The following is a 72,089-nucleotide window of genomic DNA, read 5'->3' on the forward strand; positions in this document are numbered from 1 at the left end:
AGATGAGGATCTCAGTGATGAAGTTGGGTTTTCTTACAATCTTGTGGAAAAGGGTGATTTTTTTAACTGTATTTGGCTGGTAGCCAAGATGGGTAACGTAACATACTAGTATCCTCAGGATAAGGTGCCTCATTCCCCTTGACTGGGGCAATCAGCTACCCAAAGTGCTGGCTGGTAATTCCAGTCAGAACCCTCTTTCTTGTTGACCCTACCTAGCAACTTGCCTTCACAGCAATTTGGGCAAATCTACTGCTATGTTACACTGAGGGGTGGGGGACATGTAGTGCAGTGGTGCAGGAGAACCATTCTTCTCCCATCAAGAGTTTCCAGTATTTAAGAAAGTATTTTCCCCCTCTGGCTGGGAAGGAAATAACCTTCATAGCAGCCTGTATGGTGCTGTGTCAAAACATTGTGACTTCAGCAGTATTGATAACACACCAGTGTTCTGGCTACTGATGAACAGTGCTCGCACAGTGCTGAGGCTCTCTTTCCCATTCTGCCTGTTCAGTGAGTAGGGAGTGGGAAAGAAGATGAAGGGGAGACAACCAGGACAGCTGACCCCAACTGATCAAAGGAATATCCCATTCCCTGTGATATCATGCTCAGCAATAAAAGCTCAGGGAAAGTAGGAGGCAGAGCAGGGACAACTGTGGCTACGGCACTTGTCTTCCCAATTAACAGTTCAGCATACTGAAGCCCAGCTTTCCAGGAAGTAGCTAAACATTTGCCAGATGACGGGAAATACTGAGTAAATTCCTTATTTTGCTTTCTCTGTGCACACAGCTTTATTTTTCCTATTAAACTACCTTTATATCAAGCCACGAGTCTTCTCACCTTTCTTCTGTTTTCTGCCCATTCTGTGGGATAGGGGAGCAAGTGAGGAGCTGTGTGGCTGCTTGGCTGCTGGCTGGTGTCAACCCACGACAGCCTACCAGCAATTTTAGGACTTCTATAAAAAAGAAATTTAGTGGCAAACACATATTCCCCCCAAAATAAAACACACTTATATTTTACCCTACATTAAATACTAATGGTCTCTGTCTTGTTATTTCCTCCGCAAATTGATTATATGAGTTACCTGCATGGAAACACCCTTCAGCTTTCTACAAACTCCCTCTAGCACCCTACTGACTTTCCTCCAGTTTCTGGAGCTTGGCAGCTTTGGTCACATTAATACAAAGTGATTATCAACACACAGAGAGATAATATACATACATATATACATAAACACAATGGCTCATCTAGAAGGGGAAATTTCACAGAAACTTAAAGATTAAACTCATATCTATCACATCTACAGAAAGATAAAATAACAGCTCCATATATCTAATACATATTTAACTACATGTTCCTAATCATCTTTCTTTTTTACACACAATAGCTACTAATTCTGTAGGTTAGTTATGTCAGCCTCTTACCCATCACTGCATTTCCCCAACAATTTATTTTCACATCTTCCTTCTCTACCCCCCCTCTCTCTTCCCCCCGCTCTTTTTTCTTAGACCACGATCATGAGACTATGACAGCAAATGGCCTTATCAAGCCTCCCACAGTTTATCGGTTTTGTCATGCTTTGCCAGACTTCACTGACCCTCTCTCCTTTGGAGATTTGCACCAACACAGTAATCAAGTGTATACGTAAATGTGTTAAAGCTGAAAATGCACACAACATGATTTTGAGCAACTCGGGCTTCCACAGTACTGGAACTGTGGTCACAGAGCTCTGCGCACGACAGCTTTTCTCCTTCCTCTCCAAAAAGCTTCAGTTTTTAAATTGTGTGAGTGATGTGTTCCCTCATTCAGTCAAAGCAATGAACTTTGCTATGGCTTGGTTTTGTTGTTAGCTAAAGAACACTGCACAATTGTATAAAAGCACAAGAACAACCCTGGCTGTAAAGGTCAGTTTTCCGCACTTTCCATTTTCCCCAGATACAGGCCAGCCACTTCTGTGAAAAGAGGGAAAGGGTTTATATGACAAAATGCAAAGAAGCAAAGCAAATTGGGGGTGGGGGGTGAGGAGCAGAAAACAGGACTGTAACTGTGACCTTAGCTACACTAAGGTGCTCAGCCCCTCTACTACTGTGCAGCCTTTTAACTGCTTCCTGCAACTCCGTCACCCATCATAACAGTCCATCAGCCTGTGCACACCTTAGACAGGCACTTGCTTTTTCTCCAGGGGAAGGGTCTGGACACCCATTGCAATCCAACATCTGTACTGAAGTCTCCTTCCATACCAGTTCTGTCAGGATGGACGCATTAGACATCACAGTGGCTTTCTCTGTAGAAACATTGGTTTTAACTCTGAGTTAAGTGCCCACCATGCTGCCAGAGACCTAGAGCACTTCTCTAGGCTGTGGACCTACAAGCAGGGTGCAGGGCCCTCCCTGCAGACCCTCCCATGCAAACTGATGCCCCACACCCTGGTTGCTAACACTCCCCAGGGCCTTGCGATCTCTCGTGGTTGCTCCTGGCAGCACCCAAGCCATGTCAGTCTCTCTTGCAAGAGCTTCTGGCTCCTGGTGGGGCTCACAGCTCTTGACCAGGCTCCTCTCACTCTGGGAATCCCACTGTCCACCTCAATCTAGCGCTCAGCCAAAGAATTTACTGTTGCCATCACCGTATGCCTCACCAACTGAAGGGCATGGATGGGTGCACTCTGTGACACCATCATCTACCTGAGAGAAATGTGTGGCATTTCAGAGAATGGCTTAAATTGTGTCCTGTTGGTAAAGCAAGCAAAATCTCACGGGATAGCTTTCTTTGAGAGAGCTCCAAACCACATGTGTCGAGTCAGGATGTTTGGACCCTGGGACCAGGCAAAATGTAACCTGAAGTAAATCCCAGAAGGTACATTTAATGGGGATATGAAAACCCTCAGGGTTTACTGCTTCAGTTCACTCATCTACTTCTATCATGCTCAAGGCAAACACAACCGAGAGTTGGTATTATCACTAGCCTAAGCAGGGCCATTCCCAGGCTCGGATGTTGGGAGTATTAAATTCCAAGTCCTCAGCAAGTCAGTGATTCTGATTCAAAGCCCTCACTCTGGGACTCTGTCCTTTCAGGACAAGGGGCAGAATTCTGATTGTATATAAAAAGACAGGAATTTTATTTATTGTATACTGTAGAAATATATTTACTGTATACTGTAAAAATTGTTTGTTAATGTGATAGGACCCCTGCATTTTGAATTGTCTTTCTGATTTAACTAGACATAGAATACAAGATCAGAATAGCTCTGTTAAAGCTACTGAGCTACTGCCTGTGGTGGTGTGCTCTCCCCGCTCCCTCCCCCCCCCCCCCCCAACCCTGTCCTGACTTTAATTCTGTAACAATGCTCAAGTGACCACCAGTGGAGGTCATAATGGATACATCTGGTCAGGATGGCTCTATCATTCAAAGTGGATTTGCGGGAGACAGGCTAGCCAAGGGCTAATTTGAACAATGCAGCCACCTAACCACAGTGCTGGTCAAGGTCTGACTCAAGCCAAGTTTGAAAGAAACTAACTTCTGTAGTCAGTATGCAAATATGACTATAAGTCAATTATCTTACCCCATAAATAGTGGACAGCCCCAGGGCCCATTGAGCTCTCCTGCATGGCAGCGGGCTGCATGACAGGATCTCCCCTTGGGTAGGGATGTCTCTCAAGATTACTCCTCCAGGTTGAGAGATTCCTTGCCACAACAGATTATATTGGTAAATGACTGAGCATGCTAAACTGAAATCTTAGCCAAGTGATACAAAGGATTGGTTGTGTACATATAACCCTTTAGATAAAAACTGTTGACCAAGTCTGAGACTAAGTCTGGATCTAGCTGAAACTAAACTCCCGTCTGAGGAGGGGTTTAGAATGCAAGGGCATCCTTTCTGAACCTCATGACTCAATGGGAGGTTCTCCCTGACAGTTTTGTCTGACTCTGTCCTCTGTGCAGTAAATAAACAAGTGTGCCATGCCATCGAATCTTGTTAAACCACTGTCACATTTACTATCAAACTCTGTTAAATTGCTGTTTTATACCAATAAGTATATTGCTGCTTCTCTCTTGTGAGTGAAGTGCGTCACTCCACCCACAACACTGTCTTACAAGACAACTGATGGTATTTAACAGATGTGGATATAGTCAACATTTTACCCTCCTATAAGAAGTCATGTTGAACAGGGCATATCTGTTACAGAGCAATCAAAAAAATTAATTGAGTCAAGAGAAATGTATTTTAATTAATTTGAATATCATAACTCAAAGCCTACTCTAAAAATTAATAAAGTCAGTGTTTCATATATTATTTTATATAATTGTGTTTTGGGTTTTTTTAAGTAATTTGAAATAATTTCTAACAACACTGAGGGACTCTTGCTTGGATAGACTTGCTGTGACTCTGAATATACTTCTTTCAGTCCCCATGGGACATGGTTACAATTTCTCTCACTCTGAATTTCCTTTAAGTGTGACTATTTGATGGCAAACATTGGAAGATAATAGTGAAATTCGGAAAAAAATAATCAAAACAAACCCCTTAGTGTATAGTAAAGACATCCTGAAAGCAGCACTCATTTTCGTAAAGAAAACAATGATCAATCATTTTCTTGAACAGCAAGAACTGGAAGTTCATAAGTATTAAACACCAAGGAATTCTGCTTCTCCCTTATGAGGAGCTGGCCCTGAGATCACCCCTGTGGCAGGTTTGCCCAGGAAGATACTCTGGCCACACTCTCCCTTGCCTGCCGCAGAGCAGGCATTCACTCTGGTGCAAAGGGAGCAGAGGCAAGGGCAATAGAGAGCTAAGCTCGACTAAAGCCTAAGAAGCAAAAAGCTTGCACACATAGAGCCAAGAAAGGAGCTGCTGAAAGTCAAAAGGTCTGAATGGAGCTTTGTGGGATTCCCTTCTCATCGTTTGCAGAGTATTGCCTGAAAAGCTACCCATGCCCCAAAGAAAAGCGTCAGGGGTATGTGCCAGGTAGGTGTCCTGGCCCTACAGCATCTCACATGCCAGATGATATGCCCTGTGACAGGAGGAGCATTTCTTTCCTCCTTGTCTCTTTGCAGAAAGAGAAATTCTACCTTTTTCAGCCAAGTTACAGCAGGGCCAGCACAGGCGGCTGAGCTGCCCAGCTCAGGGTAATGTGCTGAGCCACTGACAGTCCCTGCAGAATCCTTAAGAACCAACAAGCCAACAGAGGACCACCAGCATACAAAACCCTGGTGCACTCTGAACTTTCACTTGCCAGATATCCTTCTCACTCTTCCTGCGAAAGAGGCAGAAAAAGGCAGACAGAATCTTGTTTTAAAGAAATTTTGTTTTTTTCCCCTCTCAAGGCCAGCAATGTTAGCGAAAGACCATTTTTTCCTGCTCTACTTTTCCTTTGGTTAGTTGCTAGCAAGCAGTCTTGAAAACAAGGTTATTTATTTAGGAGCTTAACTTCAAGCCACTGTGTGCAAGATGCATCCTAGTCTTTTCTCCACTTCTGTGAACAGAATAAGACAAGCAACCATGTATGGTGGTGTGTTATAGTTATTTAGAAAAGCAGATTGTCTTGCAGCCTACACTGTTGGTAGCACTGTCATCATACCCCTCTTCCAGCAGACTGTACCTCAGCTAGAAATGTCTGGAAAAGAGATAGGTGGAGGGTGAAGGCAGAAAACCTAAGAAATACTCATGCTGTGTTTAAATCATCCCAGTTTTCCCTCTCTGTAAATGGCAGTATGAGATACTTAAATTTTTGTGCAGCAAACAAATCACCTTAATTGAACATGGTTTTCATTTGAAAACAAGCTGTGGAGCTTAAGGCTGAAGTCCTCCAGAGAAAATGGCCCTATGATTTATATCAGTGCTGTAAGAACTAGAAGCAATTTGCAAGGTTGCACATGAATAATGCAGAGTAAGAACAGCACAGGATGATACCATTGAAAGAAAGTAAATGGAGTCCGCTTAATACTGGTACATACAGAGGAAAGTACTTCAATTTGAATTATTTACCAGTACTGGTAATACTGAAGAACCAGCACAGATCAGCAAGCATTTCAAGTCCTGGGACAGCTCTGGTACCACCAGTGCCATAAAAATCCCTGCCCCCCCCCCCCCCCCCCAAGGTGAATATGCAAGGCGACACAGTAACCCATGGAATGGTATGTAAACGCTGTAACTTGCAGCATCAAGCTTACTGACCTGAAGCTCAGCTGTTCAAGGGACACCAGCAGAAATTGCCTTACGTGAACCTAATTAAAAAACAACCAAACAGCAACACAGACAGGGACAGTTCGCTACAGAAGGACTCCTGATTCAAGCATACTTTCAGCATTACTATATTGGACTATATTTTTCCACTCCAAGTAAATTTACTTTAAAAAAAATATTTGTGTCAGATGTTTTGGCAGGAAGTAGGAGCACTAAAGCAAAATTAAATGTGTGGACTAGATAGCTCAGTGAATTGAAATAGACTATGAAGCTTTCACCTTTGGGTGTTTGGTTGAAATTCAGATAGGGTTATTAGTGAGGGTAAGTCATTATCATCCAACTGCTTTTTGAGGACTGTGCCATGGGAAGAGGGGTGCTGGTGGCTCCATTAAAAGTCCCAGTGAGCAGTTGCCTATTCAACCACAAACTGTCCAAATTACTTCAGTGTTAAAGTAACAGGAGACAGGAGATAGACACCTTGTTTAAACATCAGTTATTGGTTTATCTTGGCTTAAGAAGTGGAGTAGTTTAAAATGAAAAAAAAATAATCAAGTATAAGAGTGCCTCAGCACTCATATCTATTGATCAGGAGTAGTTGTTCTTTTTCTTAAAAAAAAAAAAGAAAACAAAGAAAAAAAAAAGTGCAAACTAACTGCTAGTGAGAAGAGAGATTTTCAAAAGCGAACCAATCCCTGAAGCCCTGGCTGGGTGTGTGGTCATACAGACAGATAAGTCAATAGAGCAGAAGTGTCCCCTGCTCAACCGCTTTTCAATTGCCTCCAGGTAGACCTGGTTGATTCCACACAACATTCACAAACGTGGATGGTGTCTCCATTCCTGAAGCAGGTCCACACAAAAACTGCCCCCTGCTCTAAGAAGGTGGCTCAGCCCTCAGGCAGTTCTGCCTGAGGAGAGCAGAACAGACCCATGGCTGCTTAGACTTAGATCAACATCAGCAGCTGGTACAAGGAGCAACTACTGGTGGTGGGAGAGATGTGAAGCAAATGAGAACTTCCTAAATGTTCCATATCTTAAACCCTCCTTTTCCCCAGCAGGCAGCTAAGCCACACACAGCCGCTTGCTCACTTCCCCCACGTGCCAGGACAGGGATTTGACTCCAGGCTATGCTTTCCTGAGGGACACACAAGAGCAGCAAATTTTCAAAATGAATTTATTGGTCTGACAGCCACTGACTGCTCCCTGCAATGTTGAGGAAATTATGGACAGAGCCTTGAGGGGTCTGGCTACTGCTACAGTGGGATTCAGCTTGGAAACATTTTCTTCAAAACTAACATTCACAAGATGACATTCAGAACTGATTTCAGACCACTCACACAGCACAGTTGCACCACTTCAGTGACATACCCTGCTAACCTAGTATAGCTATCTCAGTACAAATTTTCATTTAGATGTGACCATTTACTCTCTCCAGATCAGTTACAGAGGACAGTTTGATACAACTTCTTTTGACTGACTATTCAGAAGAGCTCATTTCTTGGACTTCTTCAACAAAAAAAGCGCCCTAAACTCACTATAAAGCCCAACTTTTATTAGCTAGAATAATAGTACTAATTCATCATTGTTTTATTCACATTTTACATCTATGTAGCTTCCATTAAATTAGCAGTACTGTATCACTCTGCAGCCAAGGTGGCTGAAATGGCAACTCATATCTAAAAAATCTAATAGAAACCTGTAACCAGGACTCTCAGTGGTCTACTGCACCATTTTGCCTGTCCAGTTGCATTGCAGTCTGATGCATAGCAATGTGGCCACAGTACATTCACATGAGGTTAACAATCAAGCTGATTATCTACAAGTTTCCCCTCAAGTACTCTAAAAAAATTACTAGGAATACCTCTTCTTTTTTTAAATCCACAAAATTGAGAGTTATTTTTTGGAAATATGATCACAATGCTGTTATTTTAACCAAAACACATTTTTATAATTATGCTGTACCTTTAGTACACAATCCAAAGTTATCTTGCTTTTAAGGAAAAGATTGGCTTTAAATGAAAATACATTTACACACTACAAAAATGTTATTCTCTGCTGAATAATTTCTAAATAAGGTCACATTTTGGACAACCACTTTAAATGAGCACCTGGCCAGTCTTATCACTTATACACAGCTACCTTCTGTACAGTTTCTAGGTTGCAACTTTTCTTGCTTATCAAAAGGTACCAGGAATGAGCACAAACCACCAGATTTGGCAGTTGCTCCAGTTATGCTGAAACTATTTAGCAGGGCTGTTGACATGGTAAGAAAAACATTTCCTGCCTCTGAGTACCTGAGAAGGTATTTCTCGCTGGGCTATAGGCTTTCTCATGGATCCGAGCAGAAGATCACGGAAATCAAACATACATTTTCAAGTATTTTGCCTTGTATGGAAGCAAGTGAGATCCCTTAAGTAGCCTATGGACTGGTATGATTTGATACCACAATACTACAAGGCCAGATACAGCCTAGTCTGATGGTAATAGAGAAGGAGAGCAGTGAGAGCGACGTCACCATATAGATATTGCTTTTGCACAAAATGTGTGTTTGGGGGAAAGCATGAGACACTTGTGCTCTTCTTTGCTCCCAACTGGAACATGACTGGCAAGTAAATTGTGCAGAACAAGATTATTCTCACTATCATCAAACACAGCTACAGTCTTTTAAAGAGCTGGCCACTGCTTTTGCCAGAATTGAATACTCAGTGCGGTCATCCCAGAGAAAGAAGAGGGTCCATTCTGCTCCTGAGCATTGAAAATGTAAGCAGGATAGCTGGCATGAAATAGATAGTGCTTGTATTCCTTCCCAGATTTCCAGACATAGCAAGTTTGGGCATTTTTATTCCAGTTTCCATTTAGCTGAAGATGTATTGGAAAGGTTCTGCTTTTTGAATACTTAAACACACAAAAAGGAATGTCATGCACCTTCTGCACTGCCTTTTAATGCAGTTGTCTATTGAAATCTGCTTAGAGAAATAGAAGTTTGTAGTCTGCACAGCCACCTCATGAGAGAGGATTTGAGTGTGGGGAAGAGCAAATTAGAGCAAGAACAACAGCAAAAAACCCCCAAACAACTAATTTTTTTTCTCTCTTTCTGCAGGTATTGTTTTATTGCGTAATACTAGTCCAGCAAGGCAGCCCACTCAATTCCATACCACACTGATCATTTGCGGGTTATATATTTTAATAGGAGGCAGTCACTGCATCTAGAACTAGTCAAGTAATCTGAACATTTACTTGATCTGTCATACAACAGTCAAAGCTAAAACATGCATTTGTGTGTTGTCCTCCTTGGGGAGGCTCCAGGAGTGCAGGCAGAGAAGATACCAAAGGGAACAGGAAAAAGCACAGTCTCCAGTAGTATTAGTTACTGTCTGTTGGCAAGTAGAAAAGAATGGCAAATGTTGTGAGTCTTCTGTGAAAAGACTGCAGGTTACACTGATTGCCCATGTGATAGCAAGCATTACATGGCTTGGACACGCTTACTCTACACTGGGCTAAGAGCTGGCTGGCTGGTGAGGTCCAAAGAGTGGTAGTAAATGGAGTTACATCCAGCCGGTCACAACTGGTGTTCCCAGGGCTCAGTACCGGGGCCAGTCCTGTTTAATATCTTTATTGACAATCTGGACAAGGGGATAAAGGGAACCCTCAGTAAGCAGGGAGGTGACACCAAGTTGGGCAGAAGTGTTGATCTGCTTGAGGGAAGGAAGGGTCTCCAGAGGGATCCAGACAGGCTGGAACAATGGGCTGAGGCCAGTTGTATGAGGTTCAACAAGAAGTGCCAGGTCCTGCACTTGGGTCACACCAACCCCACACAGCGCTACAGGCTTGGGGCAGAGCGGCTGAAAAGCTGCCTGAGGGAAAAGGACCTGGGGGTGCTGGTCAACATCTGGCTGAACATGAGCCAGCAGTGTGCCCAGGTGGCCAAGAAGGCTAACAGTATCTGATATGAGCCAGAAACAGTGTGGCTAGAAGGACCAGGAAGTAATTATCCCCCTGTACTTGGCACTGGTGAGGCTGCACCTCAAATACATTGTTCAGTCTTGGGCCCCTCACTTCAAGAGGTACACAGAAGTGCTGGAGTGTGTCCAGAGAAGGGCAACGAGGCTGGTGAGGGGTCTAGAGAGCAAGCTCCTGTGAGGAGCAGCTGAGGAAACTGGGGTTGTTTAGTTTGGAGAAGAGGAGGCTTGTGGGGGACCTTACTGCTCTCCACAACTGGAGGTTGTAGGCAGGTGGGGATGCATCTCTTCTCCCATGTAACAAATGATATGACAAGAGGAAGGAGCCTCAAGTTGCACCAGGGGAGGTTTAGATTGGATATTAGGAGAAATTTCTTCACTAAAAGAGTGGTTGACATTGGAACAGGCTGTCCAGGGAGGTAGTGGAATCACCATCCCTGGAGTTATTTAAAAAATGCAGATGTGGCACATGGTGACATGGTTTAGTGGTGGACTTGGCAGTCCTGGGTTAACAGTTGGACTTAATGACTCCAAAGGTCTTTTCCAACCTAAATGATTCTATGATTACAAAAACTGTGCCAGAGAGGTAAAGGGAGACATTAGCTGGTTTTGCTCTTGTGCAAGCTGGAGGCAGAGTGAGTGAAGGCCTGTAAGTCCTCAAATACTTCAAGTACCTGGACCTCAAAGACAGGTCTGAAGCCACAGAGGGAAGTCTGGGTCAAACCTAGAAAATTAGGCTGCATTCCTAGAATCCTCCATCAGTGCTGAAGCCACTGGATGCAGTTTGCAAGAGCTGATTGAAATAAGCCACACAGAAACTCACCTGGCCATTAGTACTGCAGAGCTGCTATCTGTGGGAGGCACAGCCACAAACCTCAGTGTGCTTGGGATCTCCTCATGGGTGCGTTTAGTTGTACCTGTAGTAACAGGCACACCAGGCTTCCACATCAGGACACTGATATGCTTGGTTCTCTTAATGCCTGGCCTCTTCTACATTTACTGTAGGAGCATATAGCCTGTTCCCCACATCTCAGATCTGCAGAGCTATTTGAGCAGATGGACCCTTGCTGCAAAGCGTAGCATATAGGCTCAGACAATGTGATGGGGACACTTTAACGTGAAAAGGTCACATGATGACAGAGAGGAAGAAGGGAGCTGGCAGCACATTTTGTGTCCATGTTTTGGGGCACATGCAAAGAAACATGTGGGGTTTTTTCCCTCTGTTGCACTATTCAGCAGCTGTTTTCATGCACTTGGTTACCTTTCAGATCAGCTTTCTTCTGCAGGCTGGCATCCCACAAGGCAGTACAATTCTTACTGCAGTGCAGCATCGTGTCCATTCATATTTAATGGTCCATGTGCTAGCTGCAGCTGGCTTACAAGTCACCAAACATCAGAGTCCTACAAATACCATTGCTTAATTGTCAGAAAAGTTCTTTGAATAACACTAGTGTTGATGGACAGCTGTTCCATAAAGAAAAAAACATGCAAACCTAATCAATTCACTTAAACATTGGTAGCTTTCTAAAAAAAAAAAAAAAAATCCACAAAAGTTCCTGTTTTGATGACAGATATACGGTCATTTTCTGTGTGCCAGTTGGGCATCAAATACTCCAAAACACTTTCACATCAAGTGATCTATGCTGCCTTAAAGCAACATGCTGTGAAGTAGTCAGGCAATGCAAAGAGTCAGCATCAAAGTCGGTGTGTTACAACATTATAGCCAGGCAACAGCAACTGATTGTTGAATATGTAATTGCTAAGCTTTCAAAGAATACATTCCCAGAAACGTGATCTTCCAAATAGGCAGCATTTCATGTACACTAAGTGGGATTACTTTTGGCAAGATATACCTGAGTGCAGGTCCACTTCTAAAACCATTATTCACAAGCACAGTTCAGTTAATAGGATAGGAAGTGGAGAGGAGGGAAATAAAACCCTTATTAGCTGGAATGACACAGCCCCTCTAACAGCTATACCTTCTGAGGTTTTTTCTGCATTTCCTTAAAGTCCTATCTGAATTTTCCAGTGGCTGTGCTAGTCAGCGAGGAAGACAAATTTGGAAACACAAGAGAAATTCATTTTACTTCATACTCAAACCTCTTATATGCTAGGTTAGGTACAGCTTGTATCTGGCCAAGAATATTCAAATGCATGCACCTCTAAGGACTGGAATGAATTCAGGTGTAGACGAAAGTAAAACTTACATTTCTTTCATTGATCCCTTACAGCAGCAATGAATGGAGCAAGCGTGGGATTTAACTTCAAACACAAGAGTCTTCCCAGACCAACTATATGGCTAGTTCAACAGCACAGGTAGGCAGAGCTGAAAATCTAGCCCTTAAAAAATATGGAGAATTCGGTGATAAAATTACAAATATTGAGCAGTGTTGTCTAAAGAGAGAACAGTAACTAGCAAAGCAGCTTTTAATGCTCATTAGAAAGCTGTTTGATGTAGAAAGGTATCTAACTTCCTTCCCTAATTCCTCCAATGAACAGTGTGAGATGACATTATCTAGCCTACTGAGCAGAGTTTTCCCCAGTGACCAGGGCTCACTTTGACTCAGAGAGGCCGAGGATGATTTTATTCAAGTTGCTATTTTTGAAGCAATCTCCCAAACACAAGTCTGAGCCTCAGGACTCATTTCAGCACAGTATAGTGACAAAGCAAAACCCAGAGCAAAACTACAATTTATTGCACGTATTTACTCTCACCGCAAGTTATTCAACAAGACAGTATTTGATTGTATAAAGGTATGGTATCAATCTAAGGTTATTACACAATTCAGTCAGCAAGGTTGCTAAAAACAACTCAAAGACAAAACAAATGTCTCTGGACTATACTTGCATACAGCAATGAAAAATATTTATCATGTCGTATCTGGACAGTTTGGAAACGACATAAGTCAAGACTGTAAAACACAGTAGAGTGAAGTTTAAATCTGTACATAGTAGATTTGCTTCAAAAGTTTTTCACCAAAAATAAATTCTGTTCAAAATGTCACCTTAGAGCATACCCTTCGTACTCTTAAAACTAAACATTCAGAAGATTCTCATCCATGGTGAAAAAAGCATGCTCTCCCAAACAGCTCTAGAATGGAATCCCAGGTTTTTTTATTTATTTTCTTTTTTTCCCCCTTTCTTTCTTAAGGCAATGATGCATCAACTTTATTCTAATGAGTCAAAGATTATTTGCCTAATATTAAGAATTCAAAAAAGTGGTCTCATTTCTAAGCCCTAGAGCGACCAGCAACCCCTGCTGCTGAAACACAGCAGAATTTTGCACAAAAATCAGTCCAGGCTCATTTAGAGCTGGCAGGCAGTTAATGGATTTAACTTTATTTCTCATTGAATGAATAATAAAAATAGAGGTAAGCTCTAACCATGGCCCAGCAATCAGCAAGTACAGGCATTTTTTTGAGGGCGGGAAGTTAATTCCAGAATTACAGCTTTTTGCAAGCACCATTTTCCAAGTAACTATGTAAAATCTACGTATACTGAGAAACTCGTGGTTAAAAAAAGTTAATTTTTTTCTTTGCCAGTAAATGTCAGAATCACAGGCAAAAAAATACTGAGAAGCCCCACCCTCTTAACACCTGCAAAGCAAGTAAATCCTAACGTAGATTTGGCATCTAGCTATTTCACACACCACTGTTAGTAGTATTATTTATCTTACAACAGTGCTCTGGAGACTGACTGCCCTCCTGCTGTGCTACAGCAATCAGCAGTTGCCGATGCATGTAAGCTAACAGCCCTCAGGCTTACAGAAGCAAGGGCTGCTGATGGATATTTCCAGCGAGGCAGTCCTCACTTTGGGATCTTGGTTCTCTCCTAAATAAAACACCCTTCACATCTGACCTCAGAATAGGTCTAAAAGTTAGTGACACTTTTATTCTGGAGTTCTCTAAGAAAGGTGTTGGGGCAGGAAACAGTGCTGGGCTGTATGACAGGTCTGAGTTTTAAAGCAATCATGCTTGTAAGGCTCTTTCAAGACTTTAAGTTCACAGCTACTACCATTTCTGTAAGAAGTATATTTGCTACTCCAGCTGCAAGCTGGTTTATGATTTAACCTCTAGACGGTAACATGTGCTAAAGCATCCTTGCCAACCGTTGTACATGGCGGACTGGGGTTAAATCCATTGACTGCAATAAGTCTCATCAGTAGGGGTTTGTCTCTTTAATGACTGGGACAACTCCAACACAAGCACATTAGTGATGATCACAGCTTTCTGTAACATCATTCACAAATGGCCCTTACCTGTAGGGCTGGAGCATAGGGCATCCCCCCTCCTTTGCTCTATGCAGCCATTGCACATCAGCCTCCCCAGCTGTTGTGTTCAGTATTGTGATCCAGGATGTCATTTCCCAGCTTCCCACCCTTCCATAAGACTCTTACTTCCTCTCTCAAAGGTTATGCAGAACCAACAAGCAGCTATTACATGAGGTAACACAATATTTACCAGCTTTCCTGCACAGTCCTTCCATTTGCCTTCCCCATTCCAATGCACTTTTGGCAACCATCAAGCAGGTACTCCCAATAAAGATTGTTCACCCTTTTTGCCTAGGCAAAAATTGCACAAGCTGGAGTTAAGTTTCTTAAACTGACTAGAAAAATGGCTTTACCTGAGTCTGCAGTAAGCAAGTATTCCATTTTGCATTGCATTTGTATGACCCCCTTGCTCCTGAAAGCCCTGGTTCTTCCCAGCCATTCCCAACTTAACATTGTTATACATTTCAGATTGACCAAATTTAACTTTGTGACATGCTAGAGGAATGCTACATTCTTTTTGGTAAACCCCAAAGACTGATGAAAGGGGAAAGAATAATTATCCCTGAGGATCTCCAGCAATAAAAACTCATTAACAATGTCCCATGTTTTTCTTTCAAAATTGAGGATCATGGACAGCACTACAGAAGCCCTGGTGGCTGCTCTGTCACTTTCAACCTGTCAGTTGCTCATACTTGGCATTTGAAAGAAATAAGCTTGTAGACAGCAGTATCCATCTCCTCTGCATTGCAGGAGGTAATCGCACAGATATTATCATATTGGAGGTCTAAAGCAAATGGTGAGACTAAGTATGTCAGAGTTTTCTCATTCATCCCAGATCTGCAATGCAACTTTAATATTAAGGAGTTAAGTCAATGGTTGCTCACCAAGTGAAAATGCTTCAGAAGAAATACCTCTTGGTTGCTCACTATACATTAAAGAACATGCTCGTAACAAGTCTTGTGGCAGAATGACCCAAAATGAGCCCTAGGAGCAATTTCACTCAATGAACACCTTCAGCTGATGTTTCACAACGCTCACCCTGTTCACCTGCCCCTTTGCCACACAGGTCCAGCAGCAGCACATGGTATGTGCACCATCAGTGAGAAGATAATGCTTGTGAATTTGCTGCAAACCAGCTTATCCAACACGAAAAACGCTTGACACCTTCAAGCTTAGATGGATGGCAAGAACCACATGAAAGCAAGAAAGCAGTAAGTCAGTGGGATGGGTGGGTCGTAGGGTGCTTGCTATCAAACTTGTTTTAAAGCAAGAAACCAAAAGAGCAAGTAATAATGAAAGGGGGAACTACCTTCATCCATATTCAGATTTGGAGGAGGGGGTTACAATTAGTGTTATTTTAATTATGGATGAATGACCACTGCCTGAAGTTGTCTTCAGTAAAGCAGAATTTACCGGTGAACAGACTTTCATGGAAATCTGAAACTGTTTCTAGAAGACTAAACTGAACGGCAACTCCAGTTTTTTTGGTGTGAGTTTTTTCTTTTTTCTCTTTAACAGTCAAAACTCTAGCAGTATTTGCTTTCAGCAGGCCTAAGGGAGCAGTCTTGTGCTTTAGGTGAAGTTAAAATGACACTGCTGGGAAAAATTACACCTTAGTAATGTAGATCCTACTAAATTGCCTTTAACATAGTTAACTGAAGTTACTTAGGAGAAACTTCAGTGCTAGTTTGCAATGATAAAAAGATCTGCAAGATAAGGAAGACCCAAAACCTCTGTATGCAAGACCCACATCTCTCTTGACAAAGATATCTAAAGAAATCGATTCTAATTTCTTTCTGAAGCCCATACTTTAGCAGAGGAGCACAAAGCCATGGATTCAGTTTTCTTCTTTGTATCACAGCATTATATATACTGTCCCTGATGCACTTATTTATTGTGGTTTGAAGAGAGGGCAGAAGATAGAATAGATTCTGATAGACTGAGAGACAAATTTTTTCCAGGTATATAAACAAGCACAGCTCCTACTGAAGTCCACTGAACTGCTGTTCACTTAATTAAGTCAGCTAAGGCATCAAATGCAGCATCATTTGGCAATTAATCCATAAACCCTGGTATCCAGACAACAGCCCTGAGAACATACACAGACATACATTCTCAATTCTCTGTCTTTCATCAACATCACTGTGCAAAAATTATATTCTGCATGTTTGTAAGGGACTGCTGAAGTTCAAAAGACAATCTTTAGGGACATGCACATTTAAAACTTGCACAGGAGCAAAAAAATCACACCCCCTGATGTAGATACAGCAAAAAAAAAAAAAAAAATGTATTTTATTATACCTTGGTCTTTACCCTTCTCCCTTTGCAGAAGGGAAAAGAAAAAAAAAAAAAAAGCGCAAACCCTATCCAATCTCCCCTTCAGATGTGGTTTAGCCTTCAGTTGGAGTTAGAGCCTAAATAAGGGGACAGGGTAGGATTTTGAGGCTTTAAAGCTTAGAGGACCCATGAATTCTGTTCTGTTGTGTTAGGTAAAGGGGGAAGTCTCGTGAGAAGATATAAATGGTGATACTGGAAAATGCCATTGGGAATGTCTGCTGTAGTCCTCTAGAATCCTTTCCATTCAGTATAACAGACTAGTACTTACAAAGCTGGAGTCAGATGACTTACTCTAGATGGCCACTCTAGGATGAGATGCCTGTGCTTGCCTTCTCAGTGGGCTCTGCAGCATGCCCATTTGACTGCCGACATTCTCTTTCCTATGCCACAGGAGCAACCTAGGAGATTCTGCCTTGGATTCATTTAAAGGAGCAGCTTCACCATCACCTGCATGCAACACATGACGTTGGGAAGATGCTTTAATTCGAAGAGATGTTCAAAGGCTTTGTAGAAAGAGGCTGCCTCTGCCAGTTTTCTTGATGGGATAACTGAAGTACAGAGTAAAGGTGAGGCACCCAGGTACTCAGTAGGTCAGCAGTAAGGGCAGGAATTGATCTCAGCTGTCCTGAAATCCAGTGCTCCTCCTATTAATTCTCATGCATCTTTAGAAGTATGCAGTTTCTCTTTTTAAGAGCTTCAAACAAGTCACTGACATCTCATATCAAGACCCTGCAGAGTTTAAGGCAACAGAACCAGATGGTATTCCCATGATTACCAGAAATATCTGGTTACCAAGTACACTCTTTTAAAACAAACATAAAGGATATTACCTCATCCTTGGCAAGATCTACACTTACCTTCAATGCCTTCCACCTGAGTCCCAAAGAAGCTCCCTCCATCACACAAATTACACTGTGCCACATGGTCTTGCATTTTAATTATGCCATGCAACTAACTACAACTGATTTAGCAGCACTAGTTCAAGAAGATACATGCCTTAAGCTACCTGCAGCCAGTGAATAGCCCTTGGAGATTCAGCAGTAACTGTCACAGGTCAGAGCATTTTCCACACTGCCTTCCCACAAGTCAGAGCTAAGCCAAAGTACACCACCTATTATTCTCTCTCACTTTCCCTCACACCATGAAGAATCAAGCTGCAGATAAACTGACCTTTAGGGTAAAAAAAATTAAATTAAAAATCCACAAAGTAGAACCAACCTTTCTTTGGCATTTTATTCTTCAGAAATTCCCTGCCCAGGTCCTTTTTATAGCCTATGAGAACACTATCTCCAAAAAGGCTCCTTCAAGTAGGTATCAGCCAGAAATAACATTTAATAACATCTCTTCATTCATTCAGTGCAGTCTTTTCTACTCTTCGTATCCATGCTTAGTTTGGCTTCCTAGATTGGCTTAGAGACCATGATGCATTATCAGGCCTTTCACAGGCAACTGGTGATCTGTCATACCTGTATTTTCTTCGGTGCAGCATTCATCTAAATATTCTCACTGATGACTCTGGATTCTTCATTTAAACTTGGCTTCTCTTTGTATGCATATTTTATATAAGCTTTACAGCATTAACATACAGCAGGACCAAAAAATGCCTGTAACATCATGGATGGTTCTGTTAATTTTCTTTGTGTACTTATCTGTAGAGATGCCTATGTAAATATCCATCCATATGCACACAGATATGAAACACTTCCTATTTTACAGGTTATATATTACAAAACAAATTAACTCATGCATCTGACTTTTATAGGGTGATCCACACAAAAATACTAGTAGGAAGAATTCTGAACTTACACTCCTTCAGGGAGTCTTTTCAGAAACAGTAACAGTGTTCAGAACACAGAAGAAAGGGAACCCAACCCAGTCCAGTAACAGCAGGAAATATTTTGAAGCATTTAAGCATCTTAATTTTCAGTTGCATTTTGTATTATCTCAGTCCTGTCCTGTAGTAGATAAGGAACAAACCGCCACATGATCAGCTGCACCTGAGTAACAGCTTAGGAAGCTGCTGCCACGTCTTGCATGCTCCCAGTTCATGACCCACTATCTGTCTGGTTGCATACAGATTCAAAGGGGCACTGTACGGCACCTCTGTGGCAGCCTGCAATGATTCATTTTCTCACCCAGTTCACACCCATGCACTGGTGCTGCCTTTTCATAGAAACCAGAGTTAATTAAAAGAGTTAATCAGAGATTTTACAATGGATGGAAAACCAGGTGGGTATGGAGTTTAAAGAAAAAATAAAATCCAACACATGCGCATGGACAACAGAGCTTCCATCTTAAAGCAGAGTGTTATAAATTCACCCACACTAAGACACCAGGCATGCCCACAGACTTGACATCTTGCCCGTTATACCACATATTAACCTCAAGTTCTAGAGCAAAACTGTGTAGTGATACTAAAAAATGCATTAAACTCTCCTGAAAGCCAGCCAGATAGATGCACAGCTCCTACAAAATTTGCACATTTCAGCATGAACATTCCTCTCGCTTCTGAAAAACCCAAGGCCTTGCCTATATGCCCATCTGCACCATCTTAACTTCCCTCTTACAGGATGGACAAGTAACAAATTTGTTCAGAGTTAATTAAAACCATAAATATTACATTAGTACAGCAGAGGGAACGGCAAATGGAAAGGAGATGGCTGGCTCTCTAGCACACTGGCATACCTAAGCCGTTCTGCAGCGATTGTATAAACCTAGAGAGCAACACATGCACAGTGAAACAGCCATCAAAGTCCAGATTGATCAGTACCCAGGGTATGCTGCAGGACCTAAGGCTGTACCTTCCAGAGAGAAAGACATGCCTCTGTCCAAAAATCTGTCACTATGAAAGCTATAACGGTTCATGTTAGCAGAGCTGTTGGAAAGCTCGCTGAATTCTGGCCCATTCAGTGATGGTGTAGAAACCTGCCATGGAATATGCATGATACAGAACTCTTGAAGTTTACATCTGAATTAAAAGCAATGTTAAATGTGTTCCAGATTATTTAGGGATAAAACAGCTTATTGCTTCCCCCCACCCCCACCCCCCCAGAGGAAACTCATTTATCCACTTTGCTATCGGCTTTCTATTCTCCCTCAATAGGGATTATTGAAGTATTCACATTTGAAGTGGGTTGCACATATTTTCTGAGTAGTCTACCAATGAAAATAATGCAGGAAAACATCAGATGACTAGTTCAGAATTAGTGAGTTACCACTATCTATATTTTCATGGTGTATACACAGTGGCATCCCAGGTACAACCTTATTCAATACTTCCTTGGTAATATTATTTCCTGCAAGGAAAAGGAAAAACAGTTACACAAAGGTCTTGCTTCATGCTGCAGAGGACAAAAGTGTTTAACTTGTGTGCATCTTCTGAGCAAAAATAATATTGCCCTTCTTTACAATTCAGAAGCTGCATGCTTTTCATCAGTAGTTTAGTTGAACTTGGAAACAGTGACTACAAGAAGGTATTTGTGATTGGCACCATTAATTCCGATTTGTTTGTCGAAAGAAATTTCACCCTTCAAAAAAGTACCAATAGCACAATACAGGTGAAGTCTAATACTAAAACCGGCTGTCATGGTTTAACCCTGGCAGGCAACTAAGCACCACGCAGATGCTCACCTACTCCCCCCACAGTGGGATAGGGGAAGAATCAGGCGAGCAAAACAGAAAACTCATGGGTTGAGATAAAGACGGTTTAATAGGTAAAGCAAAAGCCGCACATGCAAGCAAAGCAAAACTCCCTTTGGACCAGACCATGGGGGTTTAAATTGCAAAGAACTCTCCTTGTCCCTGCTCTGTCTTGGACTTATCCACAGACTGCAGTCCCTTAGGGCTGTACCTGCTCCAAGCGGAGCCTCAGCTATGAGCCACAGTCTCTTCAGGGGTATATCTGCTGTGGCATAGACTTTGCCACTGTAGCTTCAAGGTGCACCTGTTCCAACATGGCCTTATCCACGGCTCACAATGCCTTCACAGATATACCTATTCCAGTGTGCCTTTACACACAGCCCTAGTCCCTTTGGAAGTAAATCTTCTCCAGCATGGCCTTACCCATGGCTGCAGGTCCTCCAGGGGGGTATTTGCTATGTCACGGGCTTATCCATGGCCATGCCTTGAGGTGCTCCAACATGACCTCAAGCACAGCCACAGATGCTTCAGGGTGTGCATGCTATAGCATGGACTATCCACAGCACAGACGCTACAAGGTGTACCTTCTCCAGTGTGGGCTTGTCCTTGGGCCACAGTCCTGTCAGAGATGTAACTGCTGTGGCACAGACATAACCATGGCCACAGATGCTTCAAGATGCACCTGCTCTGGTATAGACTTATTCACAGCCACAGACACTTTGGGGTGTCCTGCTCCCACATGGACTCCTCCACAGGTCACAGTCCCTTCAGCTCGAGCTCACACTGGAGCTCCAGCCTGTCCAGTCTGGCAGCACAGGAACAGCAGCGATGCCCTGGCCACCTGCCAGCCCAGGCACATCGCCATCGCTGTTATCAGAGTGTTCCCGGGCACAGCGCAGTAAGATGATAAGCAGTACAGCAGTACAGCAAGCTGTGAAAGCAAAAAGCTTGTGCTACTAATGAGCACAAGACTAATTTACAGTAAGGCAAGTAAGCCCTATGGCAAGCACAGGAGCCTGTCAATTAACAGCTAAACAACAGTAACAGCTATAAATTCCATCTAGTACATTCCAAGCAAATCTGTTGTTATCTCAAATCCTTCCAGCCCCACATTGGGTACCAAAAAGGACTGTTGTGGTTTAACCCCAGCTGGCAACTAAGCACCATGCAGCTGCTCACTCACTCCCCACTCAGTTGGATGGGGGAGAGGATCGGAAGAGTAAAAGTAAGAAAACTCCTGGGTTGAGATAAAGACAGTTTAATAGGTAAAGCAAAAGCTGCGCATGCAAGCAAAGCAAAACAAGGAATTCATTCACCACTTCCCATGGGCAGGCAGGTGTTCAGCCATCTCCAGGAATGCAGGGTTTCATCAGCATGTACTGGTTACTTGGGAAGACAAATGCCATAACTCCGATTGTGCCCTGTTTCCTTTTTCTTCCCCCAGATTTATATGCTGAGGATGACATTCTATGCTATGGAATATCCCTTTGGATAGTTTGGGTCAAGCTGTCCTGGCTCTGCTCCCTCACAGCTTCTTGTGCACCTGCTCACTGGCAGAGCATGGGAAACTTGAAAAGTCCTTGATTGAGAGTGAGCACGACTTAACACCTAAAACATCAGTGTGTTATCAACGTTATTCTCATACTGAATTCAAAATACACATTGTACCAGCCACTAAGAAAAAAATTAACTCTATCTCAGCTGATACCAGAACACCAGCTTCTATAAGAAAGGACTGAAACAACTAGTTGAGCAGGGACAGAAGCATTCACTTAGTGCCTGAGTTCAAGAGCATACCACAGTTCAGCAAGAAAGGTTTTCTGTAAATGAGGTGTAAGACATAGGAGAGCTACTGCAGCAAGGCAGTATTTGAAATAAAGAGACACAGACAGAAGAGACAGGATCAAAAAAATCTACTGCTATCCCATCATAACTATGCAAATGGAATCAATCTCTACAAACCAGGGGAAAAATTGCAATAGTGCTCAAAGCCCCATTTTGGATTTAGTGACCACATGATTACACACCTAAATATTTTGGTTTTCTTTTTTCTTTCTTAAACAAGCAGGCAAATACAATGCTATCAATTCACAAGATAAAAGCGAAGAAAAATCTGCAAAATTATTAGCAGATTTCCAGGTTACATCTAGGATTTTAGCCATCTCTGGCAGCTAATCTCCCCCACCCCTAGTGCTTTTTCTTTCTTGAGTGAGATTTTAGTAACTTTTATTGCATTGCAAGATATTTTTTTCCCCTAATGGAGGTATAACATTTGAAAGAAGAGGTTGGAATATTTAATGTTTCAGGAGCTGGAAGTTGAGTCCTCACTTTGTTAGGCTTTACTAAAAAAACCACCACCAAACCCAAACCCAAAACACATACCCCCAAACCACACCCACACCCCAGCCAAAACACCAAACACCCTCAAAACCAGACCATTCTTCTGCAATAGCTTTTTAACGAAGTGATGTCTGAACACAGACAATACTGACCACCTTTCAGTCACGAAACATACAGGCTCAAGGATATCCCAGGCAGGTTGGCCCATCATCTACACCTCAGGAAGCTATTCACAATAAAGTGATGCTAGTTAAAACCATTACACCTACACAAAACTCCACTCAAAATACCCAGCCCTGGTTTAAGACATACTGATAAACACTATCATTCCAGTAACTGCAGCTTTATTCTATATAGCTATGTGCTACTACCTAAAAGCTGGTTGTTCATGTATATTATTGATACCCATGTACACCATTTTATCATTAGATCTGCCTCAATATGCATATACACTTATTTTCCATGCCATTAGTGCAAAAAGAAGAGAATGAATAGTTCCCAAGTATCTTAAAAGCTCTTTCATGCTGCATAAACTTAACAACTTGAGGCATAGATACTGTATATTTTCTTACACAAAGAAGATTCTAGGGTAGGCATGAAAATAAATAGAAGCAGAGAGTGCATGAAGAAGTCAGAGAAGTGGCAAGCGCAACTGAATTGAGATGCAAAATAAAACTATTCAGAAGATATAAATTGATGAAATAGAGATATGTGACAAACAGGCGTAACAGCCCTCAATACTCCATCATGAGCACTCATGTATGCATAATTCAAGGCAAATTAAAGAGAGATCCAGCAGTGGAATTAAATACTTACTAACCAGATGAGCTCATACCAGCATAAGCTCCCTCACTGGCCTGCTAGTACTGCAGATCTCTAAATCAGTTGAGGAAAAAGCAGTCCTGCTGAAATTTGTAACTGAATGAAAGAGTTATCACAGACTGATCCTGTGGAGTCAAAGAACAAGACTAGCACAAGACTAAAAACCAACAACAAGAAAAAAATCACATACTAAAAAATACCAATGGCAAGACAAGAAAGAAAATCTGAAGAGAGCATCTTTAGCATCCCTGAAACCACAGGCTGCATAAACGCAGAGTTTGGTGGGAAGGAGATTCTGTGCAGCTTGGTGGATTCTGTGAAATTTCCTGTTCTAACCCACGGTGCTGCAGCTCTGCTCATTATCAGCACAGGGAGCAGCAGATCTATGTACTCAAAACCCCATCAAACAGGCATGGACCCCAACTCATAACAGGAAGCAGCTTGGCTTTCAAAACTCCACAGTTCCTGCCCTGAGGACAAGCTGCCAGTGATACAGTTCTGTATGTTGGCTGTTCTATAAACATGTAAGAGAACAATCAATTATCTTGCATTGAAAGGGCTCAGTATTTGGGTCAGTTATGTTTAGTATCTTTATCAGCGATTTGGATGAGGGCATCAAGTGCATCCTCAGTAAGTTTGCAGATGGCACCAAATTGAGCAGAAGTGTTGATCTGCTTGAGGGAAGGAAGGGTCTCCAGAGGGATCCAGACAGGCTGGATCAACGGGTTGAGGACAATTGTATGACATTCAACAAGGAGAAGTGCCCAGTCCTGCACTTGGGTCCCAACAACCCCACACAGCGCTACAAGCTTGGGGAAGAGTGGCTGGAAAGCTGCCTGGGGGAAAAGGACCTGGGGGTGCTGGTCAACATCTGGCTGAACATGAGCCAGTAGTGTGCCCAGGTGGCCAAGATGACCAACAGCATCCTGGCTTGTATCCAAAACTGTGGCCAGCAGGACAAAGGAAGTGATTGTCCCCCTGTACTCAGCACTGATGAGGCTGCACCTCAAATACTGTGCTCAGTTTTGGGCCCCTCACTAAAAGAAAGACCCTGCATGTCCAAAGAGCAACAAAACTGGTGAAGGACCTAGAGAACAAGCCCTATGAGGAGCAGCTGGGGGATCTGGGGTTGTTTAGTTTGGAGAAAAGGAGGCTCAGGGGAGACCTTATTACTCTCTACAACTGCCTAAAATGAGTTTGTAACAAAGCGGGTGTCAGTCTCTTTTTCCAAGTAGCAAGTGTTAGGAATAGAGGAAACTGCCTCAAGTTGCACAAGGGGAGGTTTAGGTTGGGTATTAGGAAAAATTTCTTCATTGACTGGGTTATCAAGCACTGGAACAGGCTGCCCAGGGAAGTGGTTGAGTCACCATCCCGGGACGTATCTAAAAGACATGTAGATATGGCACTTAGGGATATGGTTTAGTGGTGGACTTGGCAGTGTTAGGTTTATGGTTGGACTCTATCTTAAGGGTCTTTTCCAACCTAAATGATTCATTCTATGATTCTACAGTCCTGTGAAATTCATTTAAATGCAGACCTCATGCCAGCCCAGTACATTAGTCACTGTGCTAGCATGGTGCAGTTGAATGAGTACTGTGCTCAGCTTCCATGTGTATTAGCTGCCATGTCAGTATATGATAACTTCTTTGAAAAACCGTGTAAATCTTGCAGTGAATAACAGGTTATAAGGTTGAAAACAGAAACAAAACTGTCTGCTCATCCTTTACTAAGGCTGTGGAGCAGTAACTGTTTTAGTAGTTGTTTTCACAGACACTAGATTGGTTTATCTATTTACTAACCTCTGGAAAAGTTCAGAGTTCCATATTTGAAGTCTCTGCGTGCACTCTACACCACCCCCCCACCCCCCATTTACTGTGGTCATACAATAGCTGATTTGAAATTCAGTACAACTGTGGGAACATAAACCTCCAGTGGGAAAATTAGAGAGATTAATACCTTTAATTTTGACAAGCCAGTTACAATGTGTACTTATGAAGCACAATTAGCAGCCCCAGATACTAATATATTATGTCGAAGGGAAGCAGACTGTAGATGAAGCATTTGGAGATGGATAGTTCAGCTATCATGTCTGTCTGTCTTTGAAGTCGCAACTACTGAATCCTTAAGTGTCCTTACTAGAAAGCTTTGCAGCAGTAAAGCTTAATGTACGAGGAAAACCAGCAGTTTTCCTAGAGCTATTTAAATGGGTCTGGATATCTTTCACAGCATGTTTCAACAGCTGATTTCAGTTATGCCTTTCAATCTAAGCTAAATCCTTGGAAACTGGGATGTTTCTTGGTAAAGAAGAGAATTACTCTTTCCTATGAGGATGAATAAAACTACAATAAAATCAAACAGATTAAAACTGGCAGAGAATTAACTTCTGCAGATGATCCTGGTTCACCTTATTCATGTTTCTCCTCAGTTGATACAACTATTTAAATATTTTCCTATTAAAAGTAGAGGGAAAAGAAAAAAGAACAGGCACCAGCTTTGAAAAAAAAGAGATAGAAACCTAACCAGTTTTTAGAGGACAGCCTCTTGTGCAATGCAAAGTGCAGAGGGGCTCCTTTCCGTTCAGCTTCTTGTTCAAATGCTTGCCTGAACATTAGTCTTGCAAAATGTTCACATCCTCTGCAATTCCTGTTCTTGACTGTTGCAAAACTGCTGACTTGACCTGCAAATCACTTGTTGGCCAGGCCTTGGCTACTTAGTACTACCTGGGTACCTGCATAGAGCAGGAAATGCTTCATGGAATAGCAGCAAAACTCAAGTCTTAGTTCTTACTGCTTTGCCATATCCCACTTCTTGCTCAGCCCAGAATCTGGAAGCAACATTAATGTGGTCAACAGCAGGATGAAGGCATATGTCCCTAAATGTAAAGGTCATCAGGAATGCCTGACTTCAAATAGAGTGAAAGTTAATCCTACTGTAGCTATTTCTGAGAAACAAGTTACCCGTTAAAAAAAAAAAAAAAAGATTTCTCACCAGTGTCTTCACTTGTTCACTTGTGCCTCAAAGTAGAAGTTTAAATACAGTTAATAAAGGATTAATACTATTACACTCAATAGCAATGACTTTTTATCTGTTTCAGCATGCTAACATCTGGAGATCTTAGCACTTATATTATGCTAGTGTGTATGAAAAAATACTCTGCATCATCTGCTGTCCGTTTCTAATTTACAGGGTTTATTTTTTTTTTCTGAAAAACACACAAATAAATACATAATTCTATCCATTTATGAATGAAAGTCACATTTAAGCCACAAGCATGTAGGTCTGGCAAAGTGTCTGCACTTTAATCCCATTTTTCTCTGTCATCTGTTCCAAGAGCTCAGCTTTTTGTTGTGCTGAATTTTCTCCAGTCACTAAAGCCATACCACCTCTCAGAGCTTCCCTTGTCATTTCATTCCCTTCCCCATCTAGAAAACGGAGCATTTAATGATTCTGAACTCATTAATGAATAGCTCACCAGCTACTTAGTTTTCTTTCATAGCTGTTTGTAACTAAGTAAAAGAACTTACACATTAGCCTAAATTGTGTTTTAAACCTACAAACATTATTTCTGTAAAGAAAAAACCCAAACAAGCAAACTCACACAGAAACACAGTCAAAAAACCTCCTGAAACCATGTGGCAAACTGCTACAAAGTTCTAGATATGACTGCTTTATGAATTATTCCACCAATCCTTAGATACCTTTTTCTTCACCATACATTTTTTCTTCATCATCAATTTTCTTTCTGAATACAAAGGCAACAAAGCAAGTAACTAAATTTCTCCTGTAAAGGCAGTAAAGTAACTATACATCACAGTAGCAATATAGCACCTCTGCAATAGCACTTGTGGATGAGTTAGATGAGGACTTGACCAGGCTAGAGGGCCCACACAAATAGGTAGGAAATGACTAGCCCTGCTCTGAGATATATGTAACCAAAGACCAGGTGCACAAGACACTTATCCTCTATAAGGATTAAGGCAGAACAGAGGCATAATGTTACCTGTTTGCAATGGCAATTTATTTCATACATTTGTGACTTGTGTTCTCAAAGGAAGATGAATAACGTATCATGTAATTCTAATGGTAGTAACCAAACTGGCTTTCTTAGATCAGTGATACAAACCTGATGAAGGAACATCGATGATCCCTTTGCCCACCAGTTGCTTAGAGATGTTTATGAACAAGATACAAAGGCATCATTATCATTGACCTCCAGGAGCATACCTTTGACTTCCCTGTTTAGCTACAATGGAAGAAATTAAATCTTTTCCTACTTCCTTTCAGGAAGCACAGAGACCATTTGTCCCCTCTGGGAGTGTGAAGGATTCCTACGTTAAGAGAAATGCAGGAGTTTACTCTGGTGGCAGGAGAGGTTGGAGTACGTTCACAGGGCTTGCCCATGCACGGCATCCACACCAACCCAAGGGACCAGTCAGAGCCCCAAAAGAAGAAAACCTCAGTGTGACAGCTGGGGCACAGGGCTCGCTGCCTGCAAATACTGCTGACTGCTACTGTCGCTGTGGCAATTCCATGTTAAGGCTGCAGCAAGGCATGTCAGAGTGAAGAGGCACTAAGCGGATGCTTCAAACAACAGGTCCAAAAAGGGAAGGGGAAGAAAAGAAGTTAGGTCTTTCCACCCCCAGAGAGGAAACATGACTGTTTTCAGCCCTAGAAGAGAAGCAGTTTCTGTGCTTACCATTACCAAAGAAAACCTGACTAGTTTTATCCAGCTGCACAACAGGACCCTGCCTGTGTCTTTGCTAGGATTGAGCACTCTGTTTTGTTCTGGTTTTCAACAGATCATTAGGAGTTCAGTTTTACCCTATTGAAGAAAGAAGAAGTGACTTATGTGGCAGATAATTTCCAGAGCTGAATTTTACTTTTCAACTTTTTCCAAAGTTCCTTCTGCTTCCCATTGCACTGGCAGCCAAGCGCACAGTGCCTAAGGTGTGCTGACTGATAGTCAGCATACATCAAAGTGGAGAAACAATAAAGCAGGCTTTTAACACCAGCATTCAGGAAAAAGGACAAGGAGCAGCATGGTGGAAAAAATTATCTGTTCAAAGTCTCCATAAGGGTACACCTTTGCAAGGATAAAAAATGTCCTCAATTGTGGATATGAACAGTACTCTACCATTTGCTCTTTCCCCCTGTTGTGCATCCAGCCTTCAAAATTCTGCCGCCAGTTGGTACTTTTAATTTAAAGCATATTCATAAGTAAAGAAGTCTCACCCTGAGGTTCATTAAAGCCCCAGGGTATTTGGCAAGCCTTGCAGCAAGAAATAAATGACAAATATGCCTTTGTATCTGAGCTCTCAAGCCACAAATAAAACAAGCTAAACAGGTTTCCAAAATTACCTCTTCCCACCTCAAGTTAAAGCTGAGCTTTTAACAGTAGTGAGAAAGTAAACAGTGCTTTATTTTAGTGTTCATGGTAGCTGCAGGTTACTTAGCTTGCCTTCAAATGGTCCCTTTATTGCATAAACGCTGTATGAGCTGCCATTACCTCTTGATATTGAGGGACAGAAGGCAGTTAAAAGAGCCCCCTACACATTTGTTGTAAATGGTTGAATTTGTGTGTACATCACCTTTCTATTTTTTTTTATTGCCATTAAGATATATCTGGTCATTCATCTGTTTTTAAGCTAATAATAAACCTTAATCCTTTAGAGGCAAAGTGCATTTAACAGTGTTTGCAGCCGACAGAGTGTAAACCGTCTTCAACTTCCAGTTGATCAAACAACACTTAGCACCCCCCAGTTTCTCATCCTTTCAGCTGGCAAAGCTCTGGTCTCAGACACTTGCACATTTTGTAGTGACTCCTGAAATTTATCAAAGCAGGGTCAGTTACAAAAAGAAAGAAAGAAAAAAAAAAAGGGGTGTGTATGTGTGTGGAGGAAACAACCAACACACACCAAACCCACTCACATGCTTTCTTCACACCACTTCACCGAGATCCATTTCCTGGGTCTAGTTTTTCATACAGGTGCACAAACCGCTGTGCCAGCATAATCAAGAAAAGACAGGATAAAGTGTAAAACAGTAAAGGGGCTGGGAAACAGCAGGAGGAGATCTCCTGGCTTGTTCAGTGCAGTACATAGTAATTTAGGACTGCACAGGCAACTGTGTGTGTTTATTCTGATTTCCTTCACCAACTTGCAGGTCAGCAAGTTCCTGGAGCTTAATACTCTGAAAATATGAAACAAAACTACTTCACCCACCCTGAGGCAGTCCCTTGACAGAATGAGAATAATTCAAGGACTTCAAAAGTATACATTTAGTAACTCCTCTAGGACCTGGCATAAACCCATTACCAGACATCTCTGAGTCATTTCATTACCTGCTTATTTGATTTAGAAAAGGATTGATACTGCCAACAAGCAATTTTATCCTTTCCATTCACAGGTTGCCTCTTTGTAACTGTGACTATCCAATACATGCATTTCCAATATGCATTTGATTTAGATCCGATATATTCAACACAAGTGTGACATCATTTAACCAGACCAGTAATTCAGAGTTTATACCAAGTTTACACTAACTGAAAGATACACAGAAGCTAATTCAGAATAAGTAAGGTAGTGTGGAAAGGCAATATGGTGTTTGACCTAACGTAGCAACACCAAATTAACCTTTTACCATTTCCAGAGCAGTAAGTTTATCAAGGGTCAGTGATGGGCATTTTTGTCAGAGTTCTGGGAGACTTAACTCAGATTCATCATGACCTCAGTTTTACCCAGCATGCTGATTTTTTCAAGGACCTTTCGCCACCCTCTATCTCAGTCTTTAATATTGATAAGGAAATAAGGAGCAGACAGAAAACCAAACACACTATCATTCCAAGGATAACGTACTTGATACAGGAAAAGCACTCTTCTAGAAGGTTCTGACTTCTATCATTCCAATTACGGTGTTATTGAAGGCAAACATACCCATGCATCTTCACATTTTATTCTGTATTGCCAGGAAAAACAAGATGTCTTGAAGTGTGTGTTACATTTCAGAAGAGCACCAAGCACCTAATTTTTTAGGATAGATTTTCACACATTTACTACCTAAGTGCTTTCATGGAGGATATATTCTATGCAAGTCAGTTCTAGAACTATCTGTCCTATTGGGCAATTAGATTGCCTTAGGATAACTCAGAACGTGTTGTTTAGTCTTCTTAATTTTAAGACTTCTAATACTTGGTTTGCAGGAACTACTAAGGAAGAACATTTGACGATGCAGAGTGGTTTTTTTGTTCTGTTATTTTGAGAAGAAGCACCAAGGACCTGATTCTGTTATTCCTACTGATAAGGAACCGTACCACCCACAGTAATAGATGTGGTAATACCAAAGGTACTTGGGGAGTTCTTGTGTTAAATGCGGCTAAGAAAATATCTGAATCAAAGCTTGATTGTCCTTTGAAGCCTTAATATACCAGACTCAATGAAATGCAGCCCATCAGGCATAAAACAGAAGACTATTTCCCCTGCTTTAGGGGCAGGATTTTGTTGATATATTAAATATCCAGCCCTTGGCAAACTCCATAACTCTTAAATGTGGTGAGCACACAGGAAGTGTATCCAATAAAGAGCATTGTTTCACAACAAACCTGTAGCTCTTGTGCACTTACCCCTCTGCCTGGATTTAAAGTAGCTTGTACTACCTGCAGCTTCAGCAACTGGAGCTGAATGAAGTGATACTGGTTGCAGAGATATTTAACCATAGTCTGAATCACACCAACACGCAGATGTGCATTTATTATTTTCCTGTGCATAGTCCTCTTGAAATCAGATTACTTACCTAAGTAAGTAGAAGTGTGGCTGAACACCTGGGGCTGCAATGCACAGTGGGACAATAGCATTCTTTGCTTCTGTCATTTTAAGGATGTGGAACCTTTCTTATGATATTTTCTGATAGCAAGACGAACCCATGACAGACGTTAAACACTCCGTACCAAGGGAATAGTAGAAAGTGCCAGAAAGGGGTCATTTAAACAATAAATTGCTTATTTGTAAGCAAACAAGGCAAATTCAGAGTTTAAGCAACTGCTTTAGAATACAAACGAAAGCAAACTCATAAAGTTGTCAGCACCCTGTAAAATAGAGCTCTATAACACTGCTGAGCTGTGAGTATAAACTATGTAGGGATCTCAGCCTCGGAATGCATTACATACACATGTTAGTATCTGCCTCAAGGTAAAACAGGAGTTTAGTGATGAGGGTGGGTAGACAGCTGTATATATATTTTTTGCAGGAAAAACACTGAAGGTCAAAATGTAATGTAACTGGAGTGAGGATGGGAGGAGAATGGGGAAGTCACAGAAGCAGAATACAGTTTGAGAACATAAGGAACACAGCAGCTGAATGTGGATGACCCAACGGTTTATGAACTCCAAATTGTATATTAAAGAATTGCTCATAGTATTTTTAAACTCTAAAGGAGTATAAATTTGCACCTGCTGGCAAGATACCCATTGGGCAGCAAGGCCAGTAACAGTTCCACTGTGCACAGGGTCTGAAACATGACAGCCAGTTTGTATTACAATCTCCCGCCATCCTAGTCCCTGCAGAGAAATAAGGGAACTCAGTTGCTTTGCGTTATCGTTGCCATGCTGCCATTTATTTACTTATGGGGAAGAAAGAAGACAAATTCAAGGCAGAGGGTTCCCTACCAAACACGGGCTCCTCACTCACCCCGGAAATCTGCAAGCATGGCAATCCTGAATGCTTTAAGCTCCTTCCAGAACAGAACTAGTGGGGTTTAAAGGAGGATTCCTTTCTTTTAAGATACCAGCAAGTATCTGTCCTACCACAACAAGGGCCTGGTTACAATCAAGCTTAAACAGAAGAATTAAAGACCATAAATCATTTTTTCAGGTAACAAACATCGCGTCATACTAGTCACACATTTTCCACATTGTATTCGTAGTAGGAATGACATCCCTGCCTGGTGTTCCGTGCCGCTTTGTAAAGAGCATTTCGGTTCAGAAAAAAATTCTGCTGCGCCCCTTCATATTGATGGAGTGACCTGGAGAAAGATGTGACGTAATGCTGTGGTGGTTTGACCCTGGCTGAATGCCAGGTGCCCAGGGAAACTGCTCTATCACCTCCCTCAACCAGACAGAGGAGAGAAAATATAACAAAAGGCTTGTGGGTCGAGATAAGGACAGGGAGATCATTCAGTAATTACAGTCATGGGTGAGACAGACTCAACTTGGGGAAATATCTTTCAAATCAGAAAAACACCTCCCTCCAACCCCTCCCTTCTTCCTTGGCTTAATGTAATTCCCAACTTCTCTACCTCCACCCCCCGAGCAGCAGAGGGGAATGAATGGAAGTTATGGTCTGTTCATCACATGTTGTTTCTGCCACTCCTTCCTCCTCACACTCTCCCCCTGCTTCAGCTGGGGGTCCCTCCCACAGGAGACAGGCCTTCCCACAGGCTGCAGTTCTTCACAAACTGTTCCAGCATGGTCCCTTCCACAGGTGCAGCCCTTCAGGATCCGACTGCTCCAGCAATGGTACCCCTGCAGGGTCACAAGTCCTGCCAGCAAATCTGTTTCAGCATGGGCTCTTTACACATCCACAGGTCCTGCCAGCAAACCTGCTCCAGTGCGGGCTTCCTATGGGTGACAGCCTCCTTTGGGCATCCACCTGCTCTGGTGTGGGGTCCCCCACAGCCTGTGGGTGGATGCCTGCTCCATTGTTTACCTCCATGGGCTGCAGGGGGACAGGCTGCCTCACCATGGTCTTCACCACAGGCTGCAGAGGAACCTCTGTTCTGGCACCTGGAGCACCTCCTCCCTCTCCTTCTTCACTGATGTTGGTTATTTTCACATTTTCTAACTCCTTTCTCCTGCTGGTGCAGATTTCCCCACTCCCCTACCCCACCTTCTTAATATGCTATCACAGAGGCACTACCACTGTCACTGATTAGTTTGGCCTTGGCCAGCGGTGGGTCTGTCTTGGAGCCGGCTGGCGTCGGCTCTGTTGGACACGGGGGAGCTTCTGGCTCGCAGAAGCCACCCTTGGAGCTCCTCTGCTACCAAGACCTTGCCATGCAAACCCACTAGAAACGCAAAAGGATTTAATCTCGGACCCCAAATGAGCCATTATCTCCAGGCATGTGTGTGCTTAAGAGCAATGTCAGAGACAAGCCTGAGTAGTGTACTAGTCATCATCAAAACTGGGCACCTCAGAGGGGAACTTCAGCTTTTCTACCTGAAAAATTAATAAGGTAGGACCAGAGACTGACAAGCTTTTCTGGATCTTGCCTCCTAACACTCAGGACAAAACACACCGCACAATTCCCTGCCAAAACTGTTGTTTTCATATCAGATATGCATCAGGCTCTAGCTGACCCTGCTCTGAGCAGCAGGGTGGGACTAGAAAATGACTTTTTCAACCCCAGATATTCCATGATTCTATGATCAGAGTTTGGCCCTGAGAAACCAACCCTCAGTTTCTTCATAAAGAATAATCATATTTTACTCAGATATAAGAACTTGGATGATGAGAAACAAGCTTACTGAAGTGTTCCAAATTCCTCTTTATTTCAACTAGATATCACAACATATTCAGAATTACTAGGATATTCACCAGCTTCTTGTCCACCTCCTACTCAAACAGTAATGGCTACAGGTCTCATTTCCATACACATATCAGAGACAGCACTGCTAAATTCTGTCTGCTCTGGAGACCATATCCTACTTGTGCCTTTACTCCCATTTATCTAATCCCTTGGTACCGTCCCTAAGCTCCCCCACTGCCCCAAAATAGAAATAAATGGACACCACACAAGATCATGCTGTCACATTGGTTGGAAAGGACTTCAGGATGTCATCCAGTCAGTCTCCTGCAGAAAACAGGTTCAGTTGGAGCAGGTAGCTCAAAAATTGTCCAGTCAAGTTTTGACAGCTTGAAGGATCCATATTCCCCAGTCTTTCTGGTTATCACGTTTGACTACCTTCATGACATGTTGATGCCTTTGCAGGCACCACTGTTGCTTGCTGGATGGATTCAGAATGGCTTTGTTAGATCTCAGCATGGCATGTCATTCCTTTTTGATCTAGTGCAAAGCCTGGCTTTGAAACTAAACCTTATAAAATGCCACCATCCTGAAACACCACATGGCTGCAACAGAAGGCCATCACTATGCTGCATTTTCCAATGCCTAGAGCTTTACAACACACTTTTTCTTAAACTTGTCATTATTATTTGTAATTAGACTATTAATCTGTAGTATTGAAATTAAAGCAATGGTAAAGAAGGTCTTCAGAGGGGGAACTGAAGTCAGTCCAGGAAAAGCTTGACATTTTCCTTTCTTCAAGACAAGCTACTGAACCTTCAATTCAATGGGTGCTAAGAGCAACCACCATCCCCTTTTTTGTAGCTGCTCATCCAGCTGTCTCTGAAGTAATGTAAAAATGTCCTGACTGCGTTCTTGTTCCTAACACATTTAAGAAAGTTTAATATAATTTGGTGTCTTGTTCTTATATTTCTCTTTGCCCTCTCTGCTTCCATTCTGAAGTATTATTGTATTAGACAAACTGTTAGGTCTTCACCAGAGGACAAGGTATGAACAGGAAGATAAAACTCTGGGCATTAAAGTATATATCAGCTGTTTCTGCAAAGAACCTGGATGATTTCTTTTTTCCTTTTCATCTAGTTCTTTTATTGTATCTTTTTAAAAAGCTATGCTACTCAGGCCATAGTTTTTTTTCCCTCGGATCTACCATTTGTAAGTGTCTACTTCCTACACCAGACAGCTGCAAAGCAAACTGAACACGAACCTAACTTCTGGAGAGTGAGGGGATTGGCGCTACACAATTTATCTTGCTATCTTCAAAGAAGCAGTAGGAAACAAACTGCTACAACTTTTCCTCATTCATCCCCTTTTTGAATGTCACAGACCATGGACATGGCATGTTTCACTGCCAGTCTGTGGATTGCACTGTCCTAAAAAATAATACTCCTCTGTACGATACCTGGACAAGCTTACTTCTTTCAGATGGACGACTTTCTCATTTGAGGCCTTGCTGTTGTCCCCACTAATGCATTCCCTAACAGAGACTGAATTCTAGTGACTAAACAGTATCTTCATCCAGGACAGTCAAATTGGAGTCAGAGTCCCACCGATGCCTTTGAAAACACAGAAGATGCTCTAACTAATCCCCCTCTCCTATTACTCACCAGCTTTTTAGTAAAGCTAGCTATTTCCATCTTTTGCTGGCATTTGAATTCTTACTCAAGAAGGCACAAGTAGCACATTATATCATGTGGCCTGCATCCCTCTACATGGAAATCTTTTGATGTAGATGACCCAAATTAGTTCATTGGAGCAACAGGCTGTGTAACATCCCATCAGCATCCAGTAGGTGCTGCCAAATTTGCTGGCAACGGCTGCAAGTTTTCTACCAAAACTCTTCCTCCAGCAGCCGGTGATCTCTCAGGGAAATAACCTGGATTTGATATTTGTTGCAAGAATGCAAGTTAAGATATTTTTTTCTTTTTTTGACGTTTGCTTTGCAGGGTGAGGTGGTGGTATCCTGTTAGTTATTAAGTTATTCCATTAGTCCTTAATTGCACACATCTTCAAGAGTTATTCCAAAATCACGTGTTCTCCATGACGCATGTGATGGTCTTGTAGTGGTAGAACAGACAACTCCAAAGAAGAGAATCAACCCCACACGGACCAAACTCTCTTACCATTGCTGACAGGACTTGGCTAACACACCAGATGTCTAATATACAGAGGTCACCAGTAACTGAATGGTAGTTCGTCACTGTTTGAGTAGTTGCTCTTGCATAGGACTGTGGTGGCACACATTTCACTGCTCAGGCCCATGGGGAAAGCAGAGGTCAAAGCCAGGGAGGTGGGGCAAAGAATGCTTTCAGTTTTGTGTAAGGTTCATGCAGGATATTACCTGAGCTATTTCCTCTGCAGTTTTAGATACCACAAAAGATTTAATCTTCATAAATATTTATTCTAGGCTATACTAGATTTACTTTATTACAGAAGACAATCACAGACTGTGTGTGATTTATAAACCCCATGCATCTGATTCTTGAAACGCCTATCCAGCAGCATATATGAGAACAAGCTCCCTGTACAAGTAGCAGCTATGTAGACTGCTGCTAAGTAGAAGTTTGGCTTATGCTGTTCACTCTCTTCAATCCCTGATTCACTATATCAGGCAAACAAACAAAAAGTCAATGTTTATGAGAATTTCTTAATTATTCAGAGCACAGAGTAGCTTTTCCTCTTGAGTGATAAAGGCAGCATAAGATTAACATCTGTGTCCATATCAAACCTTCTAGAGCCTGATCCTGAAGAAGACCTTGCAGCAAGTGTGGGCCCCCCCAGCAGAGACAGTAAGTGACTGGAACCCTGTTCTGTGACTTAGCATCCTGTAAGTAGCCTCAGTGGTGTTTTTACCTCTGCAGTTCAGCAGGCCATTCTTTCCACCCTGGTCTGCACACTCTCTCAATTACTGTCATATAAAAAAGTCCTCAGGATACATGTAGGTATCTGTACTCGCACAAGGAAGGAAATAATAGTCTACATTCAGTCCACATTTATCTCAAAAACAGTGATGTCATTGGGGCTAACAATATTTTGCTCTGGAACTGGAGCAAAGTCAGGGTAATTACACAGCTGGTTACCAGGGCTCAGCCACAGCAAACAGACATTTTTTAAGTCACTATAACTCAATTATGTTCAGTTGAGAACTCATACCTACACTTTCACAAAAGGAGTTGTAATGGAGATGAAAAAGAATATTTGCAAGGAATAAGCCAACCTTTCCAGACAGAGATCAAAACTAACAGTGAATCAACATTCATTTCATCAGGCCCCTGGAGCAGGTTTCCCTCTGCTCTGCCTACAACGTACCAAAAGCCCTACAGCTTTCCACACAAGCTGGAGCCATTTTGCCTTTCACCAACTTGATTATAGTAATTCAGGGTTGAAGTAAAATAAGACAGTTTTTCTTTAATGCAGAGGGAATCTCTAAAATTATTAGGATATAGGAAACATTTGATTCAGCCTCCTAACATCAGTGGTTACCTGGGGTATTTACAAAAACATAAAACAAGGAGGTCTCATTAGTATAAGGAACAGTGACAACAAAAGGATGTAATACAGTTTCAGGTACAAACTCCCTTTATCCATGATGGGAGCAATACACTCATCCACTAAACCAAAAAAGGCTACTGATTCCTATCTAAACCTCTCACCAACACAAATAACTGATATTTGACAAGTGGGGTGCAAAAAATCACTATTGCAATATATTGACTTCAGAATTAAATCTGAGCATAATTCACTCATATGGTCCTAGACAGACACTTCAGTTTAGAAATTAAGGTCAGCAATTGAGCCAGATTTTCACAGTTTGTTGCTTCTTAGTTTTCTAGTGTCACAGTTTAGCTGGCTTTTCTACATCAATCCTTCAACATGACAGACTGTGATCACTGAAATGATGATTACTTAGATGAGAAAGACATTTCTGGCATAAAAGCCAACTTCAGAGATCTATATGTAACATTCACATACCAACACACACCCCCCACAGCTTTATTTGTCCTTCAAATTGCTTCTCATCACAGATGTGCAGTGGTTTAACATGTAATATGCAGCTAGTTGCAAAGCATGGACAGATATTCCCTTGCCATCTCCAAATGGAATTACAAACTCCCTTTTTCTTTCTTTAAATTATTAAAACTAGATGATCAGAGATAATAAGGTGAAAAGGCAGTCAATGAGTTTTCTCCAGCAAAGTGTAAGTTTTGTAATACTGATCTCCACTGTGCATGCTTCTGCAGAATTAAGCACTGCCAAGTAGATAGCATAACACAATATGTAAAAAAAGGTTAAATAAAAAGTGCTTCCTTTCCTAAAAAAACATACAAACAAAAAAAAGGCAGAAAACCTACACAAACAAACCACAAAATGTTTTTATTTATACAGAGACTGTAGTTCAGAGGCCTTATGTCTCCAGTCTTTGCTCTATCTTCTCCCTTGGCAATACTTCCAAACAGAATGGCCAGCTTGCAGGGAGATATGTACACCACAAAAGATACAGGTTGATCTCAAAGCTCAAGACTCCTGAGCAGAAATGGAACAAGGCACCTGTGGTGAGTTGACCTTGGTTGGCCACCAGGTGCCCACCAAGCTGCTCTATCACTCCCTCTCCATCAACAAGACAGGTGGAGAAAAATATACTAAAAGCTCCTGGGCTGAGATAAGGACAGGGAGAGATCACTCATCAATTACCAGAATGGGCAAAACAGAATTGACTTGGGGAAATTAATTTGATTTATTGTCATTAAAACAGAGTAGGATAACGAGAAATATGAATAAATCCAAAACCATACTCCCCCATCCCTCCCTTCTTCCTAGGCTCAACTTCACTCCGGACTTCTCCACCCCCTCCCCCTGAACAGTACAGTACAGGGGGATGGGGAATGGGGGTTTCACTCAGTTCATCAGATGTTGTCTTTGCCTGCTCCAGCGTAGTGTCCCTACCATGGGATACAGTCCCTCGTCGACTTCTTCAGTGTGGGTCCTTCCCATAGGCTGCAGTTCTTCAAGAACCGCTCCAGCATGGGTCATTTCCATGGGATACAGTCCTTCAGGAATGGACTGTTCCAGCGTGGGTCCCCCATGGGGTCACAAGTCCTGCCAGAAAACCTTCTCAAGCGTGGGCTCATCTCTGTCGGCCACAGCTCCTGTCAGGAGTCTGCTCCAGTGTGGGATTTCCACCGGGTCACAGCCTCCTTCAGGGCACAGCCACCCACTCTGGCATGATGACCACCATGGGGTGCAGGGTGGGTATCTGCTCCACTGTGGTCCTCCATGGGCTGCAAGGGGCACATCCTGCGTCACCATGGTCTTCACCATGGGCTGCAGGGGAATCTCTGCTGTGGCACCTGGAGCACCTCCCTTCCCTCCTTCCTCACTGATTTTGATATCTGCACAGCTGTTTCTCTCATATTTTCTCATTCTTCTCTCTCAGCTGCTGTTGCACAGTGGTTTTTACTCTTTGTTAAATATGTTATCACAGAGGTGTTACCAATTTTGCTGATGGGCTCAGCTTTGGCCAGTGGGGAGTCTGTCTTTGAGCCACCTGGAACTGGCTCTGTTGGATATGGGGGCAGCTCCTGCTGCCTTCTTACAAAAGCCACCCCCGCAGTCACCTCCTGCTATTAACACCTTTCCATGGAAACTCATACAGCATCTTCACTATGTTCCCAAGACACACCACAGCAAAATTTCCCATAATTCAGATTTTTAGTAGAAATTAATGAAAACAGAACCTTTGTCCCCTTCAGAGAAGAGGAAAGACAAAGAAAGGTCACTGTAAACTTTATTTAGTGGAGTTACAGACACACAGGTTAGCACAAAGAAAGATAGAGCTGGCACAAATATGTCATTCTGCCCCTGGCAGAGGCACAGGAGATATCAAACAGTGGTGCAAATACTGATTGCCTCAAGTGAAGGAAAAGGGAGGACAAATAAATCAACAACATGGAATGGGCAAGGGATGCAAACTATGAAGCAGATGGGTATATAGTGATCTCAGAAGACCCAGGGCAGAACTCACTGAGTCCAATTCTTACATCTACTTTCCTAAACCGCAGTATAGCAACACAGAGTCAAGTGCAGAACGTCCCTTAGTTGAAATACTTAACAACAAACCAAATAAAAATGCTGTCAAATATCAGAGACCTGTAACCCTGTTGGCTGATGCTTCATTGTTGTTTTCTTTTCCTCAAGATTTTAATTATTTGCTAATTCCCCCCGGGAAATCTGTGTCCTAGTTTTCTAAGGAAAAAAAAAAAAAGGACTTCATAATTACATAAACTCCTGACTACTCCATGGTTAAAGAAGCAAACCTCACAAACAAACCTGTGAAGTTTAAAATAGTAAACCAGTAGGAGCTAACGGTGTAAAGATTAAAAAGAGGGTTTTATTATTCAGAGCATTAATAAAAATGAACACAAAAAGGAATGTAAAATGCTTCTACAACATTTTAGGTCCACTATAAATTTAGTTGATTTAGAAGGGTGACTTATTACTCAGACTGGGAGACAGGATACTTCTCCACAGACTATTGTGGATTTTCATTTAAATTCTGTCATGATTTTATCAGACCTCCTCTACCAGCTGGGATTCTATAACAAAAATGAAAGTAATGGAAAACTTTGTAAACTGATGTAAAATGCAGGCATCTGCCATTCATTGCACGTGGTCCCTTTCCACTGGCCAGCGCAAGGTCAAAATAACATAGAGACACATGGCAGCCTGTTCGCTTTGCAAACAAGCACCCTGATGAACAGCAGTGTGTTGTGCAAAGTGTCCTTTGAGGCCTACAGGAGTTTTATTTGTCATTTAGTACCACCTCTTCTCTTTCTTTCTCTTAGCTTCACCAGGGGTAGGTAGAGGGAGGCAACAAGAGTTATGCCTCTGTTTCACTCCTACATTTATTTTATTTTGTGGGCATTCCATCACCATTCATTTTATTTCGTGGGCATGCCATCACCATTCACTTCAGGATTACTCCACATTTCCTTCTGTTAGCCAACACTTGCAGTTTTAGTGCAGAGAAGATGACTTTGTATGTCACTCTGATCTTCAATATGTTTCCTTGCTTTCTTGCATGAGTCAAAGATGGGCTTTACAAAGAAAGATCTGAAATTCCATATTGCAAGTCTATTTCTGTCCTAACCCAGGGAGAAGAGGGGACAGAAAAAGATTGGAGGGTGGCTGGGGAGACACAGGGAGAACAGCTGTCTTGCTGCTAGTTTTTTGTTTGGTTGGTTGGTTATTTTTTGTTTGTTTGTTTGGTTGTTTTTTTTTACTTAAGCCATGCTGAGGGAAATAGCCAGTGGATACAGAATGCTCTATTCTCATCTCCCAGCAGACCAAGAGGTTTTGCAAGCATTGTCTTCGATTCTGAAGGTTAACAGATCTGGCCTCCCAGGAACAGTCTTTGAAGGACAGCCAGGCATATAATGCAGAGGTTCTTTCTGGAGAGACACTGCTCTTCTCATCAAAATTACCGTGGACAATCTCTCAAAATTCCCACACTTGGTGCCCACAGTTTATTCTTGTTTATCTAATTCCCAGGTACTACAAGAAGGAGGCTATTCAGAGACAGACAGGTGGCCTGCTTATTCCAAACAGGCCACAACGCTGCATTTCTGCAATTTACAGAAGCTGCAAGATCTCTTCAGCCTGACAATCACTCAAAAAATACGTTCCCAGCAGCTAGCCAGACACATAGGTGGCCAGCTTTATTTACATAATTTAATTTTACAGTCTTACCATAAAAGGACTAAAAGCAGAAGGAATCTGTAAGTACCTTCAATTTTAATAGCACTCTTAGTGGCAAAGTGTTGGGATGAGTATTTTTTTTTTAATAGACATCTACAAAAATGAGAAATAGAGCTAGTCACACAGCTGGTTTAAAAAAAAAATAATTAAAATCTATTCCCTGAGCAAGACAGAACTGCTTATGAAGAGACCAGACACAGCTCTTCTGAAATATAAGAGGTCTTTTCTTAGGTGTCATTCACTTTCCAAGAAAGAACTACTCATTAAACTAAATTTTAAGAAGGCATAGTTTTTTGATCTGGCAACATACAAATTCACTTGCTGACACTGTAAAGTGAACAGCTCAGAAGGGACAGGACAAGCTACAGGCTGGGTCACAGATGTACTTGCAAGGAGAGAACCAGATGAAGCCCTGTTAGATACTGAGCCAAATTAGTTAAATTAAATCATAAACCAAGACCATTATCTAATAAAAATCTTTCAGAGAGGCTGCAGCTGAGATCTCAGAAATGAAACCATTTTTAGTATTAGATGAGACACTCATATTGACAGCTATAATGGAAGCTGCCATCTGAGCTAAGATGGTAACTCTGCAACCTCAGATAGACAGACAGATAGCAGAGGGCCTACTATGTGCATGCAGGGGCACATGCTCTTCTCCTGCTTACCTAAGCTAGCTCTAGTGTGGTCTGAGGCTCAGGGGGAGCCCCACATCTCCTAGTCACCTTCCTCTTGTGACCAGGTGCCATTTAACTGGTTCTAACTCAGGCTTCCTCAGCAGCTCCCACACTCTTCCCACCCTGGGGTAAGCACCACCACCACAAGGTAGGATGAGACACAAAAAAGACAGACAGGATTGAAGTCCAGCAATACTGCAGGTAGGAGATGCTATGAGCATGCTTTGAAGCACACATTCAAACAGACCCTAGATGCACATGCACAACCCTAAAAGCCATCTGGATGGCCCCCCAGGTAGCCTCAGGTGTATGCTTTAAAACAGATACAAGGGGTGGGAAACAAATTTGGCCTCAAGATTCTCAGTCAAGCAGGTAAGAACAAACAGGGAGATTATGCTTGGTTTACCACACGTGTTACCCTTGATTTTAGCATGGCTTTGCTAGATTTAAATTAGCCCAAGCAGAAAATGATTGCAGATTCATAGAAAATTAAAGTCATAGGCCATAGTAGATGCAAAACTAACACTGTAGTCAGATTTGCCTCAAGTGTTTAGCATCCTAGCTCTGAGATACATTATAGCAAAACTATCAGAACAACAAAAAAATACTATTATTTGGAATTAAAAGGGTGTTGTTTCCCCCTCATTTTATACCAAAACAGATCAAATAACATCAGGAGTGAATATGCCCATTTTTGCCTAACCAATGCCATAGGCAGTGTAGCATCAGCACCCATGGTAAGCATGAGAGCAAAGCCATCATTTCACCCCCTTGAAATAAAGAGGCAATAATAATACACCTGTCTCCTGCATCTATCTGTTGGATAGGTTCTATCTGTCATCTCACTGCAAATGGCTTGCTTCCACACCAGTTCATAACAACAAAATCTGTCTTCGCTCTGTGTTAAAGGATAAAAGCCTCTCCCCTGTTAAGTTTTGACCTTGGGGTGTCCATTACAGAATGGCACCTAATAGACCCATATTCTGCCTAGGAGCATCAAGGGTGGGGTGTGGGGTGGAGAGATGACAATCCAGGGTTGGGTGGGGTTTTGCTTTTTTTATTTGTTTGTTGTCCACCCCTGTCATCGTCATCACCCGTCATCCCCCCCCCCCCCCCCCCACCCGCATTGGTGTTTATGTCAAATATGTTGATCATTTAATAAAAAAACCCACCTTTTTGTCAGAAATCACACCATTCCATCCTGCGAATCTCTGCTCTCGATCCAGGAGGGTCCACAGGAGGCCAGCACAAGAAACAGAAATTGTGACTAGTAAAGAAAGTTTTCAGTACTGTGAGAAGTCACACCACATTTCAATGTCCACTGCAGAGAAAATGTTCTCCAAACCCTCAAAGTTATTAAAAATCTAGAGACTTTCAGTGCAAAGGATGTTAGTTTTGAGTTTGCAGCTTGTCCGTCATGCTCTGATACAGTTATGTGTGTACAAAGAGGCAGGGATCTTGAATTTTCAGTCTTAAAAGAACAAAAAATTCGGAGTATACTACTGACCATTCACCTAAAGGCCAAGACTCACCAGCCCATATGAATAAAATCCCTTTTCTCTCCTCCTTCAGCCCCTCAGTTCCTCAGCCTTCTTCCATGGCATGTCTGAAGAGCAGGCAGTTCTTAAGCCTGCAGGTACACAACAACCTCTAGTGATCAAAGAGGTAACTACAGATCATATAGGCAACAGTAACTTCTCTTAGTAGCCAGACAACATCCCTTTCTCAGAAGGAAAACCAGCAAGACTGCAACGTTTGTGACAACAATCTAAAGCGTTTGTAATGTCTAGGAAGGAAATAAAGCGCTGAAAGTGCTGACGGTACTCACAGTAAAACTCTTGCAACTGCAGTATTTTAAAACAAAAGTAGTTATTCAATAAGAGAAGTCTGTGGACCTAGCTACTCCTATTCATGAAGGAGTCACAGCCTGGAAGCTCACAGTCCCCATCCAAAGAGTTACTTTTTTTCCCAGCAAGACAATAGCAGAAGAGAAAGCTGAAAGGCCATAGGTCAGCAAGCACTTTATTACTTCTTATGAAGCAGAATAACATGACCAGATTTCTACAGAAATCCTTGCTGGGTGCAGAGCATGACCAGAAATCGCTAATCACTTCATTTACGTGCCTTAGTACAAAGTATACTTTCCAGGGAGTGTGGCCTCAAACATCCCATCAAAGGTGATGCCAAAAATTTGTGACGGAACTGGTAATAAGAGCTTGGTCTCCAATTTATAGATTTTATCTGCTATAACACAGCTTTTGTACAAATTACTTCTAGTCTCTGTATGCACATAGAATGTTAAAAAAAAATCATATATTTTTGTAAAGTGCTTTCAGCTTTATAGATGACGAAGGACTTTTTAAGTGAAAAGCATTGCTCCTAAGCATATTTTTCATCCAGTTTCCTGCTTTGCAAGACTGCTCTCCAGCTAGTAGCACAAGCCTCCTGTCCCTGAACTTCAACTTTTAGATTTCCTTCACTTAATATAAAGGCAAGTTTCTTGACATGGTCAGGAGAAATTACACTCTGGACAAAACTTACTCTAATTCATCAGCTACAGAGGGAGCCTAAGACTCATAGCATTTTAGACAGCTAAGCTTTAGGTAGGGTTAATCTCAGCTAAGGGTGGAGGAGAGTCCCAATTCTATCCAGGATTTAGCCTATACTCTGGCCAGCCACTTTATCCCCTTTTCAGCAGTACCCCATTGCCTTACAAAGCCCTGACCCCAGGGAGACAGTCACTAGCAGACCATGGGGATCGCATGACACTCAAGATCCCTAAAAGATCCTGAATATCATCAGTTCACCCCAAAGCCTTTTACAGTTCTCTCAACCATACTACCATTTGCACCATTTCACTAAAACTAAATTTTCATTCATCTACACAATGGGAGCCAAGAGAGAGAAAAATGCTGATAAAAACCCAAAGAAGCAGAAATCTTGGCAAATTTATAGAGATAAATTACTACAAGTCACTGAATAAAAGTAGTGTCTCAATCCTACTGCTACATTTGCAACCCTTAAATACTTGAAAAAAGATAAACTCATAAATTTCCCCAGGACATACACATTATTCTAAGCAGAGAGTAAAGTGCTCATTTCATAGAAGCATTAACACAGACTCGAAAGAAAATGTACTCTTTCACAAGTAATTTTAAAATAGACATGTGTGACCAGGTTGGGGAAAATAGTTTGAGTACATGTCCAAAAAAACTTTTGGAAAGCTCTGCAGTCATCTTTGGGCCTAGCAGGCATCCTCACCTCACCTCACCTCACCTCACCTCACCTCACCTCACCTCACCTCACCTCACCTCACCTCACCTCACCTCACCTCACCTCACCTCACCCACTAATGCAGAAGGCAGCATTTTTGCCCTGTTTCCCTTACCTGGGAGAGGGGAAGAGATCACAACATACCAGGCCATGTCCACCTGGTGAAAGGAATGCACAATTCTTGGTACCAATGAACAATTAAAAACAGGGCAACCTCCTGTAGCCCCCGACAAAAGAGAGGGACAGATGGTTCCTCAGCAGACAATGGGAGAAGGTCTCCAACTCCATTCCTTGGGACTGGCTTCTCTAACTGCACCAACCCCTACCACATCTGTGGCATTTCTGGTTGTGAGGTTTTGTCTTGAACACCTAAGATGTGAAGTACCAGCTCCAGGGAAAAAAATATTTCTGTTAATTTAGACATAGATCACAGCTAATGCAAACATCTGGGGAATAACACCTTTCCCTACTCTTTCCCTGTGGTCACGCAACAAATGCTACACACTTTAGACAGCTTCCCTCCCCCATTCTTCACATCTTGAGGAAACGTTTTCAAGTTTTCATAACTGCCTTTTGGCTAGACATTGAAGGACTGATCATTTGACTTCTCCATTTTAGAAAACGGGTCTTTACTGGCCAAGCTGCTCTCCACTTGTGACAGCTTATGTGAAAGAATATTACTACAACTATAATCATTTCCCATTTGGGGGCTATAAATCAGATGTAGCCCTATTGTAAAGTTCACCTTTTTCAACCTCTTTTCATTCATTCTTGAATATCATTAGACAGCAAAGAGAGTTTGTGTGTGGCTTTTAGGCAGCAAGTAAATATTAATATATTGTGCTTTAATATGTAAGCTTGTCAAGGTGCTGCAATGGTAAAGTGATTTATAAAATGAAAAATCAATATGAATAAAGTCTAGTGAATACACGCTATGGATTTATCTGTAGAAAGGGGTAATGAGAGACCACCTTTTTGCTATCTCCTACAGCTACAGAATATAGTTCTTCTAATAGGAAAACAAGTATTCTATTACAGTCAATCTAACACCACTGTAAACCAAAATCTGGCATCCCAGCAACTCAGAGACCCAAACAAAACCAGCCCTTATTTGCAAATTCACTTTTGCTGTAACTTCATGTCATGGTTTAACCCCAGGTGGACACTAAGCACCACATAGCAGCTGCTTGCTCACTCCCACTACCGCAGTGGGATGGAGGAGAAAATGAGAAAAGTAAAAGTAAGAAAACTCGTGGGGTGGGATAAAGGCAGACTAATAAGCAAAGCAAAAGCCACAAGCACAAGCAAGGCAAAGTAAGGAATTTGTCCACCACTTCCCACCAGCAAGCAGATATTCAGCCATCTCCAGGAAAGCAGGGCTCCACCACACATAACTGTTACTTGGGAAGACAAATGCCATCACTCCAAACACCACCACCACCACCCTTATTTCTTCTTCCTCCAGATTTTTATTGCTGAGCATGACATCATATGGATGGAACATCCTTTTGGTCAGTTGGGGTCAGCTGTCCCAGCTCTGTCTGCTCCCAACTTCTTGTGCACCCCCAGCCTACTTGGTGGTACGGTGGTGTGAGAAGCAGAAAAAGCCTTGAGTCTGTGTAAGAAGGGCTGAGCAGTAACAAATATATGTCAGTATCATCAACACTGTTTTCAGCACAAAATCAAAACATAGTCCCATACAAGCTACGATGGAGAAAATTAATTCTACCCCAGCCAAAACCAGCACACTTCATAAGAATCAGGAAATCAGGACTGCTACAAAATGAGCATCATGCTAACATTGTATTGGGTCATTTAACACTCAAATGTAGATGCCAATTCATTGAAGAAGAGATTACAAACAGCCGGCGCATTTATATGTTTTTTCATTCAAAATCCCTTTGGATGTCAATGTATTCAATACACTCAAAAATGGAAGGCTCTTTACAAGAATATTCAGATATTTAGTATCCACAGTATTGAAGAAGTGGTTGGATCTGGGATTTAACTTTGGATCTACCTCTGGTTAAAAAGCCATTGCTCTGAGAGAGTAGATAAATAACTGGCCTCCAAAGAGATCAAACAGTTTTGGAAAATATGTTTCAAAGAACACAAGAACACAAATGGATGACAGAAAAAAAGGTAACACAACACCCACCAGCCACCCCCCAAAAAAACCCACAAATGAAAACCAAACCCCCCATATTTTAAATGCAGAAGTCAGAATGGTTGTAGAAAAACTGATACTTTTTAATGGTTGTAGAAAAACTGATGCTTTTTAAAATTAATTTCATGTCTCTTTTCTAGCTCTGCAGGTTACCTTATTGCACTGGAATGCAAACCTTGAAAATTCCCAGAACAGAAGATACACCGCCATGCCTGCCCTTAATTTCAGCTTCTGTCAATGTAAACTACAGTCTGTGTTGTGGTTGAATTTAAAATGAGGGAAAAAAATAGCCTTAGGATTGTTAGTAAGTTCAGCTGAAGCACTTCTCTCTTTAACAGGAAGACACTTGCTGAAACCCTGCCAGCCTCTGAATGATACATCAGTGGATTCACCTAACTTCATAGTGACTTTTAATTCTGTTTAGCGGCAAACCCCGTTTCTTTCATCCCCCTAAATGCTGCAGGTTCTTATTCTTTGTTTCAAAACATGCAGCTTTTTGTTTTTGAAATATGTCAGCTCACTGGACCAAGAATGGTACTGTAAGTAGAGAGAAACAGCGTGGGAGAAGAGGGAAAGATGAGGCTGTTATAATCTTTGAGATGATTAATCCATAGCAAAAACTAAGCATGTGATTGCCTCGCCTTGATTTGCAGAGTGTCTATCACAACTCTCTAGGCACATTAAGCAAATTGGAAATACAAACATGTTACAACAGTAAAGACAATAAACCTTTCTAACCTACAACCCTTAAGCAGGGTAAATTAACAACCTCTCCTCATTTACCAGAAAAATGACTTTTGAGCAGATCCTGAAGGTTAGAAGGCCCAATAGACACTCAGGAAATTGTTTCAGAATTCTCCAAGGAAAACACTGCATTTCCTTTCATTTCCCTGGCAGATCAGAGGTTATTGGCATGTTTCACAGTTGGTCTGAGTAGTGGCAGAAAACTGTGGCTGTAGAGGCAATGACTTGGATTTAGCATAGCAGAGCCTTGCAGCTGCCTGATCACCAGCTTCAACTGTACATCTTTTGGCTATCTTTTTTACCTGCCTTGAAGTTTGCACTTCATGTATCACTCATGCTGAGATTCCTGGATTATATTCCAAGATAAATACACAAAAGCCTATATAAGCAATATCAAAGGCAGCTGCAAATTCAAAATTTAGTCCATAACTTAGGAAATTGTGCATTTTTGTACTGTGCCCATTCTACACTCTGACAGCTAGGACTGTCCTTTCATTCACCTGCATTCAGGTTTGACTCTCTTGACAGTGATGTTCCCTATACAAGGCAATGGAAATGCTTAGGCTGAACAGTAAGTGATAAATGACCCTGAAAATGAATGGTTGGTAAGCAGAAGAATTCAAGGGGACTATATATTGTCAGCACTACCATGCCGTGACCTGTGATTTCCACAACTGACTGCACTACACAGGGACAGCTACTGAAGCTGGACTCCTCATGACAAAGAGCCTTTTAGCAGGGTCTAACCAGCTGCCCCAGTGAGTGATACACCCTCCGCCCCACTGAAGGCAGAAAGTGACAATACAAAAATGGTTCCTTCATGCTCTACAGAAAGAGAAGTAATGTGAATGTGTCTGTGTATACCACCAGTGCCCAAGCCTGCAACAGAGAAGGCTGCACCATTCCTTCAATTAGCCGACTCCCACAGTGGCAAACAACCCTGGCTCAGCAAGAAGATACTACAAAGCCAAAGGCACTCCTCTGTCTAAGCAGAACGGGGAACTAGACCCCTCCATGGCTGCCTCCTGCAGAGCAGCAGGCTGAACTAGGGTAGACAACAGAATATTCAATGCCTTATGTAATGCGTCTCACTGCAGGACAGTTCAAAATTAGTCATCCTCTGGCAGGGAACAGGGTGGAGTTTTATTCTTTAGGAAGGCTGTCACTTCATAAGAAACCTGTTAATCTTCCAGAATAACAGACAAGAGGAGTTTGCCTGATTAGCAGTTGTTTGAGTACATGGGTATTTTTAGACTATTAAAATAATACTACATAGATGTCTCTTTAAGTGCTAAATTGAAAATGACAGTTGAAAGACAACATTCAGCAACAATGCCATAGTTGTTGGCTACCAGATCTCAGTGTCAGTTCCACGTATTCTAATAGGGGAGCAGCGGTATTGCATAGGAAAAGATATTGTTATCTCCTTTTCTCTTTCCTTCTGTAAAGAAACCATCTCTGTTTCTTTCCTCTCTAAAACGAGGTTTGCGTCTCTTCTTCCCCATCTCCTATGTAAGGGGAAAAGAGCAGGCTGCATCAAACTAGCATCAATATGTGCATTGCAGCGTCAGCTCCTTTGGCTACAGAACATCACATCCCCATTTGCCCAGATGTTGTCAATGAGCAAATGTTTCCATATTGTTTAAAAGTCATATGTAATTTGCATAGCAATGCCTTTCCCTGCTTTCTCAACAAGTACTGCTCTGTAAACAAGTGTGAAAATGTCAGACTAATATATTAACATTTACCTTAGCAATTAAATAGAAAGATTTCACTATTTAAATACATTAAGGAAACGGATTTTAATCCTGATACACACCCACTCTTTCCCTGGCATTTTTATTTTCAAAAACAGCTTCTCTTTTTCAGAAAACACTTTGGGGCATGTAACTCACGCCAAGATTAGCGAGTGCCATAACAAATAATCTAGCGTGCCTAGATCAGAATAAATCACACAGGTTCACATCCTGCAATAAGCAGTGTTGTCTGAGGCAGATCCAGCTGAAGGGTGTAAACCAAAGATTACAAAGCTTATTCTCCATGCAGCACCTGCTGAAAGAAAATGCAGTACCTTTAAAAATACTACACATCATCATACCAGCAGCAAATGTATTTGTACTGACAACAATTTTTTGTAAGATCACAATTTCCCATTCTTTATGTTAAGCTTTCTATCTTAGTCATGGGCACCAGCTAAAACACCTTGCTGTCCTAATCGTTCTCCAAGGGCATCCATCAGCTGCACCTTTCCAAATGAGGAAAACATGGTCAAGGATGAGCCTGGTAGACTTAAGACCATTTCTCTCTTTTTCTTAGAAGTTATGTCCCCTTTCTCCAACAAAACTATGAAAGAGATAACTGAAGTACCTCATATATCAGTGAGAAGCACAAAGGGTACCGATTTAATTTTTTATTCCGGTTGCAGGCATTTTCAACATCCTGAATCTGCCACTTTTATTACTGGAATCTGTGCTGACTGCCTCCCATGGCAGAATGGGAGGATTATCAGTTCTCCTCAGAGCTGTGAGTATTTTGGCAGTCAGTGTAGGCAAAACATATACTTATTCTGCTTCTCTGTAAAAACTCTTCCTGTGGAGAACATAGCTTTCACAACAGTGCAATAATAGGTTGGAAGCAGAACTGACAGCTGAGAAGGTCTTCAGCTGCTTGACATGTGCAACAGGATTAGTTCTTTGAAATTCTGGTAGAAGATGTTACTCTGAGAGTCTAACATTCTCAGACATGGTCCAAGAGATTACCATGGTCAGACAAAACAGCAAAGGGTTAGTTCTGCTTTCCAGTGTGTTGGAGTAAAGCCAGAACAATTCCACCAAAGTTAATAGTGTTTGTCTGGATTTAAAATAGCAATGCTTAGAGAAGAACTTGACCACAACTTCCTGAACTGTAGTATAATATTCTCAAAGCACAAAATAACCTACACTGAAGTTCTGATCAGGACAAGGGTGGTGGTGATGGTGGTGGTAGTGTGTGTGTGAAAAAGAAAAAGAAAAGATTATACCAGAGTGGATCTCCATTGGTCTAGTAGCTATTTTGCTTCCACATTTTCACATACATCCAGTAGTAGAGGAGGCACAACTAAGACAGACAAGCTGAGCCTGAAAGTATACCCATTTAGGTATTCGGGTGATGAGTACTGATGGTAAATAATATTGAAAGACAAGTTATATCAGTGTAACCAACCTTCCCTGCCTATATTACAATGCAATGCCCACTTAAATCTGTTGAAATGGCTTCACTATTGTGTTGCCAACTCTTATGATATCACCATACTTCTCATGATGCTTAGATAAGCAAGCATCTGTATCTGTCAAGGAGATGCTACATAAGAACCTTAACTTTTACCAAAACACAAAAGTTTCTAGTACTGCTGCTCTTCAGGAATATGCACAAAAGCTTGAAACTTGGTAACCATTAATTACAAACACCTAGAAAACAAAGAACTAATAAAGAAATACCCTAATACAATGATAACATTTTAATACTCTGGTAGGATTGTTTTAAACTAATCCACTCTAATTCATTTGTGTAGGGAGAGGTCATAATTTCTAAGAATACTTCTTACTGATAGTACTAAGTCCAACACAACTTCAAGCATAACCTATTTTTCTAGTCCAGTTATGCTTCCACCCAAGGAAGTGCACTTGTTTTTCCAAAGAATAGATAGTATAAGATGATTAGTTTTATAGTAGCTGGGCTTCCCTGACAAAGTGCTGTTCTGAATGAAGTAATGTTGTAATGAACAAATGAGTAATTTTCTGACAAAATAAATTAAAATAAGGTACTTATGAGCTGTGCAGTGGCACTCTGGGTGACATGCTTCTTTAAAATCAATTTCTGTTTCTTTTCAATGGAAAAATACAACACCAGCAGAAGCCACCAAACACTGAGATTTTAAGATCTAAATATCGGATATGCTAGGTCTTAAAAGGACTCAATGGAATTGCTAGCTAACTTCCTTACACTGCTTTGAAAGTTTTACAGAGAAACATTTTATTGAAAAGAACACAGGAGTTGAAGGAAAGTAAATAAACATGTATTTGCTGGCTTTCTACTCTGATTTCAGAGCAGTTCCTAAATTCCATTTACATACATGAGCCAAGAAAAACAAAAATTACCAATAAATATGGTTTGGGATAAATTTTGTTTTCCATTCTTTTCTCATTAATTGCTAAAATACATGCTGAAAAATTCTCATCTTAATATTCAAAGCTGTTTGAATATCTTTGGAGTCAGGATGGCAAATCAGCTTTTGAAAATATTCAGTTGTTTTCTTGGTTAATCACTTCTGCTATGTGATTTTATATACAATTCCTTAATTGTGTAGCTTATGTGAGTAATGAGGGTGACCCAAGTACAAATTTCACAAACCCAGCCTCAGAGCAAAAGGTGAATATTTAAGCATAGCAGTCTGGATATTTGATATATACCAATAATGTATTAATATAAAATTCCACTTCTGCACATTTTTCAGAACATGATCATCCAAGAGACTTTTCATTATGAATCTAATTAAACATTTGTGGACAAATGTGCTTGCTATTAAATTATGTTCTTGCTTGATTCTCATCTGGAAAGACCCTGCAGAAATCATGCAAAATTAAATGTTGTCATATATATGTTTCCTCTCCAAGAGAAGATGATGGAAAGGAGACCACTATGCATCTGTAAGAGCGAATCAAGTGAGACACATTTTTCTGTCTTATGAAGCTGCTTTGTTTTGTAACACTTTTTATACAGAACTCCATGCAACCGTGTTCCAGATCAGCTTCCCAAGTTTATCATCTTCAAATCACTCAATCCAGTTCAGGATAGAACCCATACATAAATACACTTATATAAGATGTCTGGGAGCATGTGTGTGATGATCAGAGACATCCTATGGAAAATAGTTTGAAATATAAAATCTTCTTTTTATATTAAGGTTAAAAGGAGTTATCATGCTATTTTTACCTGAAGTTAAAAGGGGAGGGGGGAATGCAACCATCTCTCCATTTACATATTTTAAAGGCACCTGAACTGTTGCAAAGTTGAAAAGCTGATAAATGCTAAGATTTCAAGCAGTCTCTAAAATGCTGGAATTTTGCTATACTGTAGCTTTACTTTTCTGAATATGCTTACTTTTAGATGCACCTTTGTCTAATCCTTTTTATACATGTTTTGACTATCCTGTAATAACTGTGATTCCCCTTTGAGAAAGTCAAGATGAATGACTGCAGACAAGCACTTTTCAACCATCCGCTCCAAAGAAAAGAAAGTACATGTTAGAGATGAGACATCCATGTTTCTCAGAATACCATAAGCAAGTACAGAAATTACTAGGTGGCTCTGTGAGGCCATTTCCAGCCATTTTGCTTTGACTCTATGCATAAGTTGAGAACCCCTTTAATGTTGAGTTCTGAAGAATGTTTTACCATTAACAAGGAGGGATAACTGGGAGGTTTTGCTCTACTTCGGTGTTCATTCACTTTAAGATTAAGTTCTGCTCTGTTATACTGTTAGAAAGAAAGGTATTGAAGCTAAACAACAGCCACAGATTAAACTCTGTGGTGCACACTCTGAAAAACACCTTGTTTTGGTGTTTCAAAAGGGCAGAGCTTAGTTTATAACCAAAGTTTTCTACAGTACCATGGAGCTTCTCCTCTTATACAATCTGGTATCTTCAAATGGTGTGTAACTCAGAACCTCAAAAAAAAAAAAATAATCAAAGCTCAGTTTAAGGGGAAGGAATGGCACACAGCCCTTTGCTGCTGTCCCGTGGAAAATGAAAACTAAACATATCTGGCATTGGAGAGACAGAGTATGGGAAAGAAAAAATAAAAGCATTTAACTATACGAGCACCTTGAAAAGATCTTCACAGTAATTAAAGTAAGTTAGTATCAGCTGGCAAAAGTCTACTGAATGTTGATTTGTGCCTGTAAAAAACCTACTCATATGATCCAGGGGAAACCAGCCTGCAGGATGATGTCAGTCTAGCCTGCACTTCATGGGAAATAATTGGCTGAAAGCCAGCCACATTGCAACTGTGCTGCAGTAACTTGTGCGAAATGTTGATTTTTTTTCTCAAAATTTCAGATTTCTGAGGGAAAGTTTAAGGAAAATATTAGTGCTGCACTTGTTCATCTGCAATCTCATCAAGGAAAAAAATCTAAACATATCTACCTTTATATCTGAGGTGGAAAAATCTGAACATTGCTTTGATATCTTGTTTTTCTAAATTTCAAACTGAAAATCACGCTGAAAAATACTGGAAGGCATCACCTGCCCCATTCATCACCAATAAACAGGTAAATTCTTATTAAAGAAAAAATATTCAGTTGAAGTGTGCATCTTGTTAACCCAAATCACCTCCCACAACTTTGCAGATGACAAAACCTTCAAAGTACACCGCCTCCCGAGTGCCGTGAAGTTAAGGGATTTTCTCTATAAATTCCACAGTGAGGTTATAGCTCCTGAATAGTCCGCACCACACTACATTTTGAAAAACAGAAGTCTGCAGTCCCTAAAAGATTAATATTAAATTACACATAATGGAGTATATTGAATAAGATTGCTCTTTTTTAATTTTAATTTTTATTCTACTAGAAGCTCACCTTTTGTAATTATTTGAGGCTGCTGTAGAGTTTCCAGTTTGCTGATGACAGTGGGAGCAAATCTGGTGACAGACATCATCAGACATAGCACAGTCATCACACTACAGGCACCTAAATAGTTAGATTTCTAAAGGCGTTCATATAGCATTTAAGCAGCTAAATGAAAAGGATAGGCATAGCGTGCAAGACCTTCTTGCAGCCAAAAACTTTATTTACTTACCTGTGTCGCATCTGGGCTTTTTGGAATACTTATGCAGGGTATAGCTTAATTTTTTAAAGCCTGGATATCTATTGAAACTGTCTGTTGGATCCTGTATTTTCACAGCTGAGAGTTTTTTCATATGCCTTGACCACTGCCCGTATCCCTAGGTCCAGCTACTTCTCTCACAGGCGGTATAAGTGGTCCAGCAGGCTTTTTTTATTACAAGTTTCTCCAACAGCTGCTGTGAAATGAGGCACCCAAGCAGTGTTATATCACTACCTTTCCTCCCACCTCTAAAAAGAAGGTATCTGATACATTCGGGATTGGGACTTAGATCTTTCACACACACACTGACACTTTACTATTTAGGTCAACCCCCCCAATCAAGTTTAAAACAAGGCTAGGTACATTGACATTTTACCTACCCCTTGTAAATAAAGGAGTTACTGCCACTTTAACAGCAAGAGTCAGCTGTTTCTCACAAAAACTTGCCAGCTTGACAGTTAAGGCTAATAGAGGAAAAAGAAAATACTTTCAGCTCAATTTCTCAAAATTCAGACTTGCCATCAAAACAAAGATATTTAACTACAACCAAATAAATAAAGAGTATGGTAATGTTATTCTCCTTAAGATGTAAGATTTGTCAGCAATAGGAGAAAACAAATATAACTGCATGAAGTTAGGCGAAGGGAGATGAACCAGGGCCATGCAGGTGTGTCCTCATTGAAACTCTACAGTGGATAACTGATATGATTGTTTTGTTATACTTACAGCCATTGATGAGACTGCTATGCATTGTAAGTATATGCCCAACTGTCCTAAAAAAGGTATTTTCCTCAGCCATCCTCACTCCTTTCATTTTGGGGGTGTGGGGGGTGTGGGCTTCTAAAGTATTACAACCGTGTTTGGAAGCATGGGTTGATGCTGCGGCCTCATGTGCAGTAATAAAACTGTTCAAATGACCATTGGAAAAAGTTTCCTCTGCAGACTCACTAGCTAAGCAATAGAGGTACTTGGAAAAATAAAATTCCTGTTGAAAATCAAAGGAGAAGAAAACAAAGGAATGCAACAGAAACATCAAATGTGAAAATAAGAAAATTTAATCATCAAGAAATGGTTTTGTGTTTCTCAAACTGACTAGAAGTGCCTTTTTAAAATAATGATAAAATTTCACTTGCACTGAGCCTCCCTCTCAGAAAACTGAGGGCCCCTCTCTAAAGCCCAGAGCAGGTCACCACCTGAACCAGAAACAGAGCATAAGCCTTCTGAGACAGCTTCTTACGTGCTAGACTATGGTGACCCTTACTCACTGTTTTGTTCCCATTAATGAAACCTACACAGCAATGTCAATGGGATAATTTATTAATAAAAATGTCACTTCAGCTTCTTTCAGCTCCCTAATAAAAATGCTGCAGACACTGGAATCTCATCTTATTTGCTGCCTGGCTCAAGCCATATGCTCATTATGCAACTTTCACATATGGCCCCTGACTATGACTATTCCTTTTTGCAGGTGACAAAATGAACAAATGTGAAATTTTAAAATAGTAGTTTCATGTTGATTTCATGGTATTGAAACTGTAAATGACGTAGATAATCCTTCTATTATGATAAGGCTAGCTGGGCTTAGCAAATGAGTCATTCATAACCATACACATCACCTAGCAAAATAGCTCTGTGATCTAATAGTGTTTTTCCCCTGCTGGACACAGGCACATATAATTCTAAATGTATCTGATGTGGGTCTGACATTTCATTTCATCATGCTACTATGTTGTGCCATGTAGTGCACTGCAACAGAAGGATGCACTCGAGTTACAAGCTGCCAGCTCTAACAAAAATGTATGGAAATAGATGTGCTTTCAGCTGAGGAGGCAAACCATTAGTTCATCCAGAGGTGTTTAAGCAGAAGGCAGTGCTGAAAATAAATTGCAGACAAGCCTGCTCCATTCTCCCTCTTCTGAGCTGGTTTTCTTATACCTCACCTCACATCAGTCACTTTGTTCATGGTTCTCACAACACCATCTGGTCAGATCACTTTGGTTTTACTGCATCCCTAAATAAAGACAGTTTCTTTCTCCTGTTGGTCCCAATAAGCTAAAAACTTGTCCTCATTGAAAATGGGTCCCCTTTTCTCTTAGATTGTATTAGTTGGCATTCAGAGTGAAAGGTCAGGAAATACAGAAGAAAGGCTGGCAGAAAAGGAGTGCAGCAGGGAGATAGATGAGTAAAAAGAGAAGAGTACAAGGAACAGCAAACAGTAAAGGGAGGACAAATCTGAGAAGCAAATGAGAAAAATGAGATTAAAAACGTGATAAGAAGAGGTAACTGGGGCAGTACCAGTATGTCTCATGAGAGCAAACAAAGAGGACTATCCTATCCAGGGATAAGAGAGAGGAAGCACCTCCTTCCTAGGGCTCCAGAAATAGACAAGCAGCTTCTTTCCAGAGCTGGAGTGAAGACATTCCATTCTGTGTAAAATTATACCTAAATAATGTTTAGCCTCAATGCCTATAGTAGCATGAATGGTTTCTCCAGAATAATGTGCCTTACATACCAGTGCGCTACCCACACCAGCCACTTCATCTACCTTGCTAAATCTTGGGATGAACTTTGGAGTCAGATTTACAGTGTGTAAGGAAGTAGCAAATAGGCATGGCTAAGGAAACAGATGGCATGTGCTCTCAGTAATGATGATTACCAACAAAAGTTACTTTGTGTGGAGCCATTTGCATTCATGGCATCACAACAGAAGATTAAAATAATATACCCTTTGTTACAGATGGGGAATTTGAGACAGCAAGTGGTAAAGCAGACTTGCAAAAGTTCACTTACCTTTTTGGGGCAGAGTTCTGATCTACCTGCCATTTCTCAGATCAGACTCCAAGTCCTGTGTTTTATAAGTTTAGTGATGACAAACAGAGAAAAACACTCTCGTATTCAGAATTAAGTCTTGCTTGCAATTTAATTGAAGCTCGCACAATTGCTTTCTTGCCAAAACCACACCAATCATCCCCTTTAAGAACTATTGCTTATTTTTTATAGCATTGTGGCCTGATTGACAAGGGTGTCAGCTAGGGAGAGCTGTGCTAGCAAGGCTGGGAGAGGTTGTCTCAGTCTGAAAGACTACTAATTACCAAATGGTTTTCATGGACATTCTTGCTTTTACAATGAACATAAACCAAACCTATTTTAAATTTCAGGGAAGTACAGCAATTGCATGTTAACATGGTGCTGTCACATCTAAGCATATAACTTTAAAAAAGAAATAATTTTAAAAATAAATAACAGGAAACTGTGCGGTGGTGCTGCAAGGTCTTGACACCGCAGGATACCAGAACCTGTGAATTGAAATCAGTACCATTGTGGCTGAAACAGAGCGACCATTAAGTGCATTTGCACAACATATAACATCTGTGGCAGGTTGACCTTGGCTGGACATTAGGTGCCCACCACACTATTCTATCACTCCCCTCCTCAGCAGATGAAAAAAAAACCCAACTGTGGGTCAAGATAAAGACAGTTTAATGAAGCAACAGCAAAAGTCACACATGCAGAAGCAAAGGAAAACAAAAGATGTTATTCTTTACTTCCTATCAGCTGGCAATGTTCGGCCACCTCCCGGGAAGCAGGGCTTCCATATGTGTAGCGGTTGCTTCAGAAGGCAAGTGTCATAAATAATGAATGCCCCTCCTCCCTCCTCCTTTCTCTTAGCTTTTATATCTGAGCAGATGTCGTATGGTGTGGAATATCCCTTTGGTCACTTTGGGTCAGCTGTCCTGGTGATGTCCCCTCCCAAGATCTTGCCCACACCCACTTTACTGGGTGTGTGGGGGGGTGGAAGCTGGACAGCCAGCCCTGATGCTGCCAGCGCTGCTCAGCAGTGGCCAGAGCACTGGTGTGTTATCACCACCTTTCCAGCTACCAACACCAGCACAGCACTGGGAGGGCTGCTGTGTGGCTCAGCCAGGCCCAATACAGCATCATAACATTTTGCTTCCATGTTCCTCATGTGAAGAGAAACCAAGCTGGATGTTGGTATTTAAATGTTATTGTGATATACATGGTCAGTGTAGGAAGGTCTCCTTCTCCTGACTGTGGCTTTCCACTTCCTGCCGCAGGCCTGAACCTCCCTCCATACATGTAATTGCTGAGATATATAGCAATCCTTTCACACACTTCCTTTATTTGACCTCAGTGGCAGTTATTAGTTATTTTAACCTTTAACTATTTGTGAAGTCTTCAGACAGACAGGAGTGAAAACTGTTTCTTTGTACTGTTACACACATTTAGTCAGATTTTTTTTCCTGCAATATATTTTATATAAAAAATGATTGTTCATCAAAAGTAAAGTGTTTTGTGAAAATTATTTTTTGAAATAAAAATTTTAAAAAAAGGTTTAGATAGGTAAAAGTATTTGATTTTGACCTTTGTGGAACAAAGCATTATAATCCTCTAATTTTGAAATTGCTTTTGATTTCAGTATTTACTTCATATTTATAAAACAATACAAAGAAAAGCCTCAAAAATGAAATTAAATATATTGATTTTTCAACCTTAATGCATTACTTGAGGGACATTTCAGTTAACAGAACATTTCAATGAAAAGGTTTTGTTCTGCTTCAGAAGAAAAGGCATTTCAAAATTATGAAACTCAGCAAAAGACATGACTTCCACATGGTTTTAATGAGTAGACAAAAATGCACACTGTAGCAGTAGGAGATTTCAGCAAGTGCTCTAGCATTCTTTTAGCTAAAAACTGAGGAATTGAGTCAAGAAGGCTGGAACTGAGTCAGGTGACCATTGGACATCTGCAAACAGTCTGGAAACCCCGCGTCATTCAAGACAGATTACAATTTAACACTGAATTTAACAATGGCAAAACAGTTCATTCTGTGCCTCACAATTAATTGACCATCTTCCCTAAATATACCAGTTTTAAGAATTTCAGAGTTTTAAGCACCTAAGTTATAAGTTTGATGGTTTCTGTGAACTGAGAAACAGTTTTCATCAACAAATGTTTTCAGAATGGCTGCCATGCAGCAATGCGATCATAGTTCCTTTCAGAGATTAATGAAATAGGAAAAATTCCAACATATGCTTACATGCTCAAGCATATTATTATTATTCTATAAAAGGTTCATCTTACTCTAAGTTTTGGGAAACAATTACTCCTCAAGTCTCATAGAGACTATGAAGAGACATGCACATGCACTTTTATTAGATCCATGAATGAGAGATCTCATCTATGCCAAAATTTGACACACAGGTTGACAGATTTGAAAAACTTACACAGCGAGGCATAGAGAACATCAGCTTGTTTTTTAAAAGACATCACTGATTATCCCCAGAGATACAAAAATCTAAGCTAATGCATAATCCTGTATCACAGCAGACACGTAACATTCTCTATCTTCATCTTGAATGCTGGGGTTTAGATATTTGGGTATGTCACATTTGAGGAGCAGTGGACTGTGCTGTGGAGGGTGACGAATCTACATACCAGAGAATTATATTCAAAACCCCTAAACCACTAGTAACTTGTGCATCCAAAGATTCAGAGGTGTAAAGAACAAGTATTGAAAAAGAGTAACATCCTTTACAGCATCTAAAGTTCATAATTCAGAAATGAGTGTAGGCAGAATTGTTTTTCTGTTCAGAACAGACATGAAAATTTGTTTATATTTTAAAGAATAACACAAAACTTAATTCATGAGGAAAAAGAATTCTCGAAAAATTAACAAAAGCCTAGAGAAAGGTCCATGGACTATTGCAGTACAGAATGCAACCAACAATTACCTATATTCAAGATGAAATATTGCTGTATGCCAACTTGAGATAATTACTGAAAAGGCAAGCATTATCTGAATTTCTGAGTGATGAGGGAAATGCTATGGCATTTATGCTGTCTTTACCTGTCACTGGGCCTTCACAATGTTTTTACTGCAATCAAATACTCCTTGTATTTTTTTAATCAAGTGGAAAGCACAAGCAAACCAGGAAAAAAGTTGGGAGTGGAAAGAGCTGGTTTATACTGTCATTGGGCAAATCTACACTAAACAAATTTCTAATTTGTTGTATAATTATAAACAGTTAAATAATGCCATTCAAATATCATGAATAATTTAATAGGCAACAGAGTTCATAATTCATAACCACAGTCTATTATTTAAGATAAAGTTTTCCTCTCCACGGCAAAGACAAGTGCATTTAGCCATGAAGAAGGCAGGCAGCCTGCATAAAGAGTCCTCTTGGTCCAATTTCCCAGCAGGAAATGAAACAGAATAAAATTCTGATCCAAATGAATCCAGTGGCTGTTGAGTTAAACAGGACTAGGATTAATCCCCATAACCTCAATTTCTGTTCATAACATATAAAGCCAGTTCTCACAAGCCAAGGACATCTAGCTATTTCAATCCTGCTATTTACTGTTATGCTATCACTCTCCTATCATCAGACCAACTTTTTTCACCTTTATGGGCCTCTGCCTGTCGAGTGAGGCCTCTTTCATTTTCTCCTGCTAGCTGAATCCTAATTTCCAGACAGCAATTTGTGTACAACTGTCAAATGTGTAACATGGTATTCTGCCAAACAGAGACACACCAAGTATTTTTGTCATAAAAAATATGTGTGCACATTTTCGGGGTGTGTTACCTAAGTATAAGAAAACTCAGACACACTTTCTTCCTCACAGATAACAGTGCTGAGTTTACTGGGTAAAAGAAAAGAAGAAAGAGAAGCAAGGGAGCCTCTAACCTAGCTAGATGCATGTACTCTCAGTTTGGTACTTGTGGAGACACATGGCCACTTTCTTTCTACCCAGCCATTAGATGCAAGGCGAGGTTGAAAATAGCTCAAAGTCTGATCTTAAGGGTGGAATTGAGTCAGGTGACCATTGGACATCTGCAAACAGTCTGAAAACCCCATGTTAGTGGAAAGAGGTTAGAAGCTTGAAGGCACAACCATCCTCTGGGATGACTCTTGTGTGACTGAGGCATGGTGGCTGACATACAAAGAGATGGTGAGCACTGGGATATGGCAAATCCTGGACCAGAGGCAAAATAGTCAGTATCAAGGAATGGTATTGTGCCTAAGTGAAGGAGAAGTATAGAGAAAGAATATTACCTTCAGCTGCTTGCCTGGGGGCAATTTTACCCATAGAAGAAAAACCCAAACATCTAAGAGTGATTTCCATACCTCACTCCTTGCCCTTGTAGCAAGAACTGCTGTGGGCTGAGCTAAAAATCAAGCTGCTTTTATACAGCATCTTTCACCCCGATGATCCCTCCTTAGTGTCTCACATTTCAACAGCTGTCATTCATGTTACCCTAGGTCATTTTTTTCCAGTTTTCCTTTACTTCCTACCCCCACACGACCTCAACCCCTCTTTGGAAAGTGAGTGACATAAAAAAAGAACAGAAACTATCACCGGTGAAAGAAGTTGAAGCATGGCCAACTAAATTCTAGGAAAAATCAGTTACAGGCTCCAGCGTCTGAAGGACTCTCTATATATCTTTTTTGTGGGCTGTCCACCAGTGTTTTTTGTTACAGACAGACTCCCTATTTGGTTTCTAAAAGAATGAGAGGTTATAGCAATTCAGCCAAATCACCTTGTACTCTGCACTACAGGAATCATGTACCTACCCTTCAAATCTCATCTCTTTATGTAGAAACAGGGTGTCCCTTCTGCCCTTGCCAGTCTACATCATGATTAAGTTTTGAAAGGGAAAACAAAGAACATCTTTTTCCACTAGGTCCCTCTAGTAAAAATTAGATGCACATAAAAAGCTCCTCAAAGCTTTTTAATTTAACTAATTAACCCTCTCTGGACACCAAAGATATTACCTAGAATTCAGTCACCATAATTAACAGCCAGTTCTTAATGAATACTCTATCCGCTACAATGGGAAAAGCTGGACATCAAGCATTTCAAAGAAAGCCTGCATCTAGTTACAGATTTTCAAAACATTTTTATTTCTTCCTTGTTTCCAGATTATATTAATTTTCCTTGTCTACATTTAATGTATAGAAAATCAATGGCACTCAGCACATTATGAACAACATTGTAGCAATTTCCCTTTAAGCTTGCAATATATTACTTAATCATCCTTTCTATTAATAATCCTTGTACACATAGTTATTCAATATTTAAAACTGAAAGTGTAAATGCAGTATAGTGCTTTACTTCAGCTTATAACTTGTGCAAAAACAAAGCCTTTAAGAAAAATCAATCAGCTCTTTCAGAATCCATTAGAAAGTAGCATTTAATAGAAAACCTTCATTTTAAGCCTTAGTGCAGCAATATTATCTTTCTGTTTTACATTAAGCTTTGGAAGGGCAAACCTGTAAAGTAAAACTCCCTTTTGTTTTCTTTTTCTGTTCTTCAGCATTTACAAATGGAAGAAAAATATCTCCTTTATGGTAACTCCTTGAAAAGCAAAGTTTACTCAGCATTTTTATTCAAGTTAAAAGAGGACAAACTTACCTCTATTTAGATTCCATGTGTTTTAAGTGTATGATCAGGAGAAAGATAATTTCTTATCTTTAGGAAGTAGAGAGGAGGGAAAGTTGGTTAGCTGTTCCCTTATCTTCAAGGGGCTGCCCTCTTAATACAACTGCTATCCAAGTTCTGCCCTTGGAAGACAGATACCTATGAATCTGCACATCAAAATTTCCCTAACATCTCACATTGTGTGAAACTTACCACTCATGTATTGCTTTTTATCTTTTCATTCAAAACAAAAAACACTTTAAAGGCTTTTAAAGTTTCTGCTTCCTAATACCTATTAATTTTCTTATACTACCTAACAGAGCAATCTGATAAAATACAGCATGACAGCAGAGGCCCAGACATGAGACACATCTTTTGTGACATAATGCTTCCAGTATACTCGGCACTGGTAAGGCCTTATCTAAAATACTGCCACCAGCTTTCATCACGATAGTTTGGTAAAGATACCAAAAGACTGGAAAGAGCAAAGTACAAATCCATATAACTATTAATCACAGAATGGTTGAAGTTGAAAGGGACATCTGGAGGTCATCTGAACGAACCACCCTGCTCAAGCAGGGCCACCAGCACCTAGCTGCCTACGACTGTGTCCATACAGCTTTTGAACATCATGGAGGATGGAGACCTCACAACCTCTCTGGTCAAACTGTGCCCGTGCTTGGTCACCCCCACAGTGAAAAAGCATTTCCTGATGTTCAGGAGGAACCTCCTGTGTTTTGGTTTGTGCCCATTGCTTCTGGTCCTGTCACTGGGCACCACTGAAAAGAGCCTGGCTGTGTCTTCTTTACACCCTCCTATCATGTATTTGTACATATTTCTAAGAATCCCTCCAAAACATTCCCTTCTCCTGGCTGAACAGTCCCAGCTGTCTCAGCCTTTTGTCATATAAGAGATGCTCCAGTCCCTTCATCATCTTTTCAGAACTTTGCTGGACTGCGTCCAGTATGTCCATGTCTTGTACTGGGAAGCCCAGAACTGGACACAGTACTTCAGGTGTGGCCTTAACAGTGGTGAGGGTAAAGATGACAAAAGTAGAGGGGAAGGAAAGCATAATCTCTGATCTTTTTAATACTTAGATTAGATTAAAAGGAAGGACTTTTCATCAAAACTTTGTCAAGTTTCTATTTAAAATCTATTTTTTCCCCCTTTTTTTTGGCTTTTAACAATTAGAAGCAAGCTGTTGCTTTTTTCCCAGTGAAAAGAACATTTTTATCAAACACCCCTCCTAAGCTCCTTCCTTTCATCAAACTCTCCTTCCTAAGCTCCATGCTGAAAGAAAAAAATCTTATTCCTTAAAAATAACTTTTTGAGTAGTTGAAGCATAGCCTTTTTCCAAGATGTTCACTCAAGGTACCAAGAACTTCTGCAAGCTAGTCACTATGCTCATGTAAATCTAGCCTGTGCTGTTGGTGTCAAGGGAATGAAGCTGGCTCATGCCAGCTGGGAAGCTGGCACACCTTTGTGTGCTAGCATCTGCATGATTGCTATTCAAATGCACTGGCAAAAGGAGACAAAAAGCACAGCAGAAAGTGAGGATATTTAACTCAACTGGTTTAGTGTGTCCTTGCCAAACAGCTTCAGTCATCAGAAGAGCATAACTTGTGCTGACACACAGGAATGCGCTTCCATCCCATCATTACACAGGACAACGGTGATCATAATCTGAAACTCACTGGAATTTCAGCGTTGCCATTTCTGTCTTAACAGGCATAATTGAAGGAGACAAGACTTCTTTACTTTTTGTATTGATAAATTTTCAAACCCAGGGCACAACAACCTTTTCACAGAATTTCAGCACAGCAATGAAATTTGTGACACCTCATCTCTTTACCAGTGGCATAACTTCAAAATATGCTCCTTGCATATATATATATATATTCCTAGTCACCATCTTCCCTTCTCTTCTCCTTCAGGGCATTCAGTAAATTTTCAGACGTTTTGTTCTGACCTCAAATCTGTACTTCAGTCAGTGGACTGTACAACACCTGAGGTATGCTTTACTCTTCCAAGAATACAGTCATCGCAGGAGCTGAAGTGAAATTCTTGTTTTCCAGCTTAACCTGACCCTTGGCAGCAAACTACAGAAGCAAGCACTTCTAGGAGAGTCATTTTTGTTTTACAACTAAGTCACAAAGAAATTAAATAACTACAGAAGATACCATGTGCTTGTGAATATCTGTCATGGTTTAACCCCGCTGGCAGCCAAGCACCCCGCAGCCACTCGCTCGCTCCCTCCACAGTGGGATCGGGGAGAGGATTGGAAAAGTAAAAGTGAGAAAACTCATGGGTCAAGATAAAGACAGTTTAATAGGTAAAGCAAAAGCCATGTATGCAAGCAAAGCAAAAGAAGGAATTTATTCACCACTTCCCATGGGCAGGCAGCTGTTCAGCCATCTCCAGGAAAGCAGGGCTTTACCACACATAATGGTTAATTTGCTTGTGGGGCACTCAAGAAATTTGGGACCTTACAATGCCACTAATGCCACTGATCGAAAAACTGCTGGCAGCTAGGGAAGAGTGTTGCATAAATGTTCTAATACTGGGTGCTTTCTTCTCACTAATTTGGGCTTAGTTGGGAAACTGCTATTTCAATTAGGCACGAGGCTATATTTTTGAAAGCATGTCTTTTTCATTATAAAACTACTTTTGTGTGTGTGTGTGTGTGTGTGTGTGTGTTAGGTTTTGAAGATCTTTTTGTTTGGGTCAAACAGAACTTTCCAGACTGATACATATTTTCTTTTGTCATTGTTGTCTCACTTAAGTCCAAGTCCCCAAGAAGTAGCTATTTCAGTCCAAGTAAAACTAATTCCTCCCTCCTAGGTTGTGGTTTTTTTGGTTGGTTAGTTGTTTATTTGGCCAGGAAACCAAAAATAAAAGAGAAAAATTCCACTGTTCACTGAGCCTCTCTCTGTATTTCCACACTTCCACCTTCCCTTCATGGCGCCGGTACATTTACCACATCATCCTGTCTCTGCATGGGCTCTGTGTCAGCTGTAGCATGTGAATGGTATATGTGTTTATCTTCTTCTCCAAGGTCAAAAATAAAGGGGTGGTTTCAAAGGCAGGTTTGCAATGTTATTGTCCTTAGTGAAAAACAGAGACATTTAATCTCCCTAATAGTGACTCTAATTAAGGATGCAAATATTCAATTAATCTGGAATACGCAGTGGGCTTCACAACTGAGTGAAATAATGTGAATGAAGTAATTGGCCTGGGACCACAATTTATCTTTATACTCTATTTCACAAAAGCATTACTTTGCTAAGAGTTATGTTTTATTCACACACTTGGATACCAAAGCTCTGGGGATCTGGGATATTTAATTACATCAAGTCCACTTCCCAGCAACACACACAATGGTGACAACTCACAGGACACCTTTTCTATATTCTAAGCATTGTTAGCACACTGTACCCCCCATTGCTGTCCGGAGAAAGAGGTGTATGGAAGGACATAGTTTTGAGAAATGTATATTTATGAAATGCTTAGAAGCTTGTCTCCCAAAGCAATTCTTTTGCCTGAGTAAGACTGATAAATTATCATTACTCTACCAACACTTTGTAGTAAAGAAATTCCACAATGTGCCATGATGGAGAGAAGCAAATCAAGGAGCAATATTTTAATGGTGGGATGATGCATGGCACCTTGCAACAGGCCCAGACTTCTTGGCTGGGAGTCAAGAGATTTGAATTTGTGCTCCATTTCTGCCCCAGATATTGTGTGAGCTGTTGGAAGAATCTCCTATATATCTCAGAACTCTGTAGTCCTTCAGCGATGGTTAGAGAATTTCCCTTTCACTCCCTAGCTCATTGATGCTAATGATAGGCTTTCTACACATTGTCTGGGTGTTGCTCAGCGGGTCACAGTGGAGACAACTCATTCCAGATGTAACAACGAACAGCTACTTCAACTCGCCTCTATCCTAGCCCCTACCATGGAGAAAAGACTTGCAAAATATTCCTCTCCCATGGAAAGGACTTTTGTATGGGTCTACTGCTTTAGGAGCTTTTTTCCAAACAAAACAGGCAGGAATTTTCAGCTGGGATACCAGGTTAAACTCTCAAAGTACCCCACCTCACTGCTTACTGGTACGAGTTAAATGGAATGTCTCATCTCACAGCAGCTGCTCAGATGAGGCAGTTTCTTCTTCCAAACAACGGAAGGAAGTATCTGGGGAGTTCTCAGCCAGAAGAACATTCTGCCTGTCTGGAGTACCAAATCAAAAAGCTGTCTATAATGCTCAGGAACAAGCACATTCAAATGATTGGTAATTGCTAAATACCAAGTTCCAGGGCATCTATCACTACCTTAATGTCCTTCCATCTCCAGTGAACTGCAAGGCCTTTATATTTATAAATGATAATGTTGCATGAATGCAGTCAGGTGATGCATGCCCTCATTTTCTCTTGAAAACAAGACACAGATTTAGCATGCAAGGCTCTGCATCAGAAATCAGCTCCCACAACTCTCATCGGTTCCACACCAGGATAAAGAAAGCACCATCAATGGCACAGGTATGTAAACACAGAAAAAACAGTACATAAACGTAACACAATTTGGATTCAAAAGAGAGTGAGATCTTAAACATAAAATTCACTTTTTGCTGAGAGAGCCAGCATAAAGTCCCTGCAACATGAATGTCACACAGTTAGCCTGAATATTCACAACAAACATAAAAATGCATTTTCTTCCAGGAATAAATTATTCCTGTCTGCTTTCCAAATAAGACAACTCTTCCCTGTACTGTGTAATATCACCCTCTTGGCTAAATAAATCACAGAGAGATAGGAGGGTTGGTTTTTTTTCAATGCATTTAGTAAAGGCCTTTGTATGGTAGATGATGGTATCTGATGAGGAGAACAGCAGTCCTTTCCAACCGAACACTTAACCGAACAGATCATGCAATATTTCCCTTCTGAGCTTCATCAAAGCCAATACTGTCTCACTGACATACAGCAGCTTAGGATGTGACCCACTTGTTTAGAAATATTCATAAATGGATGTGACGCTACAGCTGCAGACACGAACCTAAGATTCTCAAGATATTTGAACACAGGTATCACATGCTGTCCCATGAATTACACTGGAAATCCTAAACCCCCACTACAATTTAAAAAAATGTTTCAAATATGTAAGAAATCCATATTATTTTAAAAATATCAATTTTATGGTCCTAATCAAGTGACTAAAAAATACATCTTACTCTTTTAGAAGACCCATGTTTTCAAAAGCACCTTCTTTTTTTAGTTCATTTTTTCCCAGTTAAATTAGTTTTCCACAGCTTATTAGGAAGAACGTGGGAAATGCAAATTATTTTCCAAATGGATAAATATAAGAGATTTGTGTGACAGTGAGTGGTTTGGAACCACGAACGGGACAGTGCTACAAACACAAAACTACCCTACAAGGGCAGAGGTATTTTTCCCGGTTGGATGATTAATATTCTTTCATGAAGACCATATTACAAATATCCTTGATAAACATGGCACATTTTTGTCTTCATATATTTACTTTCTTCCTTTTCTTTCTTTTTTTTTTTTTTTTTTTTTAATCATACAAAACCAAAATCTATTTCAAAACCACCTTAGCTGCAGAACTAAGTTCAACTTCAATAAACCTGTCATAGGATTAGGGTTCAGCTTTGTAACCTTGTCAGAGTAGGGTCTGCACCTTCTTATTTTATGTCTCAAAGCTGGCCTAGGCATTGCTTGTTACTGCTGTAGTTCCTTATATCTATTCAAACATGTTCTCCATAACTCCTCTCTTGTCCCCTAAAAACACCTAACCAAATTATAGCCAGATGCTTGGCACTTTCGAAGAAACACTGTAACTACAAGCAAATGTGTGTATTAAAAAGCTGAGGGGAAATCCATTTCAGTAATAAAACATATTTCATTTTCAACTTTCTGAGATATTGCTGAAAAGAAGGAAAAGAACAAATAGGGAAAGAAACATGAAAGATATGTTGACAGAGTTCTTGTAAAAATTCAGCAGGAAAGTTAAAGTTAAGCCCATGTTCACATTATGCCTTTTGTAATGGTATCCATTAAGGATTCCCTGGGCAGGTTTTCATTTCATCTGGAAAGCTAAAGATTGCTATAATTTTAACTCGATATATGCTCTCTCTGGCTGTAATATCTACTTAGAATGTGAAAAGTCTTACATGGTTACTGCCCTTTTTATTTAGCATTGTGTCAAACGATTGAACAAACAACACAAAAATACTCCTAAACAGCATTAAACTTGTAAAATCAAGCACTCACAAAGCAAAAATGTCAGAAGTACTTTACTCCCATTATGTATTAGGTTGTAGGAGGATAACGGCAATGCCCAGGTTCATGTGGCTGCTTTCCCTGCAGTTTCTGCAGAGAGAATCATCTCAGGAAGTGGCAAGACAGAGGTAATTTTGTATTTTGGGGCATGTGGAATTGCATTTCAGAAAAGATGCTCTCTCTTCATTTGCCAGAGAAGCAGCCTGAGAAGACTTACCAGCTGCCTTAGCCAGCTAAAGTAATTCTTTGACATAGGGCCATGTGAATACCCTCCATTTCTGAAGCAGTGGCAAACATCTGTAAAGTATATTTCTCTGACAAAAATTTTCAGACATTCTATCTGTTGTCTTCACTTTGGCCCCATTTGGGTACCTGCTATGCTTTATGCAACAAAAGCGAAGTTATCACAAGCCATGTCTAAACCAGAAAGTTTTGTCGAGTCAGCTTTCACCACATTCATGACACCATCCTTTTCCAAGGGAAACCTTAAGTTTGAGAGAAACCTTCATTACCACCACTTTTTGCACAAATATTTTTAAACTTAAAATTTAAGTATTTTCATTTGCCTCCTTGTTTCACCCATAATTATTACCCTTAGTTTAAAGTTCAGCCCCAATGAGAACAGCTAGAGCAGTTACTCAAGCTTCATATCTGTAACTGTCCTTTCACATTGTCCTAGACTCTCCAGAGACAATTGAGAAGAGAAACTTAATTCATGTATTCTCAACTGCCCCTGCAAGCAACTCTGTCTCCATGGCTGATAGAATAAGATGGATCCCAGTCTTTGTGCCCAGATGAAGTGCTAGATAAACACAGCGAATACTCCACAGACTTGATATGGAACTAAGCTTCTACTATGAAAGTCATAATTTTGGTCCTGACATCCTAGGTAGCATCTTCTTTAAAGAGGATTTCAGGGCAGTTTTGTTCACAAGCCACATTCCCTTTCTTTTCAACTGTTTATAGGAATTGTGTGTGTTCTTTTTTCACAGAAATCAGGCATGCACATGGAATATTGATATGAAGCTGCTAAAAATGCCTAAGGGTGAAAGTGTATGTAACATTCTTCCAGTCTTCAAGAACAGGGGAGAAAAATACTGGTGTTCAGAATTTAATAACAAAAATAACTTAATAACAGGTTTCCCAGCTTTCCCTGAATTCTCAGTATTTCTGTGTGCTGGTTTTGACTGGGATAGAGTTAATTTTTTCCATAGTAGCTTGTATGGGACAATGTTTTGGATTTATGCTGAAAACAGTGTTGATGATACAGGGATATATTTGTTACTGCTCAGCAGTTCTTACACAGACTCAAGGTCTTTTCTGCTTCTCCCACCACTCTGCCACCAAGTAGGCTGGTGGTTGCACAAGAAGCTGGGGGGGGGACAGAGCTGGGACAGCTGACCCAACTGACCAAAGTGATGTTCCATACCTTATGACATCATGCTCAGCAATAAAAATCTGGAGGAAGAAGAAGTATGGGTGGACATTTGGAGTGATGTCATTTGTCTTCCCTAGTATGTGTGATGGAGTCCTGCTTTCCTGGAGATAGCTGAACACCAGCCTGCCAGTGGAAAGCAGTAGACGAATTCCTTACTTTGCCTTGCTGGTGCGTGTGGCTTTTGCTTTATTTATTAAATCACCTTTATCTCATCCACAAGTTTTCTCACTTTTACCCTTCTGATTCTCCTCCCCATCCCACTGAGGAGGAGTGAGCCAGCAGCTGTGTGGTGCTTAGCTGCCAGCTGGGGTTAAATCACGACTGAC

The sequence above is a fragment of the Falco biarmicus genome, chromosome 1 (assembly GCF_023638135.1).
Source record: "Falco biarmicus isolate bFalBia1 chromosome 1, bFalBia1.pri, whole genome shotgun sequence".
Taxonomy (NCBI): Eukaryota; Metazoa; Chordata; class Aves; order Falconiformes; family Falconidae; genus Falco; species Falco biarmicus.